Source organism: Salvelinus namaycush, chromosome 25 (genome assembly GCF_016432855.1).
Source record: "Salvelinus namaycush isolate Seneca chromosome 25, SaNama_1.0, whole genome shotgun sequence".
NCBI classification, from domain to species: domain Eukaryota; kingdom Metazoa; phylum Chordata; class Actinopteri; order Salmoniformes; family Salmonidae; genus Salvelinus; species Salvelinus namaycush.
The window spans coordinates 28364767-28436855 of NC_052331.1; the positions used below are offsets into that span (position 1 = coordinate 28364767).

Below are 72089 nucleotides of genomic sequence, written 5' to 3' on the forward strand. Positions count from 1 at the left end.
CCTGCTGGAGGTCATTTTGCAGGGCTCTGGCAGTGCTCCACCTGCTCCTCCTTGCACAAAGGCGGAGGTAGCGGTCCTGCTGCTGGGTTGTTGTCCTCCTACGGCCTCCTCCACGTCTCCTGATGTACTGGCCTGTCTCCTGGTAGCGCCTCCATGCTCTGGACACTACGCTGACAGACACAGCAAACCTTCTTGCCACAGCTCGCATTGATGTGCCATCCTGGTTGAGCTGCACTACCTGAGCCACTTGTGTGGGTTGTAGACTCCGTCTCATGCTACCAGTAGAGTGAAAGCACCGCCAGCATTCAAAAGTGACCAAAACATCAGCCAGGAAGCATAGGAACTGAGAAGTGGTCTGTGGTCACCACCTGCAGAACCACTCCTTTATTGGGGGTGTCTTGCTAATTGCCTATAATTTCCACCTTTTGTCTATTCCATTTGCACAACAGCATGTGAAATTTATTGTCAATCAGTGTTGCTTCCTAAGTGGACAGTTTGATTTCACAGAAGTGTGATTGACATGATTGACTTACATTGTGTTGTTTAAGTGTTCCCTTTATTTTTTTGAGCAGTGTATTTCCGATTCTTCAAAGTAGCCACCTTTTGCTTTGATGACAGCTTTTCACACTCTTAGCATTCTCTCAACCAGCTTCATGAGGTAGTCACCTGGAATGCATTTCAATTTACAGGTGTGCCTTGTTAAAAGTTATTTAGTGGAATTTCTTTCCTTCTTAATGCGTTTGAGCCAATCAGTTGTGTTGTGACAAGGTAGGGGTGGTACAGTATACAGAAGATAGCCCTATTTGGCAAAAGAAAGCCACTCCTTGGGCTACAATACCTATTTTGCTAATTGGCCTGGACCCCTTTTACTACCGACACAGAGCCCCGCCGACCTATCACGACTGGACTACCGATGTAATTCACCCGAGGTTTTTTTTCTACTGTCTCCTCCGTCGTGACGTCCCCTGAATGCCCATCTGTTAGCCTGCTAGCCGCGGCCTGCTAGCTGTCTAGAGCGTATCGGACTGTTAGCTGAAGAGGCCCATCGGACAAATTCTTTGGCCACTATACCTTTTTTGCCAATTGGTCTGGACCCTTTTACCGCACGGAGCCCTGCTGATCCATGACGACTCGTCTGACGACGTAACAGCACGCGGGGGCTACAACAGACTTCTTCCGTCGTGACATCCCTCTAAGGCCCTTCTGCTTGCTTGCTAGCCCCGGCCCGCTAGTTGTCTGAATCGCCGAGCTACTCACTGGACACTCACTGGACCCCTATGATCACTCGGCTATGCATGCCTCTCCCTAATGTCAATATGCCTTGTCCATTGCTGTTTTGGTTAGTAATTATTGCATTATTTCACTGTAGAGCCTCTAGCCCTGCTCAATATGCCTTAGTTAACCCTTTAGTTCCACCTCCCACACATGCGGTGATCTCACCTGGTTTAAATAATAATAATATCTCTCTCATCGTCACTCAATGCATAGGTTTTCCTCCACTGTATTCACATCCTACCATACCTTTGTCTGTACATTTTTCCTTGAATTTATTCTACCGTGCCCAGAAACCTGCTCCTTTTACTCTCTGTTCCAAACCCACTAGACGACCAGTTATTTTAGCTGTACACTTATCATACATCTCCTCTGTTCCTCTGGTGATGTAGAGGTTAATCCAGGCCCAACATTAGAAGCCTCCTCACTAAGTTTGTTTTATTCACTGCTTTAGCACACTCTGCCAACCCGGATGTCCTCGCCTTGTCTGAATCCTGGCTTAGGAAGACCACCAAAAACCCTGACATTTCCATCCCTAACTATAACATTTTCCGACAAGATAGAACTGCCAAAGGGGGCGGAGTTGCAATCTACCGCAGAGATAGCCTGCAGAGTTCTGTTTTACTATCTAGGTCTTAAAAATCCACCTTTCCAGAAACAAGTTTCTCACCATTGCCACTTGCTATAGACCACCTTCTACCCCCGGCTATGCCCTGGACACCATATGTGAATTGATTGCCCCCCATCTATCTTCAGAGCTCGTGCTGTTAGGTGACCTAAACTGGGACATGCTTAACACCCTGGCCATCATACAATCTAAGCTTGATGCCCTCAATCTCACACAAATTATCATTGAACCTACCAGGTACAACCCCAAATCTGTAAACATGGGCACCCTCATAGATATCATCCTAACCAACCTGCCCTCCAAATACACCTCTGCTGTCTTCAACCAGGATCTCAGCGATCACTGCCTCATTGCCTGCACCTGTAATGGGTCTGCGGTCAAACGACCACCCCTCATCTCTGTCAAACGCTCCCTAAAACACTTCAGCGAGCAGGCCCGGGTATCCTGGAAGGATATTGACCTCATTCCGTCAGTAGAGGATGCCTTGGTTATTCTTTAAATGTGCTTTCCTCACCATCTTCAATAAACATGCCCCATTAAAAAAAAATTGAACCAGGAACAGATATAGCCCTTGGTTCACTCCAGACCTAACTGCCATTGACCAGCACAAAAACGTCCTGTGGCGTACTGTATTAGCATCGAATAGCCCCCGCAATATGCAACTTTTCAGGGAAGTTAGGAACCAATCTACACAGGCAGTTAGGAAAGGAAATGCTAGCTTTTTCAAACAGAAATTTGCATCCTGTAGCACAATCTCCAAAACGTTCTGGGACACTGTAAAGTCCATGGAGAATAAGAGCACCTCCTGCCAGCTGCACTGAGGCTAGGAAACACTGTCACCCCCGATAAATCCGCGATAATTGAGAATATCAATAAGCATCTTCTACAGCTGGTCATGCTTTCCACCTGGCTACCCCTACCCCGGTCAACAGCCCTGTACACCCCACAGCAACTTGCCCAAGTCTCCCCCATTTCTCCTTCACTCAAATCCAGATAGCTGATGTTCTGAAAGAGCTGCAAAATCTGGACCCCTACAAATCAGCCGGGCTAGACAATCTGGACCTCTCTTTCTAAAATGATCAGCCGAAATTGTTGCAACCCCTATTACTAGCCTGTTCAACCTCTCTTTCGTATCGTCTGAGATCCCCAAAGATTGGAAAGCTGCCGTGGTCATCCCCCTTTTCAAAGGGGGAGACACTCTAGACCCAAACTGCTACAGACCTATATACGTATATCCTACCCTGTCTTTCTAAGGTCTTCGAAAGCCAAGTTAACAAACAGATCACCGACCATTTAGAATCCCACCGTACCTTCTCCGCTACGCAATCTGGTTTCCGAGCTGGCCATCGTTGCACCTCAGCCACGCTCAAGGTCCTAAACGATATCATAACCGCCATCGATAAGAGACAATACTGTGCAGCTGTGTGCAGCTGTATTCATCGACCTGGCCAAGGCTTTCGACTCTGTCAATCACCACATTCTTATTGGCAGACTCAACAACCGTGGTTTCTCAAATGACTGCCTCGCCTGGTTCACCAACTACTTCTCAGACAGAGTTCAGTGTGTCAAATTGGAGGGCCTGTTGTTCGGACCTCTGGCAGTCTCTATGGGGATGCCACAGGGTTCAATCGTCGGGCCGACTCTTTTCTCTGTATACATCAATGATGTCGCTCTTGCTGCTGGTGATTCTCTGATCCACCTCTACACAGACGACACCATTCTGTATACTTCTGGCCCTTCTTTTGACACTGTGTTAACCACCCTCCAGACGAGCTTCAATAACATACAACTCTCCTTCCGTGGCCTCCAACTGCTCTTAGATGCAAGTAAAACTAAATGCATGCTCTTCAACCGATCGCTGCCCACACCTGCCCGTCCGTCCAGCATCACTACTCTGGACGGTTCTGACTTAGAATATGTGGACAACTACAAATACCTAGGTGTCTGGTTAGACTGTAAACTCTCCTTCCAGACTCACATTAAGCATCTCCAATCCAAAATGAAATCTAGAATCGGCCTCCTATTTCGCAACAAAGCATCCTTCACTCATGGTGCCAAACATACACATGTAAAACTGACTATCCTACCGATCCTTGACTTTGGCGATGTCATTTACAAAACAGCCTCCAACACTCTACTCAGCCAATTGGATGTAGTCTATCACAGTGCCATCCGTTTTGTCACCAAAGCCCCATATATTACCCACCACTGCGACCTGTATGCTCTCGTTGGCTGGCCCTCGCTTCATATTCGTCGACAAACCCACTGGCTCCAAGTCTTTGCTAGGTAAAGCTCCGCCTTATCTCAGCTCACTGGTCACCATAGCAGCACCCACCCGTAGCATGCACTCCAGCAGGTATATTTCACTGGTCATCCCCAAAGACATTTCCTCCTTCGGCCGCCTTTCCTTCCAGTTCTCTGCTGCCAATGACTGGAACGAACTGCAAAAATCACTGAAGCTGGAGACTCATATCTCCCTCACTAACTTTAAGCACCAGCTGTCAGAGCAGCTCCCAGATCACTGTACCTGTAAATAGCCCATCTGTAAATAGCTCAACTACCTCATCCCCGTACTGTTATTTATTTTATTTATTTTGCTCCTTTGCACCCCAATATCTCTACTTGCACACTCATCTTCTGCACATCTATCATTCCAGTGTTTAATTGCTATATTGTTATTATTTTGCCACTCTGGCCCATTTATTGCCTTATCTCCCTTATCCTACCTCATTTGCACACACTGTATATAGACTTTTTCTGTTGTATTATTGGCAGTATGTTTGTTTATTCCATGTGTAACTCTGTGTTGTTGTTTTTGTCACACTGCTTTGCTTTATCTTGGCCAGGTTGCAGTTGTAAATGAGAACTTGTTCTCAACTAGCCTATCTGGTTAAATAAAGGTGAAAAAAAAAATATATATATAATCGCTGCCAAAGGTGCTTCAGGAAAGTACTGAGTAATGGGTCTGAATACTTATGTAAATATGGTATTTCAGTTAAATATGTTTTTTTTAGCAAAAAAAATGTTTTTTTGCTTTGTCATTATAGGGTATTTTGTGTAGATTGATGAGGGGAAAAAACGATTTAATCAATTAATCAATATGGCTGTAATGTAACAAAGTGTGAAGAAAGTCAATGGGTCTGTGAAACATGGCATTTCCATTGACAGGATCCTACTGAAGAGGACTGACCACCCCGCAGAGCCTGGTTCCTCTCTAGGTTTCTTCCTTGGTTCCTGCCTTTCTAGGGAGTTTTTCCTAGCCACCGTGCTTCTACATTACTTGCTGTTTGTTTCTGTATAGCACTTTGTGACATCTGCTGATAATACATTTGATTGATTGATCCTGACTACTAGGTTGTGTTATTATATGTACAGAACCAGTCAAAAGTTTGGACACACCTACTCATTCAAGTTTTTTTTGTGACTATTTTCTACATTTTAGAAAAGTAGTGAAGACATCAAAACTATTAAATAACACATATGGAATCATGTAGTAACCAAAAAAGTGTTAAACAAATCAAAATATATTTTAAATTCTTCAAAGTAGCCACCCTTTGCCTTGATGACAGCTTTGCACACTCTTGACATTCTCTCAACCAGCTTCAAATTCCCACATATGCTGAGCACTTGTTGGCTGCTTTTCCTTCACTCTGCGGTCCAATTCATCCCAAACCATCTCAATTGGGTTGGAGTCGGGTGATTGTGGAGGCCAGGTCATCTGATGCAGCACCATCACTCTCCTTCTTGGTCAAATAGCCCTTACACAGCCTGGATGTGTGTTTTGGGTCATTGTCCTGTTGAAAAACTAATGACAGTCCCACTAAGCGCAAACCAGATGGGATGGTGTATGGCTGCAGAATGCTGTGATAGCCATGCTGGTTAAGTGTGCCTTGAATTCTAAATAAATCACTGACAGTTTCACCAGCAAAACACCGACACATCATCACACCTCCTCCATGCTCCATGCTCCTCCATGCATGAACCACACATGCGGAGATCATCCGCTCACCTACTCTGCGTCTCACAAAGACACGGCAGTTGGAATAAAAAAAATAAAATTGGACTCATCAGACCAAAGGACAGATTTCCACTGATCTAATGTCCATTGCTCGTGTTTCTTGGCCCAAGCAAGTCTCTTCTTCTTATTGGTGTCCTTTAGTAGCAATTTGACCGTGAAGGCCTGATTCACACAGGCTCCTCTGAACAGTTGATGTTGAGATGTGTCTGTTACTTGAACTCTGTGAAGAATTTATTTGGGCTGCAATTTCTGAGGCTGGTAACTCTAATGAACTTAACCTCTGCAGCAGAGGTAACTCTGGTTCTTCCTTTCCTGTGGCAGTCCTCATGAGAGCCAGTTTCATCATAGTGCTTGATGGTTTTTGCGACTGCACTTGAAGAAACTTTCAAAGTTCTTGAAATGTATCGGATTGACCCGCCTTCATGTCTTAAAGTAATAATGGACTGTCATTTCTCTTTGCTTATTTGAGCGGTTCTTGTCATAATATGGACTTTGTCTTTTATCAAATAGGGCTACTGTAACGCACGTCGTCTGGAGAAGGAGAAGAGGACCAAGGTGCAGCGTGGTAAGTATTCATAATACGTTATTTTAATAAATATGAACACTCTAACCAAACCGACAAACGAACAGTTCTGTAAGGTGACGACAAACACTAAACAGAAAATAACCACCCACAAACACAGGTGGGAACAGACTACCTAGTATGCTTCTCAATCAGAGACAACGATAGACAGCTGCCTCTGATTGAGAACCACACACGGCCAAACACAAAGAAATAGACAACATAGAACACCAGACATAGAACGCCCACCCAAACTCACGCCCTGACCAACCAAAATAGAGACATAAAAAGGATCTCTACGGTCAGGGCGTGACAGCTACCTTCTGTATACCCCCCTTACCTTGTCACAGCACAACTGATTGGCTCAAACGCATTAAGAAGGAAAGAAATTCCACTAAATAACTTTTAACAAGGCACACCTGTAAATTGAAATGCATTCCAGGTGACTACCTCATGAAGCTGGTTGAGAGAATGTCAAGAGTGTGCAAAGCTGTTTTCAAAAGAAAGTGTGGCTACTTTGAAAATATATATAAAATATATTTTGATTTGTTCAACACTTTCTTGGTTACTACATGATTCCATGTGTTATTTCATAGTTTTGATGTCTTCAGTATTATTCTACAATGTAGACATGTTTTTAAATAAAGAAAAACCCTGGAATGAGTAGATGTATCCAAACTTTTGACTGGTACTGTGTGAACTTATAGTATGTGAATCTGTCACATTCGTCTCTTCTAGTCTGTCTGGCTGTCTGGGCCTCAATGCCAAGAACAAGACAGATTTCTCTTGATCCTCCAGAGGATTAAATTGGTAATTTTAATAATAATTTTGGTCTGTAAAATAGTCAATTTAATAAAGATTATATTATCTTGATAGTGGGTTTATGGAGGTGTGTACAGCTCATGGCGTCAGGTCTAATAGTAGGCATACTTACGAGTAATTTGACAATGAGTATTGATAGTCCTAAATATTTTACGGAATAGTAAAGAGAATTCAGGATGTGGAGATACTAACTCATAAGCGTTTGGACTTTCCCCACTAGATGGCAACACAAGACCAGTTAAATATCCAGTAACTACCATTCTGTGACTGATTATGTTTCTATGCTTTTGAGCCTAGTCATTTTATGAAATGTCATGGAAAACGTTGTCTGTGGACACTCAAATTCTTTCCACTGAAAGTTCTTCCTCCATATTCATTCACCAGTGAAGGGAATTCCATAGGAGGAAAAACAGTTGCACTCCCCTCTACAGGGCAATTTTCATAAAATAACTAGATAAATACATGGTAATAGACTCATGCGTTGTTTTCCTTCCCACTTCTATGTATTTCTATCGATTAGAGCAGAGGGCATAGACTGAAATTCTGAAAACCTGGAAGTTAAAATATAATTGGTAAGAACAAGCAGTGGTGGAAAAAGTACAAAATTGTCATACTTGAGTAAAAGTAAAGATACTTGAACAGAAAATAATTCAAGTAAAAGTCACCCAGTAAAATACTACTTGAGTAAAAGTCTAAAAGTATTTGATAATAATAATAATTTCAAATTCTTTATATTAAGCAAACCAGATAGCACCATTTTCTTGTTTTTTAAATTTACGGATAGCCAGAGGCACACTCCAACACCCAGACATAATTTACAAATTAAAAATGTGTTTTTAGTGAGTCCGCCAGATCACAGGCAGTAGGGATGACCAGAGATGTTCTCCTGATAAGAGTGTGAATTAGACAATTTTCCTGTCCTGCTAAGCATTCAAAATGTAACAAGTGCTTTTGGGTTTCAGGGAAAATGTATGGAGTAAAAAGTACATTATTTTCTTTAGAAATGTAGTGAAGTAAAAGTTGTCAAACATATAAATGGTAAAGTACAGATACTCAAAAAAACTACTTAAGTAGTACTTTAAAGTATTTTTAAAACATTTACAAATGTCAAGACAATGAGGGTAATATTAATTAGATATTTTAATAAAATATTCACCTTCTATAGGGCATTCAATTACAGCGGTTTAGTAAACTTTTAATAGTGCAAGTTGTTTAATTACAGTACTATTCCAATAGCTAATAATAGTAGGAAAAGTAAACCTTTGCCATATGAGGAAGCAAGATGACGGTCTATCAGGAACCACTGAATGACGCAAAGCTTACAAAAGTTCTTTAAAATTACTGGTATGTTCACATTTCCTCAATGCAATGATATTGGTCATACAGATGTAGCAAGCAATGTGTTCCAACATGCCTCAAGTAGAATATCAAGAGAAACACAAAGAGGCACTTCATCAAAAATAATTTTGCTCGTCTTGCTCCTAAACTCCAAACAAATGGACACAAATAAAGCATAACTGAACATTATTAAATCAAGCCATCCAAATGTGATGAAATCTCCTCAAACATGGACAGAGGGCTTGTTTACTGAGTTTACTGAGGGCCCAAGGTCAGGAGGGGAGAGAGCCCAGCCAAAATCAACACAGTAGACTGAGAAAGATCCCAGCCAGGCTCAACACAATGTTGTGAGAGAACCTAACTAAGCTCAACACACTGCCCCTCTGGACGGCTTTGAGATCTTTGGACTGTTTCACATAAAGACAGGGAATGGACTTGAGCAGTGGATGCTGCTGAAGGGAGGGCAGTTCTTAACAATGGCTGGAATGGAGTCAATGGAATGGTATCAACCATATGCAAACCACACGTTTGATGTGTTTGGTACCATTCCATTGACTCCATTCCAGCCATTATGTGCCGTCCTCCCCTCAGCAGCCTCCACTGGACTAGAGATTCTGTAATAACATACAGAGACGTATTTAGCACTTCTCTCATCTGAGTGAGAGAGATGTTGAAAACATTGTCATTTTTTAAAATCTCTCCAATTTTGCTACAATGGGAACATTTCTGAGGACACCTTTCTTTCATAATCTTCTGTGAGAAAAAGACAAAACAGCAAAGAACTGAATCAATTTCCTCTGAGTTTGCTACTACAGACTGGACAAAAGATATTCAGGGATTTTTGCTATCTTGTATTATCAATCTGGGTTAACGGATCTTTCCAAGAACAGGCTGGCTCAGCTTATACTGATTTGAGTAAAGAACTAAGCTCTTCGTAATTAATTAAAACACCAATCATTGTATAAAAATATACTTCACTACTACAGTAGACATTCACAGAATTGTACAAATAGCTAAAATATGTCTTTAATCTTGCCTTTTGTTTTAACACATTATGGTAGCAGACAGTTGGTTGAGTAAAGGGGGATACCTAGTCAGTCTTACAACTGAACGCATTCAACTGAAATGTGTCTTCCGCATTTAACCCAACCCCTCTGAATCAGAGAGCTGCGGAGGGCTGCCTTAATCAACACTTTTGCACCCGGGGAACAGTGCGTTAACTGCCTTGCTCAGGGGCAGAATGACATTTTTTACCTTGTCAGCTCTGGGATTCGATCCAGCAACCTTTCGGTTACAGGCCCAACGCTCCCACCCGCTAGGCTACCTGCCGTCCCAATAATATAAATGTTTGCAAAACCTATAAAACAGATGAGATGGAGAAAAGTAGTCTAGGCCCAATTCCAATGTGTTATTACTTAAACACAATGTGTTATTATACTATTTTGAGCACTAGCTCCTACCGAGCATCCCTCATCATCATCCTATCTTTTCATCGACTACTGGTAAAAACTTTAAATAAATAAACAGGATACTCATGTAAACTCAAAACTAGCAGACAATCTTGGACCGAGAGCTCAAGTTGTGCACCCCAACCATATCGATTGGACTTCCCTTAAAAAAGAAGGTGAAGGAAGGAATAAGAAATTGGAATTGGACTTCAGAAGGATGCTACGAGTTGTGTGGTTGGTCAGTGAGATGCACTCTGGGATGTGTAGTCTATGGGGAGTCAGGAGCTGTAGGCAGACTGGCTGTCAGGTTCTGGGTCAGAGGTGACCTCATCTCCTGCAGGGTAGATGGAGAGCTGGGTGAGGAGTTCCTCAGACTGCAGGATGTGGGAGGTCCACTCCTGACACACCTCTTCCATGGAGGGACCGCTGCCCCCGTACTCCTGGGGGAGGATGTCTTCGGAGAAGAAATCCCTCAGAGTCTCTTTGAAGGTGCTGCCATGCATGTGGATCTAGGAGTAAGACAGGAGGGCATTGACATGAATTAGTATCACTGCCGTCATGATCAACATTGTTGTCACTATCATCAGAGACATCATCATCATGGGTTATAAGAACCTACTCTAAACAACATCGAAGGTCGCTAACATCAACTCCATCACTCCCGTTAAATGTATGAAAGAGATGTATCCAGGTGAAACAAAAGTCAGTGCAAGAACGTGAATGATGAAGCATGGCGACTGACCCGCTGTTTAATCTTATCAGGCAGAAATGGGCGGAGCATGGCGAAGACGGGTCTGAAGAATATGGGCTCGTTGATCAGATGGATTCCTCGCACCTTCAGAGGGAACGAGTCCTGAGGAGATCACATTTAAACAGAGGCTTAAAGGTACACTCAGCTAGATGATGTTGCAACGAGCAGCACCGCAGATATTGAGATGAGCGGGATGCAACACTTTGCTCTCACACAGTCACACAAAGTATCTGTGCATGTGCACGGGTGTGCTTCCCACTACAACAGAGGAGAAGTTCAGCCTCACACTACAACGCTCTTAGTTGTTGCGGATATTGACTAATTACTGTTGTTTACTTTGTGCATCTACATCATCTTGCTGATTCTACCTTTAGTACAGTATTATTACAGACTTACAGTATAGCTATTGTGTATAGCTATATTCTGTAAGAGTAACACATGAGATTTCTGCAACTCTGGATCCAGAACTAACCTTATCCTTAGACCTTTACAATTACTGATCATGTATTCTAACACTTATCATACAAAGATTATTTCTCAAACCAGCGGACGGGCCCATTAAAACAGTAGTTGAAAATGTTGAGTGTCCTAATGGACATGACCCAGTTCAACAGATAACCTACCGTGAGCACAGAGGAGATCCTCTTGGCCAAGGAGGGGTTGATCTGGAGGGCGTGAGCGAAGCACCATCCCTGCATGTCAAAAATGGCTTTTAGTCCATTCCTCTGGGTCTCCGTCTCCTGGACGATCAGCTCAGATGTGATCAGACTGACACGGAACACCTCGTACACTGTGAAGTCTTTGGGGTTCCACTGGCCTGAGGAGAAAAGCCAATGCATCTCAAATGACAACATATCAAATGACACCCTATAGATAGCCCTCAAATTCAAATCTTGACCTCGAAGCCAGTTCCACTGCTTAAAAAAAAATGTATTCCCCTCTAATCAGGGACTGATTTAGACCTGGGACACCAGGTGGGTGCATTTCATTATCAGGTAGAACAGAAAACCAGCAGTGCTCCAGACCTCATATGTTAAGAGTTCAATATCCCTACTATAGAGTATACTATATTGAAGAGTATTCCATCTCCTTACATAGCCTTTTACACAGCCATGAGCAGATTAGTCCTTTTGATTTATGTTCAAAGCACATTTTAGGTGGTTTTATGCAGTGGTACCGCTTGCCTTGCCTGACACCCAGACCACACCCTATGAGACCGTAGAGGTGAGAACTAACCGATCCTATAGATGAGCACTCTGCTGCCGCTGAGGTCCCGGTCCCTCAGCACTCCATGGTAGTTATTCTGGAGGAGTCCCAGGACAGAGGACGGCTGCAGGTTGGCACTGATCTCTGGGCACTCTCTCCTCCAACGCTGGTAATTAACGAGTAGCTATAGATAGAAAGAGAAAGAAAATACATATTTTGGGGATTGCAACAGAGGACCCTCAGCCAGCTGTCAGCCTGTCAAATCATGTCAGGCTGTGTGGGCACTGTTAAGTGCCAAGCTGGTAAATGTTTCCAAACCTATGTGCACTGACTGACATTTGTAGGCTATGAACAGGATACAGGGCTACAGGCATGAACTATGCCACACATTTTGTTGAATGCAGCTAAGACACATACAAACATTAACTTACACTAAGTAACCCAAGTGTTTAACCCATTAATGATACAAAATAATTCACTCTCCTATAAACCTATGCCTGCATTGCCTATCCTACAGTGAATGTTAGGTTTGGAGAGGTCCAAAACGTTCAACTAATGCAAAGCAAAATTTATTTTTTGACATGCTTTTTGACATTATCTATGCATGTGCTGCAATCTGGTCGTTTAAAACTTCCTCACATAGCGACAACCTGTAGCCCAAATAGTTTATTTCCCCCGTTACTCCAGTTGGCATGGACCCAACTTTCTTTCAGTGACAAACAGTCTTTGAGTCCAAGTTCTAAACAAGTGCGATTGGCATCGAAACCCAGCTAGCACATAACGTTCTGAGAACCATGTTTCTTTAAGCTTAGTCTTATGGTTATTTTGCATACAACCTTCGCCACAATTTTCTGGAAATGGTGCAGGATAACCACATAAGGTTCTGAGAACTATGTTTCTTAGATGGGAATTTCAGTACTTCAGCTTAACATTTTCTACAGATTATCATGGTTCTATTTAAAGTCATGTTTTTTAAACACTAAGGAAACTTTTCAGAAAAAACACATGCTACAAAAACATAAATGGTTGCATGATTAATGCCTAGCAAATTAATTTCCATGTGCCCTATCTGTGCTGGGAGTTCAAAATAGTTCAACTAGGCTATCAGTTTTACTGAGTTATTGAAACATGTTATCAGAACATTAATTATCTTCAAATAACCTATAATTTCCATTCTCAGAAAGTTCATAAAACCTTCTAGGAAAATGTTCAGGGAACCATAGTAAAACATTCTCAGAACCTCCCTGCAATCTAAAAAATAACTCTATCAATAGGCGAAATTTTAACTTCTGTTCTCAGAACATTTAAAACGTTTTCAGTTTTACCGGTCAGAACACTTACGGCTTCGTTCCCAGAACCAATGGGATACCAAAAACGTACGTTCCCACAACTTCCAAGGAACCAACGTGCTAGCTGGGCAACATCTCAATATCTTTAACCCACCGAGATACCAACCTTCAGTGACAGCTCAACATTAAAGTCTCTCGCTCGCAGAAACTTTATTAGAAAACTTTCGGACCAATTCAAGCTTTGCTGCGGGTCGATGATGTCTTTCTGTGCCCTCTGTCTCAGTTCTAATAAATAAGGTTTGACAAAGTTGGAGTCGTCGGGCAAACTATTTAGGTCTCCCTCGTAATCCGTGTCCTCTCCGGACTTCATGTCGGTACTGTATCACATTTCACGCCCATCACACACAAAAGTAAGTTACTCAATTGACATAAAGGAGAATGAAGAAATTTCCTTCGGCGCAATCTGAATAGGCTACTGAAATAGTCTCGCTCGTCAACACGCACGCGGCTCACTTACTCACCTCTGTACAACAAGGCAAATACTTTTAGCGCGTGTCGACGAAAACAAGGCTGTACAGCCTTTTACTGGTCAGGGGTAAAACTATGTTTTCAAGTTCTTGTCGACCTAAAGTCCACTGCCATGATACGTGGCAGTAGGGCAAGACAGTGGAAAAATTAGTCCAGCGACTTGAGAAATGTTTCAGCTATTAGACTAAATAAATTGTTCCATTATGCTACAATTCAAACACTCAAATAAGGCAGGCTAGTGTCGTCTATACATTTTATTTAACAGGCAAGTCAGTTATTAAGAACAAATTATTATTTACATTGACGACCTATACCGGCCAAACCCGGACGACGCTGGGCAAATTGTGCGCCGCCCTATGGGACTCCCAATCACGGCCGGTTGTGATACAGCCTGGAATCGAACCTGGGTATCAGTAGTGACGCCTCAAGCATAAAGATGCAGTGCCTTAGACCGCATGCATCACTCCCTAAACGGAATGAAATACTTCCAGTGGAGAATGATCAGGAATAGATTGTACCGCTACAAACGGGCTGTAAAATGTTATTTTTTCTAGACTAAGTGTATCCCTTGTTATAAAGTGTTTCAACGTTCTTCCACGAAAGGGCGGTGTCGTATTGACCACATTTGATAGCGGACGTCTAGGCATGGGCATATTTTTTCTCTTACACCTATTAAAAAGGTTTCAGCCTGCCAAGCATGGGCAAGAAACGTTGTCTATTACTTTGAGTAAGCTATAAGAATACATTTCTTTGACACCTCCCTATGCAAAAGAAACCAAATATATAGCAAAATGTTCTCACCATTAGGCCAGCTCCATTCAAACATTATGGAATAGAATGCCCTCTAAAGGTAATAGAAAAGCGCCACCTGCAGGACAAAGAAATAGTGGAAGAGAATGGATAAAGAGGAAATAAACAGCTACAAGTACAGATATGTGTTGACTTTTTTTAAACTCAAAAACCATGTAACAGGGACAGGGAGTCGATCCAGGCACCTCAGTTAGCATCGAATGCCAAATGCATGAGGAGTACTCTTAAGGTAGTAGTTACAGTGACCAGGGGTACAGGGTATGATGACAGTACATAGGGCGAGCATGTTAAAAAAACGGAACATAAAAACACAACGCTGGCGAGACATATGGGACATGGGCAACAGTCCGTTTCATATAGTTCATACAGGGCCCTTCCTTCACTTGGGTTTTTTCAGTCTTTATAGCGTTCTAGGCAGAAGGGAAACACTGTAACTTTCTAAAGAGCTTTGTTTTGGTCCAGGCTTTTGGTACAGTAGGTTCCACTCTTCTTCCATAGGAGGATCTATTTGAGTGACAGCTCTAAGAGATCAAGTGATCCAATGAGAAGCGACAGGGAGACAGGTCCAGTGCAACTCCACCCTTAGCATTCATAGCTGGAACATACTCCAAGCAAGGTGTTTGGGTGTGTGTACAGGGTATAATTGTAAGCAGGGTGTGTGTAAGCACTTTAGAGAAAATGTGCATTAATATTTACAAGGCTTTGTATGTGTGTGTGTGGGCCCTCCAGCTCACTCTCTCAAGGGTGAGATGTTACTTTAGGAATGTAACAAAAGGATACAGATATTCTCTATTTCCCCCACTAGGTTCATTGGTTGACCTAGGTGGTACAGTCTCCAGACCTGTAGAGACCACAATATTTAAAAAAGTAACAACAGGTGACCATCACAATCTTTTCAAGGGGCGGGGGACCCAAGGTGCACAGTGTGTTGAATTGTTACTAGTTCTCATTGGGCCCCAGCTTCTGCGTTTCTGTTTATTCTGTGTCTACTATGGTTCTTTTTAGCAGCTAAAGTGCATTTCTGGCAAATCATTCAGATGAGGTGACTAGTTAAATAGGAACTATTTGATCTACAACACACTGAGGCCATATGAAAACCAACAGTTTGCCCTGAGGCACTGGGGTCCCTCCTCCCTCTGCTGCAAACATCACTTTATACTTATGACTTATTACAGGGATAATGCATGGCTGTTATTGCTAACCAGCTCCATTCAAGTCTAAGAGCCTCCGAGGTCGGCTCCCTTTGAGCTGGTCATGACATGGTCGACAAGAAAGCTCAACCATCCCAGGGACATATCTGAAATGGCACCCAATTGCCTATATAGTACCCTAAGTTAAAAATAAGTGCCCTATATTGGGAATGGGATGTTATTTCGGATGGAGCCACAAATCGAACACCATGTTGTCTTTATGTGGTTATCTTCTTCATCACATTATTTAAGACAAGTTCCCCCAGACATTTAAGCTCCATCAGGCTTTCCACAATCACTATTGTGGTTGACCTCTACACTACGAAATGCAGCTTGAACTTAAAGAAGTATGGGCCAAATCCTAACCTGAGATACACCTGGGTTAACTCAAACCTTTGAATATTGTGCATTAATGTCAATGGGAGACGAGTTATCCGGGCATATCAAGTTAGGATTCTGCCCTAAATGATTGCTTATATCTTTACAGGGTTAGTAAATCTACCAGGGCACACAATGGGGGTTAAAACCCTCAGGTGGCTTTTGGGAGAGGCAGGAATTCTAGGAAATTGTGTTTACTCAGTAAGAGTAGCTTAATGAAGCTCTAGTTCTAATGAAGCTTTTGCCTTCATTAGAACTGAGAATATGCATTGAATGCATTCTAATATTAAAGACTCCTTAGGTGAGTCACAGACACTTCTCTTCGGGACTAAATGTGAGAACGCACACACATCGTGTTTGTTGGCTGGAATTACTAACAGAACGATACATTCAACAAATGACCCAAAGTGAGAAGTGTTCAAGCTAGGAACGAATAAAAACTATTGAATGGATGGAATGACTTATATTCCTCTGTAGCAGAAATCTAATGATGTTTTATAATTTAATTTCACTGAAAATATTAATTTGTTATCTAGTAAAAAAAAAAAAAGACGCTACACACCCAGGAAGTGGACATCAGGATGGGTGGATCAGAATGGAGATGATTGGTTGGTGAAGAGGCCAATCCCTGCACACCCCCAGACATACGCGACACCTGACTCCTAACTGGCATTGGGTGTGCTGCCCTGAGATCTAATGGAATGGAACGGATCACGAACACCACAGGGCCCTAAAGATGGATAAACTGAAGTTGACAACAGAGATCTGCGTTATGCCGCTTAGTGGACACAAGACTGCGAAGCAACGCAGATAGAACTAAGATGTCTAGAACAGAAGGTATATATTAAAAAGTGAGTAGGGCTCTGATTTTCTCCTGACCATGTGACCTGACAACTCATGTCACATGACCAAGAAAAAGTGAGGGCTGATAATAGTGAAATATCTTCTATAGATTCTATTTATATCTGCTGTGCTATGTGACTTACGGAGGCGTGCCGTGGAAGCACAGTCCAGCTCTCAATGGAATGTTGCAGATATTTGGCTAGCTCTGAGAAGAGCAAGCGATATAACGATAGTAGAAAATCCTGCCATTCTCACACAGTTTACTGAGATACTGCATTAGCTCACACTGGTATCTAAAAAGACAAAAGACTAGATTTGGCATGAAAGTAAACATAATGTTATAGTTAACCCAGATTGGAAGGTTCTGAAGACAGCGAAGGGTGTGGCTTGTTTTAAGAGAATTGTCTACATCGGAGCCTCCTGAGGGTTTTTGAACATACAAAGTCCTTTTATAGGAAGAGATGGCCTAAAAACATTGGTCTCTGATCAGACTTATATTCAGGCCGACCCACTTAACCATTAGAATGAATCCCAATCCCCAACAGGTCCTGGAACAGTTCTTATGGGCAACGTCAGGCATACACTTTAGAAGCCATTTCAAATCAGAAACACCCATTTTGTTTTTAATTTTAAAAAATCACTCCCAAAATGTTTTAGGCATCTCTCCCCTCGCATAAATAACAATTAAATGTACATTCAACAAAATAAAATAAGAACCAAGGTATTCGTGGAAGAACTTATAGCACATGGAAAGAACAGCCACATTAATATATAGTCATCTTCATCATCATGTTCATCAAAACATGGAATGAGGAAGTCAAAGAACCAGACTGATCAGACACTCCTCTGCAATCACTGTTCAGAGTCCAACGCTCTCTGTCTTTTTTTATATTCGATCATTTCTGATTAGCCATCTTGAAATCAAAAGTTAGTCCACCCGTTTGTTCTTCCTGATATCTACATCAACATGTACAGTCTTGTTGTTTCGTCTCTTTCCCATGAATCTGAAAAATAATGGGTGACGTCAACTCAGTACTAAATGGTCCATGAATGTAACAAAAACAAAGTGGCTTAAAAGTAGCTGTTCCAAGGTGTGTGTGTAATATTTTGTTCCTCTACCTACTCCTATATTCATGTCTTTGTACTCACTCTCTCTGTGTGTGTGTGTGTGTGTGTGTGTGTGTGTGTGTGTGTGTGTGTGTATGTCAATACATGTAAGGTGCAGATAGGCAGCTCTGTGATGGACTGATTGGAGAAGCTGACAAGGGGGCAGGTCAATCAAACGATCGATCGACTGATTGATGGGGGAGGAAGGGGGTCAGGGGGCGTGCTCCTAGGAGGGGCGTGGTCCTTTAAAGAGGTTCTGAACCCATGCTATGGATGCAATGGGTCTGGCCTGATGTCAGGTGTCCTCGTCAGTGTCCTCGATGAGAACTTTGGTGTCCCGGGTCTTGGTCCTGAGAGGGAGAGAGAGAGAAAGTTTAGTAGAGGGCAACACAGCCATAAGTTTTATATAAGGTGTGTATGTTATTACCGTACTGGGAAGCAAGGCGAGGCCGTCTTAGGGACATGCTGTAGCTTTGTGTGGGTGTGTATGCATGCCAATGTGTGTGTGTAGCTCTTCTATAACCGTACTGGGAAGCGAGGCGAGGCCGTCTCAGAGACATGCTGTAGGAGCGTTTCCAGTTCTTCTTGCCTAGGCGGTTCCGGACTCCATCCTCCTGGTCCATCATCTGCTCCAGCAGCGTCTGGTCATCAGCGTTCAGTGGAGCCACTGAGATGTCCCTCACAGCTCGGAACTCACCACAGTTATTCAGGTGCTCGTTCTCCAGACGGAAGAAGTTCCAGACAAAACGTCTGCAGTGGAGAGGGGGAGGAAGAGAATAGCAAGTGAAATATTGTTGAGGTGTTTCAATGTTCGTATGGGAAGAGAGAATTATGTATGAAATGTCCTTGAGGTATTTAGTGGCTAAATGTTTGCCTTTTAAAATCTTCAGGAGAAAGAGCTCTACATAGAGGTCACCACAATAGTAGTCAGCCCTGAAATGTCCATTTACAGGAAATAAGATATTGGCAAAGAAAAAGGGTGTTTGAGAGACAGAGGGTAGGGAGAAATAAAGTGAAAAGAAGAGAGAATGCAAAGAAAATATAGAACCCGAGACAGAGAGAGAACGACAGAGAGAGGAATGCTATTTGGCCCTAAACAGAGAGTACACAGTAGCAGAACACCTGACCACTGTGACTGACTCAAGATTAAGGAAAGCTTTGACAATGTACAGACTCAGTGAGCATGGCCTTTCTATTGAGAGGCCGCCGTAGGCAGACCTGGAGCTCAAGAGAAGACGGGCTTATGTGCGCACTGCCCACAAAATGAGGTGGAAACAGATGCACTTCCTAACCAAATGTTTGACCATATTATAGACAGATATTTCCCTAAGATTACACAGACCCACAAAGAACTCCAAAACAAATCCAATTTTGATAAACTCCCATATCTACTGGGTGAAATACCACACGAAAAGGGCAACGAGTGAAGAACAAACGTCATTGTAAATACAACCCATATTTATGTTTATTTACGTTCCTTTTTTTACTTTAACTATTTGCACATCATTATAACACTGTACATAGCCATAATGACATTTTAAAATGTCTGTTCATTTTTGATTGTTTATTTCACTTGCTTTGGCAATGTCAACATATATTTCCCATGCAAATAAAGCCCTTTGAATTTAATTGAGTGAGAGAGGGGGAGGTAGAGCGATGTAGAGCGAGGTAGAGAGATGTAGAGCGAGGTAGAGAGATGTAGAGAGATGTAGAGAGATGTAGTCTGTTCTCACCTGAAGACCTCCAGAGGGGCTAGGATGGTGGCCAGGATGTCTGCAGCAGAGGGTATCCCACTGACTGTGCTCAGGGAGAGGGGTATCGTCCAGGCAAAACGTAGCAACACATCCTCCAGTATGGCACAGTAGTAGTAGGCCTGAACACACATCAAATAATCACATACAAACCTTCTGAAATAATGGGCCTGAAAATATTTTTATGATGATTTACTACATTATCAGACACTTCTCTGTTCCTCTTTGAGGCATAGGCTTTCCCCAACAATACACACACACACACACACACAAAGGTTTGGGGTCACGTAGAAATGTCCTTGTTTTTGAAATACATTTTTTGTCCATTAAAATAACATAAAATTGATCAGAAATAGTGTAGACATTGTTAATGTTGTAAATGACTATTGTAGCTGGAAACGGCAGATTTTTTAGGGAATATCTACAGAGCCCATTATCAGCAACCATCACTCCTGTGTTCCAATGGCACGTCGTGTTAGCTAATCCAAGTTTATCGTTTTAAAACGCTAATTGATCAGCTTCATCAAATAGTACCCGCAAAACACCCGTCTCAACGTCAACAGCGAAGAGGCAACTCCGGGATGCTGGCCTTCTAGGCAGAGTTGCAAAGAAAAAGCCATATCTCAGACTGGCCAATAAAAAGAAAAGATTAAGCTGGGCAAAATAACACAGACACTGGACAGAGGAACTCTGCCTAGAAGGCCAGCATCCCGGAGTTGCCTCTTCGCTGTTGACTTTGAGACGGGTGTTTTGCGGGTACTATTTGATGAAGCTGCCAGTTGAGGACTTTTGAGAAACAGACGCCTCACACTAGACACTCTAATGTACTTGTCCTCCTGCTCAGTTGTGCACCGGGGCCTCCCACTCCTGTTTTTATTTCTGGTTAGAGCCATTTTGCGCTGTTCTGTGAAGGGAGTAGTACACAGCGTTGTACGGGATCTTCAGTTTCTTGGCAATTTCTCGCATGGAATAGCCTTTATTTCTCAGAACAAAAATAGACTGATGAGTTTCAGAAGAAAGTCTTTGTTTCTAGCCATTTTGGGCCTGTAATCAAACCCATAAATGCTGATGCTTCTGATACTCAACTAGTCTACAGAAGGCCAGTTTCATTGCTTCTTTAAATCAGCACAACACTTTTCAGCTGTGCTAACATAATTGCAAAAGGGTTTTCTAATGATCAATTAGCCTTTTAAAATGATAAACTTGGATTAGCTAACACAACATGCCATTGGAACACAGGAGTGATGGTTGCTGATAATAGGCCTCTGTACGCCTATGTAGATATTCCATTAAAATAAAAATCTGCCGTTTCCAGCTACAAGTCATTTACAACATTAACAATGTCTATCTACACTGTATTTCTTATCAATTTGATGTTATTAAAATGGGGGAAAAAATTGCTTTTCTTTCAAAAACAAGGACATTTCTAAGTGACCCCAAACTTTTGAACGGTAGTGTATATATATTGAACAAAAATATAAACGCAACATGTAAAGTGTTGGTCCCATGTTTCATGAGCTGAAACAAAAGATCCCAGACAGACATTTTCCAATTGCACGAAAAGCATATTTGTATCAATTTATTTGAAAAAGAATTTGGCAGAATGTCCAACCGGCCTCACAACCACAGACCACGTGTGTGGCGTCTTGTGGGCCATACAGCGGTGTGCTGATGTCAACATTGTGAACAGCGTAGCCCATGGTGCGGTGGGGTTATGATATGGGCAGGAAAAAGCTACGGACAACGAACACAATTGCATTTTATTGGTGGCAATTTGAATGCACAGAGATATTGTGACGAGATCCTGAGGCCCATTGTCGTGCCATTCATCTGCTGCCATCACATCATGTTTCAGCATGATAACGCACGGCCCCATGTCGCAGGGATCTGTACACAATTCCTGGAAGCTGAAAATGTTCCAGTTATTCCATGACCTGCATACTCACCAGACATGTCACCCATTGAGCATGTTTGGGATGCTCTGGATTGACGTGTACGACAGCGCGTTCCAGTTCACGACAATATCCAGCAACTTCGCACAGCCATTGAATAGGAGTGGGACAATATTCCACAGGCCACTGATCAACTCTATGCAAAGGAGATGTGTTGTGCTGCATGAGTCAAATGGTGGTCAAACCAGATACTGACTGGTTTTCTGATCCACACCCCTACTTTGTTTTTTTATGTATCTGTGACCAACAGATGCATATCTCTATTCCCAGTGATGTGAAATCCATAGATTAGGGCCTAATTCAATTATTTCCTGATATATGAACTGTAACCCAGTAAAATCTTTGAAATTGTTGCATGTTGCATTTATATTTTTGTTCATAGATGATTAAATCAATATTTAACATTTTGGTTGGTATAGCTTTTTCCCCCAAAGGTGCATACTAACTTTCTGGGGGTAGACGATCTCCTCTCGGAGTAAGGTGTTATCGCCTGCGTTTCGGTCAAACAGGCCCCAGTCCATCTTCAGGTCCCACACCAGGGTGTAACAGGAACTGACTATGGAACAGCCAATCAGCAGGTAGAAGAAGATCTTAGCTTCGTTGTGACTCGCAGCTAGGAGAGAGGCATACCAGTTTGACACCAAAATATTGAAAACACAAACATATTGACAAGGTCAAATTAATAAGTGTGTAAACATTGTTTCACCCTCATTAAACACCAATGGTATTCACTAAGTTGAAGGCTTATATTTAGGATAATGTTTTTCAGCTTTGTCATAAACATTTTCAAAAAAGTCTATAATCTTATTCAATTATTTGATATATTTGACATGTGATAAGGTCACACAGAGGGCCAAAGATTATTAAATACACCAGTGATAATCTGAGGTACCCAAAAGAGCCACTAGATATCTTGTGCTAGGTTATATAAAATCCTTGAAAGAAACCAAAATTCCGGTACTTTACTGGTAAACTTCTAAAGTTTCCAGTAATATACCATCCCTTTGTAACTGTACTAATGTCTGAGGAGTACACTAGTACAATACAGTATCACGACACTCACAATTCTCTTTGTGAGTGCTGTACAGGGCAGCGAAGGTGACCACGAAGAAAGTGGTCGAGTATTTCCCGGCGTTGACCAGGTGAGGGAAAGCCCGTTTGGAGTCACGGTAACGGCGCAGACACTGCACGAAGCGGAACCACGCCGGTAGACACTGGATCACGGCCCGCACACCGTACGAATAGGAGTGACACACGCCTCCACCTATCATAATACACATTGATTAGAAATGAACAGATCAAATCATGCGCACGGTATATGAGTAGGAGTGACACATGCTTCCATCTATCACAATGATTATCAGTCAACCAATAAAATCCGCCGAATATGTTCCATTGAAATTCCCCTTTGGATGAATTAGACATTTTCTTTATAGGAATGCAATTCAATATACACAAATGACTTGAGTTTAAAATGGAGTTGACTCCAACACTTCTCACCCATGCAATCAATAACATAAACGTGATAAAACATGTGTTGGAACAGGGTTAGGTGGTGGTGGTGTGTATGTTTGTTTGGACTGGATAATGTTTGTTGTGTTTGCATTATGTGTGTGTGGACTAGGCTATGTTTGTTTGGACGAAAGTCTTGAGGGTATGTTTAGTGTGGGCTAGATCAGGCTGTAGGCTTGTTTTGGCTGAGCTTTGTGTGTTTGGATAAGGCTGTGTTGAGTTGTGTTGTGTTTAGTTGTGTGTGAGAAAGAGATATATACAGACAGAGAAAGGAGAGAGGGACAAAGGAGGAGAGAAAAATAAAAGTAACCATCAGAAATAAGAAAAGCCCCGATTGAAGGTCTGAAACTCTAACAAGCTTATTTTCAATGGAGCTTGGAGTGTGTATTTGTGTCTCCGTGCTTGTATGTTGGCATGTGTATGTGTGTGTATCCATGTGTACTCATGTATCCATTGCTTACTGTCCTGCAGTAGCCCGTCCTGTTGCTTCCAGTCGAGCTCGAAGCTGTAGAAACAGATGAGGTACTCCAGGTCCATCAGAACCACCCCTAGAGAGTTGAGCTGGTCAGCCAGCCAGAAGTCTGCAAACTCTACCCTGTGGAACGGGGCTGTCACCACACGGAACTGGAGGAGAGGGAGGGAGGGATATGGGAAAAGTAGAGGGGGGGCAGAGAGGGAAATAGAGAGAAGGAAACAGAGAGAGAGAAAGAGAGGGAAACAGAGAGAGAGACAGAGGAAAATAGATAACTATATATTACTGATCAGGATACAGAATACACCACTTGGCAACGTCAAATGTCAATATTTTTCCCCCATCATGATGCCAAGTACATTCAGACATGTTCAGCAGCTTTCTGAGCGTCTCACCAGCAGTTTGAGGAGCCAGAAGCGTGACTTGTAGTAGAGGGTCTTGAAGGGGTTGATGAGGAAGAGTAAGAAGAAGCCGTAGAGGACCAGCGGGTTGGCCTGCATGGGCACCAGAATGGATTTGGAGAACAGACAGGAAAGGATGCTCACACACCACAGCACCCCCAGGAAACCAGCAATCTATGTGTAGGAGAGAAGAGAGGTTAATTGGTGTTGGAATTTGATTGCATTTTCAATCTATTACTGTGTCATTCCATTCTACTGCTTATTGCTTTGGCAACAGTTGATTGCTAATTTCATATCAATAAAGCTAGTTTAAATTTGAGACAAAGAAAGAGAGCGAGAGATAGGTGGAGAAAGAGAGAGAGATAGGGGTAGAGAGATGGGGGAGAGAGAGCGAGAGATAAGGGGAGAGAGAAAGATAATTCAAACAAATTACTTGATACTAATGTGAAAATAAAAGATTCAGTAACACGACAATAAATGTGAACACAAACAACCACATAGTTACAACTAATATCCATGGCTGTATGAATAAAACACAATCAGTATCCAACCACTGTATAGAGGCCCAAACTCCTACCTCAAAGAGGTGCTGGTGGGAGAGGTTGTTGCGTGGGTTGAGCTCGAAGATAAGCACGTGGTTAACCCCTGCCTGGCGCCAGCCGTACGTGTTGATGCCCAACAGGAAGAGGAACTCGATCAGCAGGAAGCCGCCGCGGTAGATCCTCACCAGTGGCCACACGTTGGCATTCTCTATCACAACCGCAGCTAGCGGGCAGGACGGTTAATAACACATTCATAACATATTAATTACACAAAGGCAACTTTGTCGATAACTGAGCTATCAAACCCTGAACTAGAGGACTAGGGCCTGTTTGAAATAATGAGAATTGGGATATGTGAAAAATGGACGTAGAAAATCTCACTATCAAGCCAATCTTTTCACATGGTAAAGCGTTTCACACCACCATGGTTTAAAACCTGTGTTACAGCTTCAGTAAGACAGAGGGTAGGAGGAGAATAGGGGAAAAGGCAGGGAAGACAGCTATACCTGTGATGACGACGGTGACCATGAGGACTAGGAAGACTCCACAGTACAACCCAACCCTAAAGGTGGTCCACGCCGGAGCAGGCTGTGCAGCACCCAGTGGTGGCACTCGTAGCCTCTTCATGGCTCGCTGTCTGTCTCCTCCCTCCAACTCTTGTGTTACCAGGGCCTGCGAGGAGAGAGATTGTGTCACAGCTAAAAGACAAAAACTGAAATGATTATAGTACATTGCTACGAGCCAATACTTCTCATTGATAAGAAGGGGAAACAAAATGGCTGTCCAGTACCTCAGTCTCAGAGATGAGCTGGGTGATCTTCTTGCAGGTGTAGAAGGGGGCAACCTCCACATGGGCCACGCGCCAGTCGGCCCCCCGCGACGTCTCCAGGATCTTATCATGCTTCTTCAGGATTTTACGGAAACCTGTGAAGTTCAGATTCTGGGGAGACGAGAGGAGAAACAGTTGAATGGTTATAAGTAGGGGTCTCTCAGATTCCTTTTTCGGATCCCTCAGATATATTTTTTGGACCATCAGTAGGGGTCTCCCAGATTATTTGCTTGTACAGATATGACAAAACCTGTTGCAATTGATCAGGTGACACAAAACAACAAGGTTAGGCTTAGCGGTAGGATGTCTAGGGTTGGTGTTTAGGAGCTGGTAACTAACGCTGGTAGTTCTGCAGCAGGATGAGGTAGTAACCAGGAATAGTGTATAGGGGGTGATATCTAAAGGTAGTATCCAGGGTTGGAAATTAACACCCGCCAAAGGCAGGTAGATCGTCATTGGCGGGTAAGAATGTCTATTTCACCAGTCAAATTGGAGGGTGGTCACACAACATTTAGGATTATATTTTTTTTTTATCCGAAGCCCATATGTGGAAGTTGGCCAAATTGACAAGGCTACTAAAACGTGACTTTGTCTTCGTGTTTTCTTTGGCAAGTTACATTGTTTTGTTCACATGCTAGGTTGTTTTTCAACATTAGAGTTTGCTGCAACTTTCTGCTGCTAGGAAGACATCACAGTCTTAATATTTCTTTCATCACAGACAAGCAAGTGTGAAAGTTACCATGGTTACGGCCCTTAAAGGAGGCAGCTGAACATTTGTCTCACCTAATGATTGCGCTCGATTAATAATGAATCACTCCCAAAAAACATTTATCCATGTACTTTTTGTCATTAATCTCGTAGATTTACTTGTGTGCTTCGACACTGAACAAAAATATAAACTCAACATGTAAAGTGTTGGTCCCATGTTTCATGAGATGAAATAAAAAATCCCAGATATTTTCCATATGCACAAAAAGCTTATTTCTCTCAAATTTTGTGCACAAATTTGTTTACAAGCCTGTTGGTGAGCATTTCTCCTTTGCCAAGATAATCCATCGACCTGACAAGTGTGGCACATCAAGAAGCTGGTTAAACAGCATGGTCATTACTAGGGTTGCACATTTTGGGGCATATTCATAGGTGGAAACTTTCCGTGGGAATTAACGGAAATATGGGAAATAACGGAAATATATGGGAATTAACGGAAATATGCAAATTAATATTATGTTTTTTTGCATTGGATATATTTACCATATCATATTGAGACAAACATAAACCTTTTACCTTATCATAAGTAGACATATTGCAAATAATTAAATCCTTCCAATAGAAATTTAAAAAACTATTTAGTTACGAATTGAACTTTAATTAAATGAGTTGACTCTTCACATGGGATGATTTCACTGAACAACAAAAGAAAGGGAATATTGAATGATGCCCAATGATCCATCGCATCTCCCAAAAACGTTTTCAACATACATCTGTAAAATGATAGTCTAGAAACTAAAACTTTGGTTGTCTTCCTCTCAGGCTTCCATGTCTTCTCCCTGGACCTCCTCAATGTCCACCTTTAATTTTTTATTTATTACACCTTTATTTAACCAGGTAGGCCAGTTGAGAACAAGTTGTCATTTACAACTGCAACCTGGCCAAGATAAAGCAAAGCAGTGCGCCACAAACACAGAGTTACACATGGAATAAACAAACGAACAGTCAATAACACAATAGAAAAAATATGTATACAGTGTGTGCAAATGAAATAAGGAGGTAAGGCAATAAATAGGCCAAAAGTTGCGAAGTAATTACAATTTAGCAATTTACACTGGAGTGATAGATGTGCAGATGAGGATGTGCAAGTAGAAATACTGGTGTGCAAAACAAAAACAAATATGAGGTAGGTAGTTGGTTGGATGGGCTATTTACAGATGGGCTGTGTACAGCTGCAGCAATCGGTAAGCTGCTCTGACAGCTGAGGCTTAAAGTTAGTGAGGGAGGTATCTTCAGTGATTTTTGCAATTCGTTACAGTCATTGGCAGCAGAGAACTGGAAGGAAAGGTGGCCAAAGGAGGTGTTGACTTTGGGGATGACCAGTGAAATATACCTGCTGGAGCGCGTGCTACGGGTGTTGCTATGGTGACTAGTGAGCTGACATAAGGCGGAGCTTTACCTAGCAATGACTTACAGATGACCTGGAGCCAGTGGGTTTGGCGACAAATATGTAGCGAGGACCAGCCAACGAGAGCATACAGGTCGCAGTGGTGCGTAGTATATGGGGCTTTGGTGTCAAAACGGATGGCACTGTGATAAGACTGCATCCAATTTGCTGAGTAGAGTGTTGGAGGCTGTTTTGTAAATGACATCGCCGAAGTCAAGGATCGGTAGGATAGTCTGTTTTACGAGGGTATGTTTGGCAACATGAGTGAAGGAGGCTTTGTTGCGAAATAGGAAGCCGATTCTAGATTTAACTTTGGATTGGAGATGCTTAATGCGAGTCTGGCAGGAGAGTTCACAGTCTAGCCAGACACCTAGGTATTTATAGTTGTCCACATATTCTAAGTCAGAACCATCCATAGTAGTGATGCTAGTCGGGCAGCGATCGGTTGAAGAGCATGCATTTCGATTTACTAGCATTTAAGAGCAGTTGAAGGCCACGGAAGGAGTGTTGTATGGCGTTGATGCTCGTTTGGAGGTTTGTTAACACAGTGTCCAAAGAAGAGCCAGATGTATACAGAATGGTGTCTTGAACATCAGACTCTGAGGCCTCATCTTCACTGTCACTTTCCAACCTTGTTGAGAATGGCTCATTGTCAGGCTCAAAAAGCCTCAAATTTGCCCGGATGTCCACTCATTTTTTAAACCTGGTCAGCCTGTTGCGTGATTTGGTGTGTGTGTGTGTGTGTGTGTGTGTGTGTGTGTGTGTGTGTGTGTGTGTGTTCCCAAACAAGGACCAGTTGCGCTCTGGAGGCGGCTGATGTTGGTGGGATTTGGAGGATGATGTAGGCAATAGGGGAAAGAGCCTCAGATCCAGGTGGCTGAGTCCACCAGGTGGCTGATGAGATACAGTGGGGCAAAAAAGTATTTAGTCAGCCACCAATTATGCAAGTAATTTTCATCATAGGTACACTTCAACTATGACAGACAAAATGAGAAAAAAAAAATCCAGAAAATCACATTGTAGGATTTTTAATGAATTTATTTGCAAATTATGGTGGAAAATAAGTATTTGGTCACCTACAAACAAGCAAGATTTCTGGCTCTCACAGACCTGTAACTTCTTCTTTAAGAGGCTCCTCTGTCCTCCACTCGTTACCTGTATTAATGGCACCTGTTTGAACTTGTTATCAGTATAAAAGACACCTGTCCACAACCTCAAACAGTCACACTCCAAACTCCACTATGGCCAAGACCAAAGAGCTGTCAAAGGACACCAGAAACAAAATTGTAGACCTGCACCAGGCTGGGAAGACTGAATCTGCAATAGGTAAGCAGCTTGGTTTCAAGAGATCAACTGTGGGAGCAATTATTAGGAAATGGAAGACATACAAGACCACTGATAATCTCCCTCGATCTGGGGCTCCACGCAAGATCTCACCCCGTGGGGTCAAAATGATCACAAGAACGGTGAGCAAAAATCCCAGAACCACACGGGGGGACCTAGTGAATGACCTGCAGAGAGCTGGGACCAAAGTAACAAAGCCTACCATCAGTAACACACTACGCCGCCAGGGACTCAAATCCTGCAGTGCCAGACGTGTCCCCCTGCTTAAGCCAGTACATGTCCAGGCCCGTCTGAAGTTTGCTAGAGAGCATTTGGATGATCCAGAAGAAGATTGGGAGAATGTCATATGGTCAGATGAAACCAAAATAGAACTTTTTGGTAAAAACTCAACTCGTCGTGTTTGGAGGACAAAGAATGCTGAGTTGCATCCAAAGAACACCATACCTACTGTGAAGCATGGGGGTGGAAACATCATGCTTTGGGGCTGTTTTTCTGCAAAGGGACCAGGACGACTGATCCGTGTAAAGGAAAGAATGAATGGGGCCATGTATTGTGAGATTTTGAGTGAAAACCTCCTTCCATCAGCAAGGGCATTGAAGATGAAATGTGGCTGGGTCTTTCAGCATGACAATGATCCCAAACACACCGCCCGGGCAACGAAGGAGTGGCTTCGTGAGAAGCATTTCAAGGTCCTGGAGTGGCCTAGCCAGTCTCCAGATCTCAACCCCATAGAAAATCTTTGGAGGGAGTTGAAAGTCCGTGTTGCCCAGCAACAGCCCCAAAACATCACTGCTCTAGAGGAGATCTGCATGGAGGAATGGGCCAAAATACCAGCAACAGTGTGTGAAAACCTTGTGAAGACTTACAGAAAACGTTTGACCTCTGTCATTGCTAACAAAGTATTGAGATAAATAACAAAAGTTTATCTCAATACTTTGTTATATACCCTTTGTTGGCAATGACAGAGGTCAAACGTTTTCTGTAAGTCTTCACAAGGTTTTCGCTGCCTACCACCGCTCAGTCAGACTGCTCTATCAAATCATAGACTTAATTATAACATAGGTCATTAATATGGTTGAATCCAGAAACTATAATCTCGAAAACAAAACGTTTATTCTTTCAGTGAAATACGAAACAGTTCCGTATTTTATCTAACGGGTGGCATCCATAAGTCTAAATATTCCTGTTACATTGCACAACCTTCAAAGTTATGTCATAATTAAGTAAAATTCTGGCAAATTAGTTCGCAACGAGCCAAACTGTTGCATATACCCTGACTCTGCGTGCAATAAACGCGAGAGAAGTGACACAATTTCACCTGGTTAATATTGCCTGCTAACCTGGATTTCTTTTAGCTAAATATGCAGGTTTAAAAATATATACTTCTGTGTATTGATTTTAAGAAAGGCATTGATGTTTATGGTTAGGTACAGTTGTGCAACGATTGTGCTTTTTTCGCAAATGCGCTTTTGTTAAATCATCCCCCGTTTGGCGAAGTTGGCTGTCTTTGTTAGGAAGAAATAGTCTTCACACAGTTCGCAACGAGCCAGGCGGCCCAAACTGCTGCATATACCCTGACTCTGTTGCAAGAGAAGTGACACAATTCCCTAGTTAAGAAATTCATGTTAGCAGGAAATATTAACTAAATATGCAGGTTTAAAAATATATACTTGTGTATTGATTTTAAGAAAGGCATTGATGTTTATGGTTAGGTACACGTTGGAGCAACGACAGTCCTGTTTCGCGAATGCGCACCGCATCGATTATATGCAAAGCAGGACACGCTAGATAAACTAGTAATATCATCAACCATGTGTAGTTAACTAGTAATTATGATTGATTGATTGATTGTTTTTTTATAAGATAAGTTTAATGCTAGCTAGCAACTTACCTTGGCTTCTTACTGCATTCGCGTAACAGGCAGGCTCCTCGTGGAGTGCAATGTAAAGCAGGTGGTTAGAGCGTTGGACTAGTTAACCGTAAGGTTGCAAGATTGAATCCCTGAGCTGACAAGGTAAAAATCTGTCATTCTGCCCCTGAACAAGGTAGTTAACCCACCGTTCCTAGGCCGTCATTGAAAATAAGAATGTGTTAACTGACTTGCCTAGTTAATTAGGGCCGATTTCAAGTTTTCATAACAATCGAAAATCGGTATTTTTGGACACCGATTTGGCAGAATTGTTTAAAAAAAATATATAGATATTTTTTTTAAACAATTCTGCCAAATCGGTGTCCAAAAATACAGATTTTTGATTGTTATGAAAACTTGAAATCGGCCCTAATTAACTAGGCAAGTCAGTTGCCTTGTGTATATGTGGCAGGGCAGGCACTTTGTTGATTATTGATGTTCAGTTGTAGAACTGTTTATCTGTTTTTAATATTGGATTTAAAAATATTTATTTGAACATAATTGGTTAAAAGACGGATGTCACAAAAATTAAATTAAGCAATATACCCCATTACTTCTTACTAGAAATATATTTGTTTAAAAACATTAGAAAGGATGCCCATCAATTGTGTTGTAGTAACAGCAAGAAAAAAAACTATTGCCTGGTAAAAACACCTGAGTGGCTGGTAGATTTAAACAATCTATCTGCCACAGTGGCTGGTGGACCAAAAGGTTAATTTCCCACCCTGGTAGTGTCTACTAACTTGGTAATTCTGCAGCAGGATGAGGCTGAGGTAGTATCTAGCGATAGTGTCTAGGGCACAGGAGGTTGGTGGCACCTTATTTCGGGCTCATAGTAAAGGCTGGAATGGAATAAATGGAATCGAACTCATCATTTGATACCCTTCCAGACACTCCATTCCAGTCACTATTATGAGCCTTCCTCCCCTCAGCAGCCTCCTGTGGTCTAGGGGTAGTGTCTAGGGTTTAGGGTACTAACCTGGTAGTTCTGTAGCAGGATGAGGCTGAGGTAAAACTCGGAGAAGGCCAGCTGCAAGTCCTTGATGTTGCGGTGTTTGCAGCGCTCCTGCTGGGACAGGTGGAAGACGGCCTTGCGGCGGCGACGGAGGCCTTGCATGCTGCTTTCCCGCTGAGCGTCCAGCGACGACTGCAGCTCATTTTGGAGAGTGGCGAAACGACGCTGGGCCTCGGCTAGCTTTTCTGGAGAGGGGGAGAGAAAGGGAGGAGAGGGGGAGAAAAGAGGGGGAGAGAAGAGCCAGAGAGAGGAGGAAGGGTCATGGGAAGGAGAGAGATGGAGATTGAGTAAGAGAGAGAGGCAGTCTGATTCTGTCTCTGTTGCCTAACTGTTGGTTTCTGGCAGGGAGAATCACTCCCTAAGGGTTTAAATGTTTGTCTTCTGAACAGATGGGCCTTTAGTGGCCTTGGCCAGTAGTGGACAGTGGAGGAGCGTGTAACTTTTTGCTAATCACGCAATGTGAATGTGCTGTAGTTTTTTTTGTACAATCATAGAAACGTCTAGCTAACTAGAGAGAGACACATGGTAGTTTGGTTATATGAGGTGCAGGATGACATAAATGAACAACACATTGTTGTACACAGTTGTACAGTTACCTGAGTAGAATGTGTTGATTTTGGCCAGCTCCTTCTCACACGCCTGAAAGAACTTCTCCTCAAACTTGGCATAGTATCTCTTGACTGTGTCCTCGTCTGTGACTGGAAAGAACGAGGTGTTATTAATCTGGTCTCTTACAGAAAAGCTGACGAATTTAAGGGGTTTGCAAATGTCTTTGAGAGCTTGCTATTTTTGCCACTTGTGATATCAAATTCATTTCACATCTGATGTATTTCAACACTAGCACCCCTGATTCAACCATCTAAAATCAGCAACCCCTTGTTTAGTGGGAATCCATCAAACATGTTTAAAACGACTGGATCCCTAAGACTGTGTTGAGAGAGGCTGTCTTAAAAGATATGGTTAGTTATTTGAGAGTCAGCGTTGAGCAAGGCTTCTGTACATACATGACACAGTTATTACTTAACCTCTCTTGGCTTATTCAACACATTCAGGTGGCATGACATTGTGAAGAAAATCTATAATGAACAATGTGTCCCAGCCCAGCACCAAAACACTGGATTCAACTAATCAGTCTTGTGGATTAGTTGAATTGGGTGTTTAAAAAGAGTGACGCACGTGAGACCAAACCCTGCACACATTGCAGTTCTCTAGGAACGACTAAAATAATTGAAAAAGTACATTATGTGCCTTGATACACTGCTACCTCACTCCTGTAATACCCCTCAGAGGGCCACCAGGAGGAACCGTTGCAGAGGGCAGCAGCCCGCAGGTTGGTTCCCGGTAATTCCCAATGTAACAAAAGTAGGTTAACTTACTGTAGGGCTACGGGTAGTCGAGACAGGCACCTCTGACTCAGTGTCTGACGACTATCCGTGAGTCAGAACAGCCAGACTCTGTGGTCTGGAAAAAACTGGGTGGGTGTCTGGGATAATTCAAGGAGTCACTTTCACTTACCCCTTACAAGCTCATGTTTTATCTGGTGCATTCGAGTAAGGATAAAACAAAAGCGGGCACATACTGTGGTCACCACAGGACTGGAGTTGTGGAGAATGCTGACCCATGTACGGTGCATTCGTAAAGTATTCAGACCCCTTGACTTTTTCCACATTTTGTTACGTTACAGCCTTATTCTAAAATTGATTAAATATTTTTTTTTACCTCATCAATCTACACACAATACCCCAAAATGACAAAGTAAAAACAGACTTTTAGACAATTTGCCAATGTATTAAAAATAAAGAAATTGAAATCACATTTACATAAGTATACACCTTTGCCAGTGATTACAGCCTCGAGTCTTCTTGGGTATGAGACTAAAAGCTTGCCACACCTATATTTGGGGAGTTTCTCCCATTCTTCTCTGCAGATCCTCTCAAGCTCTGTCAGGTTGGATGGGTAGTGTTGCTGCACAGCTATTTTCAGATCTCTCCAGAGATGTTTGATCGGGTTCAAGTTCAGGCTCTGGCTGAGCCACTCAAGGACATTCAGAGAATAGTACAGAAGCCACTCCTGCATGGTCTTGGCTGTGTGCTTAGGGTCGGTGTCCTGTTGGAAGGTGAACCTTCGCCCCAATCTGAGGTCCTGAGAGCTCTGTAGCAAGTTTTCGTCAAGGATATCTCTGTACTTTGCTCCGTTAATCTTTGCCTTGATCCTGACTAGTCTCCCAGTCCCTGCCATTAAAAAACATCACAGCATGATGCTGCCACCACCGTGCTTCACTGTAGAGATGGTGCCATGTTTCTTCCAGATGTGACGCTTGGCATTCAGACCAAAGAGTTCAATCTTGGTTTCATCAAACCAGAGAATCTTGTTTCTCATAGTCAGAGTCCTTTAGGTGTCCTTTGGAAAACTCCAAGCGGGCTGGTCATGTGCCTTTTACTGAGGAGTGGCTTCCGTCTGGCCACTCTACCATAAAGGCCTGATTGGTGGAGTGCTGCAGAGATGGGAAAACTTTCCAGGAGGACAACCATCTCCACAGAGGAACTCTGTCAGAGTGACTATCGGGTTCTTGGTCACCTCCCTGACCAAAGCCCTTCTCCCCTGATTGCTCAGTTTGGCCGAGCGCCCAGCTCTAGGAAGAGTCTTGGTGGTTCCAAACTTCTTCCATTTAAGAATGATGGAGGCTGTGTTCTTGGGGACCTTCAATGATGCAGAAATGTTTTAGTATCCTTCCCTAGATCTGTGACTCGACACAATCCTGTCTCTGAGCTCTACGGACAATTCCTTCGACCTTATTGCTTGGTTTTTATATAGACAGGTGTGTGCCTTTCCAAATCATGTCCAATCAATTGAAGTTACCACAGGTGGACTCCAATCAAGTTATAGAAACATCTCAAGGATGATCAATGGAACAGGATGCACCTGAGCTCAATTTCAAGTCTCATAGCAAAGGGTCTGAATACTTATGTAAATAAGGTCTGTTTTGAACTTTTTATACATTTGCTAAAAAGAGCCTGGATCGAACATCTCTGGAGAGACCTGAAAATAGCTGTGCAGCGATGCTCCCCATCCAACCTGACGGAGCTTGACAGGATCTGCAGAGATTAATGGGAGAAACTCCTCAAAAACATGTGCCAAGCTTGTAGCGTCATACCCAAGAAGACTTGAGGCTGTAACTACTGCCAAAGGTGCTGAAGTATACTCTGAATACTTATGTAAATGTGATATTTCAGTTGTATATTTTTTTATACATTTGCCTAAATTTCTATTTACAATTAACAATTTACAATTAATTTTTTATTTATTTATTTATTTTTGAAATTTTATCCCCTTTTCTCCCCAATTTTCGTGGTATCCAATCGCTAGTAATTACTATCTTGTCTCATCGCTACAACTCCCGTACGGGCTCGGGAGAGACGAAGGTCGAAAGCCATGCGTCCTCCGAAGCACAACCCAACCAAGCCGCACTGCTTCTTTAACACAGCGCGCCTCCAACCCGGAAGTCAGCCGCACCAATGTGTCGGAGGAAACACCGTGCACCTGGCCCCCTTGGTTAGCGCGCACTGCGCCCGGCCCGCCACAGGAGTCGCTGGAGCGCGATGAGACAAGGATATCCCTACCGGCCAAACCCTCCCTAACCCGGACGACGCTAGCCCAATTGTGCGTCGCCCCACGGACCTCCCGGTCGCGGCCGGCTGCGACAGAGCCTGGGCGCGAACCCAGAGACTCTGGTGGCGCAGTTAGCACTGCGATGCAGTGCCCTAGACCACTGCGCCACCCGGGAGGCCCCGAAAACAATTAATTTAATCAATTTTAGAATAAGGGTGTAACGTAACAAAATGTGGAAAAAGTCAAGGGGTCTGAATACTTTCCCAATGCACTGTATTAAAGGAATATTTCTTTCATTAGTCCACTGTTGATACAGTCACACATTTTTGTTGCATGTCAGCAATCAAGTTTTCAAGATATAGGACTTTCAAAAAGCAAATTGTAACTTGCCACATCATGAAAGTGTTCTTATGATAACTCCAGATGTATTCCGGTATCAGTTTCTAAACTACTGCACATAATCCCATGTAGGACCAAAGATGCTGAACTGAACTTGAAATGTGATAGGCTGGGAGGATCTGGGCATACTGGCCAGATTTGGTCCCAGTCACAGACCTGTGACTGGGACCAAATCCACATAATCTCATAATAGGCAAGAGGACAAGGATTCATCATCCTAATAGCCCTGCATCAGATGAGAAACTCTAGATTCATAACAAAAACTGCCCATCATGCTTTCTACAGAATGAGTCAATCATGAATACATTACACATGCGAGCACTCATGTATTCAGACATTTGCAGCAAAAGTTAATCACTGGTCTGCAAAGTTTTGGGACCAGAAATGCTATCTGGAGTCCCGCGGTGAGCGCGAGAGCGAGTGAGAGAAAGAGAGAGGCCATCGTTAGAGCCTGAAACCACTGGAGGAGGAAGAGAGAATGGGTAGAATGATGGATGGGTGCAGATGAATATTAATAGCCAAAAAATACCACTCAGAACGCTCCCTCTGGAACGGTACGCCTGAACAGGATGTTAAGTCTGTGTTAGTGCCGTTGGTGCCAAATATCCCTTTACTGGCCTTTCAGACTGTTTTGCACAGTGTCTTTCCTTCAGTGAAAAGGTCAGAGAAATGTAATAGGTCTGAATGTAAACATTTTCACAGACTCCATAAAGGATCTTGACAAAGTGTTTTTCCCTGACTGTTCTCTAAGCTTTGGTGAAGTCTTTAGTCCATTGGGCTTGATTGAAATCCGAAGAGAGACAAAACAAGTTCAAAGTAGGGAGAAATGATACTTCACATTGATGGATAATGCCATGATTTTATCATTTTTATTCACATAAATGTATGTGTTATGACTCCAGTTTCAATATACAGTGACACATGCTGACCAAATGTGAGTGGGGACTCTCCAAACGAGTTGTTGTGAGTCTGCAGATTAAATACAGCTCATTTTATTAAAATAGATGCTATTTTATCACAGACTGAGTGATCCTGACACAGGCTGAATCATGGACAAAATTATTACTGTTTTCCTCAAAATGTTCCTTTAGCAACTGGACAAGGGGGCAGATGATATTGTCACAATATCAATAATCTTAATATTACTGAATTGCTATAAACCCCTCAATAGGCTATAGGCTGCCCCTGCTATATCCCACTCAATAAAACACTTATCCGGTGTGATGTTGTTTATCAAGTTGAACTCCGGATTTGATCAAGGTTGTCAACTGCCCCAGGGAATGGCAACAGCACTAGTAATGGATCCCAGCTGTTAGTGTAGTACTGGTTTGACTGAGCCAACCCCTATATAAAACTGGTTTAGGTAACTCTATATAGCTGTATAGAACTGGGTCACTGGGGCCGACTGGGCCCTGAGGAGAGCTGACTAGATTAGAGAGATACCCTGTAACCAATCTATGCACAGCTGGATGACACACTGACAAATCACAGAGGGGAAACATTGGTCTATTTTTTGATGCTTCGGTTTGCAGATGTTTCCAGCAAAAGATTAGCCTCATGACAATTTCAGTATTTCAACATTTGCCTATCAGGCTAGAGTTGAAGAAAGCAATTCTGCGTCATTTCTATGCACACAATGTTTTATAAGAACATTAAAACAGTTTCGACAGAGTGGGCAGACTATGATGATGGTGCCAGTGAAGTCAGACTTGTGAGAATGGTGGTAAGGTAAGTGACATCATGGCGTCCGTGTGAAAATGAACGGGTGAAACCGACCTCACAGGTCCGCAAACATCAGCCGTTTCGGAGGACCATCATTAACTTTTCAATTACATTCAATTTGGCCTAAAACGGCCCTGTGATTATCATCAGTCTGCCATGGCAAATAACAGGTATGGACCAACCATTGAGGAAGTCGACTAAACCATTCTAACGTTTCTGCAACTACCTCCCCCTAAAAAGCAACGTTTGAAATATTTTCTATCAACTTGTGGCTTTGAGTCAGTGACTCTTATCGCGCACGCACACACTCAGAGCTACATTATGGCACAAAAACAGAGATAATCAACACACCCCCACACATCCATATTTATAAACCACAGCCATTCAATTCAGTAATTAACCACCCATGTGTAGGTCACATCCTCACTCCCGTTCTCGCTGACTCTGAGAGACACACACATAAGCACAGAGACCACACCAAATCAATAGAAAAAGTGCAAGCCACAGAGATCCTACTCAATTACTAGAGGGGCTATGTCATAAACCCTCAAAAATCACAGAATGGGGTGAAAATGGCAGGCATATTGGTATTAAATTAGAGGTCGACCAATTAAATCGGAATGGCCGATTAATTAGGGCCGATTTCAAGTTTTCATAACAATCGGTAATCGGCATTTTTGGACACTGATCATGGCCGATTACATTGCACTCCACTAGGCTGACTACCTGTTATGCGAGTGCAGAAAGGAGCCAAGGTAAGGTGCTAGCTAGCATTAAACATATCTTATAAAAAACAATCAATCTTAACATAATCACTAGTTAAACTAGTAATATCATCAACCATGTGTAGTTATCTAGCTTGTCCTGCGTTGCATATAATCGATGCGGTGCCTGTGAAATGTATCATTGAATCATAGCCTACTTCGCCAAACGGGTGATTTAACAAGCGCATTCGCGAAAAAAGCACTGTCGTTGCACCAATGTGTACCTAACCATAAAGACAGCCAACTTCGCCAAACGGGGGATGATTTAACAAAAGCACATTTGTGAAAAAAGCACAATCGTTGCACGAATGTACCTAACCATAAACATCAATGCCTTTCTTAAAATCAATACACAGAAGTATATTTTTTTTAACCTGCATATTTAGTTAAAAGAAATCCAGGTTAGCAGACAATATTAAACTTGGGAAATTGTGTCACCTCTCTTGCGTTCATAGCACGCAGAGTCAGGGTACATGCAACAGTTTGGGCAGCCTGGCTCGCTTCGAACTAATTTGCAAGAATTTACATCACTTTGAAGGTTGTGCAATGTAACAGGAATATTTAGACTTATGGATGCCACCGTTAGATAAAATACGCAACGGTTCCGTATTTCACTGAAAGAATAAATGTTTTGTTTTTGAAATTATAGTTTCTGGATTCGACCATATTAATGACCTAAGGCTCATATTTCTGTGTGTTATTATGTTATAATTAAGTCTATGATTTGATAGAGCAAACTGACTGAGCGATGGTAGGCACCAGCAGGCTCGTAAGCATTCATTCAAACAGCACTTTCGTGCATTTTGCCAGCAGCTCGTCGCAATGCTTGACTTCAAGCCTATCAACTCCCGAGATTAGGCTGGTGTAACCGATGTGAAATGGCTAGCTAGTTAGCGGGGTGAGCGCTAATAGCGTTTCAAACGTCACTCGCTCTGAGACTTGGAGTAGTTGTACCCCTTGCTCTGCATGGGTAACGCTGCTTCGAGGGTGGCTGTTGTCGATGTGTTTCTGGTTCGAGCCCAGGTAGCGGCGAGGAGAGGGATGGAAGCTATACTGTTACACTGGCAATACTAAAGTGCCTATAAGAACATCCAATAGTCAAAGGTATATTGTTACGGATACAGGTATCCTGTGTGTATTTCTTTTCTCAATCATCATTCCCCAATCAGTCACCAATCAGAAGACACACCTCCTCCTGTTTCCATTACCCAATCACATCCCCTTTCCCTTGGTTTAAAAACCCATTCAGTTGTTTTCTCCAGAGCTCGATCTCTTTGTGTTTCAATCTCTCTGTGTCTCAATCTCTTGCAATATCTCTCTTTGAGCTCTCGTTTGTTTATACACCTACAGGTCACTTTGTCCCACCTGTGAGTATTGTTTTGGTTATGGTGTTTGACTGTTTGATTGTGGGAAAGGGGGTACCAAGACAAGTTGCCCATGGGCATACACTACCCGTAGGTAAACTTTGTCTAAATACACTAGTTAGAACTGGGCGGACCACCCTCTGTATTTTTGGTTAGTTAGCTAGCTGTTGTTGAAGCAGGTAGACTAGCTTAGGGGTGTTTTTGAATGCTTATTATTTATTTCCTTGGGTCCAGCTCAGCCCCTTTTCCCGCTCCCCCATTACTGTGTGTTTACAAATAAACCATGAGTGTTTGACGGTAGATTTTAAGTTGTCTGTGGTTATTTGTTCTCGCTGTTTTTCACTGTTATAATTTGCATGAGTTACGTTACGGGTCTCGTTGCCATCCCCCCTAGACTGTAGAGCCAAAGGGATTCGTAACATATATGAAATACAAATCGTATAGAGAAATAGTCCTATAATTCCTATAATGACTACAACCTAAAACTTTTTACCTGGGAATATTGAAGACTCATGTTAAAAGGAACCACCAGCTTTCATATGTTCTCATGATCTGAGCAAGGAACTTAAATGTTAGCTTTCTTACATGGCGCATATTGCACTTTTACTTTCTTCTCCAACACTTTGTTTTTGCATTATTTAAACCAAATTGAACATGTTTCATTAATTATTTGAGGCTAAATTGATTTTATTGATGTATTATATTAAGTTAAAATAAGTGTTATTCAGTATTGTTGTAATTGTCAATATTACAAATAAATAATTACATTTTTAATTTAAAATTGGCCAATTTAAATCGGTATCTGCTTTTTTAGTCCTCCAATAATCGGTATCGGCGTTGAAAAATCATAAAATCGGTCGACCTCTAGTATTGAGTAGCTTGGATAAAAAGGTGCCCAGAGTAAACTGCCTGCTACTCAATCCTAAAAGCTAGAATATGCATATAATTAGTAGATTTGGATAGAAAACACTCTGAAGTTTCTAAAACCGTTTGAATGATGTCTGAGTATAACAGAACTCATATGGCAGGCAAAAACCTGAGAAGAAATCCAACCAGGAAGTGGGAAATCTGAGGTTTGTAGTTTTTCAAGTCATTGCCTATCAAATATAGTGTCTATGGGGTCATATTGCACTTCCTAAGGCTTCCACTAGATGTCAACAGTCTTTAGAACCTTGTTTGATGCTTCTACTGTGAAGGATGAGGGAATAAGAGCTGATTGAGTCAGGGGTCTGGCAGAGTGCCACGAGCTCAGTCTCGCGCGCTCCCGTGAGAGTTAGCTGCGTTCCATTGCATTTCTACAGACAAAGGAATTCTTTGCAAACATTATTGAAGATTTATGATAAAAACATCCTAAAGATTGATTCTATACTTTGTTTGACATGTTTCTACGAACTGTAATATGACTTTTCGTCTGAACTTTCGCCTGGACTTGCACACGCCTCCTGAGTTTGGATTTGTGTCCTAATGCGCAAACAAAAAGGAGGTATTTGGACATAAATTCTGGACGTTATCGAACAAAAATTTACTGTGGAACTGGGATTCCTGGGAGTGCATTCTGATGAAGATCAAAGGTAAGTGAATATTTATAATGCTATTTCTGACTTCTGTTGACTCCACAACATGGAGGGTATCTGTATGGCTTGTTTTTGTGTCTGAGCGCCGTACTCAGATTATTGCATGGTGTGCTTTTTCCCAAAAGTTTTTTTGAAATCTGACACAGCGGTTGCATTAAGGAGAAGTTTATCTATAATTCCATGCATAACAATTGTATCTTTTAGCAATGTTTATTATGAGTATTTCTGTAAATTGATGTGGCTCTCTGCAAAATCCCCGGATGTTTTGGAGGCAAAACATTACTGAACATAACGCGCCAATGTAAACTAAGATTTTTGGATATAAATATGAACTTTATCGAACAAAACATACATGTATTGTGTAACATGAAGTCCTATGAGTGTCATCTGATGAAGATCATCAAAGGTTAGTGATTAATTTGATCTCTATTTCTGCTTTTTCTGACTCCTCTCTTTGGCTGGAAAAATGGCTGTGTTTTTCTGTGACTAGGTACTGACCTAACATAATCGTTGTGTGCTTTCGTCGTAAAGCCTTTTTGAAATCGGACACTGTGGCTGGATTTACAATAAGTTTCTTTAAAATGGTGTGAAATACTTGTATGTTTGAGGAATTTTAATTATGAGATTTCTGTTGTTTGAATTTGGCGCCCTGCACTTTCACTGGCTGTTGTCAAGTCGATCCCATTAACGGGATCTCAGCCATAAGAAGTTAATTAACACTATAAATTTGTTAACAAGCATGATAGCTGTACTTTTATTTTATGGTTGACAGCTTTTTGGCCATTAGCCAATCGGCATTTCTTAACTGGTAAATTCCCACCTCATCAGAGTGGAAACTTGAGAGGCTCAACATAACAATCTGGTCAAAACAGACAAGTAAGGAACATTGTGAATGGCATTTTAATTTTCGCTCTGTACCAAAACCAAACCGTAACCCAAAAACCGCAATACGTACCGAACCGTAGGTTTGGTGAACCATTAAAACCCTACATTTTTTAAATTAAATGTATCTATGGTGTATTAAAGCAACTTAAACAAGGATAATTGCAGGTAGGCCTACTGAACAAAGAGCTAAGGCTATTAACAAAAAACAAACACTTGGTTGGGAGCATGTGTTTCACTGTGTGCTGACTGCGGCGTTCTCTTGGTTATATAACACTAGTTGGTTACAACGTTGTTATATTAAAACACACTGGGAGCACAACAGTGTCCGGAGATTGTTTTACTGATACACTGATGAGTTGACTTCTAACTTGGGCAACAGTCCAGGCCTAGTGTCCAATGTCCAGCCATAGCTACAGCACACACAGACCCAAAGGTAGGCTAGATATGTTTATTGCCAATCCTATCAATGATAGTGCTGGTTGAACTATGACCTCAGATGACCACAGAAATCTGTTTGTTTTTGCTCAGAAGATATTGCCTCCTGTTACGCACCCGAGGCATGGAATTTTCTACAAAGTATACTAAAACTAGATGTACTAGTGACCCTCATTGAGTTTAAAACTCTGGTACAAAACTCTGTTCAGGAGTAGTGTAAATGTTTCCTGTAGGCTGGATTGTATTGTTGTGCTGATTGAATTAATAAAATGTTGTATTGATTGCTGCTGCCATCTTGGCCAGGTCTCCCTTGCAAAAAAGACTCTCAATGGGATTTTTATGATTAAACAAAAATAAACCCAGAGGGATATTATTAAAGCCCGACTGATAAATCGGTAGACCGAAATTAAAATCGGCATTTAAAAAAAAAGGTAATGATTGCCTGAAGAGGGCGCTCTACGAGCTGCTCATTTAACATCATTCAGCCTGTAAATCACGACGTCAGAGTGAGCATGGTGGTTTGACGTTGAGTAGCTTGCCAGCGACAGCGTATTTGGATAAGTAAATCAAAAGTACACTTCATCAAGCAAGTAGCCTTGTCCTCATTACATGCTCACTTGGTTAACATTGGCTGGCTAACCAGCAATGTATTTAGCCTAGCGAGCTATCTGTGCTATTTATGTGTGAACACAGGACTGACGACATAGTCAACTCTGACTCATCCTTCACACAAAAATAACACTGTTACTGTCTGGGCTTATTGTGTTAGTGGGATATTTTAGTTGGCGCAGATCTAGAATTCAGTCCGTCTGCTTAATTCATGATGAGATAAAGATTGTTAGCTAGCTAAATTAGTAATGTGTGACTAAAACCAGTGCGGCAAGCATCTTCCTGCTTTAATGTTTCAGTCAGCGCATGCCATTTGCAGTTGAAATATATAGCAGACACGTTTTGTACTGAATAACAGTGTAATTTACATTTACATTTTCGTAATGAATGTGTGGACCCCAGGAAGAGTAGATGCTGCTTTTGCAGCAGCTAATGGGGATCCTAATAAAATAAAATACAAAAAAATTCAATAACAGCTAGAATGTGCTTGTCATAATAGACATAATGTACTGTGACAACAAGCCAAAGACAAAGAAAAGAGGAGCTAGGAATCCCATTGTGCAATGAATGGAGGAACATATAACGCCTCACACAGCAGCCAGTCGGCCAATTGCATTCACGTTGTCATACTGCCTCACGCGGTTGCTAATAATCATGCAACCCCTTCTCAAAGTCAGGATATGCGTCGAGAAACCTGCCTATTTTCCTCTAAAGTATGTAATGTCACGATTTCAAAGCTATACGATATTACAGATTGCAAGTTAAATATTTGTAATGTTGTACTTCTTGTTGCTGAAATTCATGCTAATGTTGGGTTTTTGAGCTAGTGCCCAATTGACCCCTGCACTCCTTGAAGAGCCCTCCTTGTCCCGGGAATCGCCCAGAATGCACAGCACAGTCCATTGACGACGCATGTGAAACATACACAACTGCTGTTGATACAATTCCAATGGAGTTTCCCCATCTCCTTAAAAGTATCTCTCAACAAGCTCTCATTGAAGGTTGCCAAAGTGTTTCTTTACATGACCTTTGACTGTTGTAAAGCACCGTTGTGAATCTACTCAATACTAAGTGGTGACATTATGAACTGCATGTTACATGATTTCACTGCATAGTTTGTGATCTTGTGAACAGTGCAGTTTCAGATTTAATATCAGATTAACTTTGAGACAAAGCTTAATTCATTCAGCCCTTGTTTATTAGTGTACTTGTGGTGCTTCCGCACAAACACTTCACAAGTGTTATAATGACTTTTGTATTTATAGAGGATATACAGTGCCTTCGGAAAGTATTCAGAAAGTATTCAGATCCCTAGACTTTTTCAACTTTTACGTTACAGCCTTATTCTAAAATGGCTTTTTAAAAAATCTACACGCAATATCCCATAATAACAAAGCAAAAACAGGTTTAGAATTTTTTGCAAATGTATTAAAAATAAAAAACAGAAACCTTATTTTCAAAAGTATTCAGACCCTTTGCTATGAGACTTGAAATTGAGCTCAGGTGCATCCTGTTTCCATCGATCATCCTTGAGATGTTTCTACAACTTGATTGGAGTCCACCTGTGGTAAAGTCAATTGATTTGGAAAGGCACACCTGTCAAAGGTCCCACAGTTGACAGTGCATGTCAGAGCAAAAACCAAGCCATGAGGTCGAAGGAAATGTCCGTAGAGCTCTGAGACAGGATTATGTCGAGGAACAGATCTTGGGAAGGGTACCAAAAAATGTCTGCAGCATTGAAGGTCCCCAAGAACACAGTAGTCTCCATCATTCTTAAATGGAAGAAGTTTGGAACCGCCAAGACTGAGCAATCGGGGGAGAAGGGCCTTGGTCAGGGAGGTGACCAAGAACCTGATGGTCACTCTGACAGAGCTCCTCTGTGGAAATGGGAGAACCTTTCAGAAGGACAACCATCTCTGCAGCACTCCACCAATCAGGCCTTTTTGGTAGTGGCCAGACGGAAGCCACTCCTCAGTGAAAGGCACATAACAGCCTGCTTGGAGTTTGCCAAAAGGCACCTAAAGACTCTCAGACCATGAGACACCCGATTCACAAGACTCTCTGGTCTGATGAAACCAAGATTGAACTCTTTGGTCTAAATGCCAAGCGTCACGTCTGGAGGAAACCTGGCACCATCCCTATGGTGAAGCACGGTGGTGGCAGCATCATAATGTGGGGATGTTTATCAGCGGCAGGGACTGGGAGACCAGTCAGGATCGAGGGAAAGATGAACGGAGCAAAGTACAGAGATATCCTTGATGAAAACCTTTTCCAGACCTCTCAGGACCTCAGACTGGGGTGAAGGTTCACCTTCCAACAGGACAACGACCCTAAGCACACAGACAAAACAACACAGGAGTGGCTTCGGGAAAAGTCTCAATGTCCTTGAGTGGCCCAGCCACAGCCTGGACTTGAACCCGATCGAACATCTCTGGAGACCCGAAAATAGCTGTGCAGTAACGCTCCCCATCCAACCTGAGAGCTTGAGAGGATCTGCAAAGAAGAATGGGAGAAACTCCTCAAATACAGGTGTGCCAAGCTTGTAGCATCAAGGCTGTAATCACTGTCAAAGTACTGAGCAAAGGGTCTGAATAATTATGTAAATGTGATATTTCAGTTATATATTTATTTTTTTTAAACCTGTTTTTGATTTATCATTGTAGGGTATTGTGTGTAGATTGAGGGGGAAAACTACTTAATACATCTTAAAATAAAACTAATGTAACAAAATGTGGAAAAAGTCAAGGGGTCTGAATACTTTCCGAATACACTGTATAGTTGCTTTTTGGTGGTTATCATGTAAACCAATTTAAGAACAAATGTTCTTAAATAATGTACATTTTTATATTTAGTTACAAAATCATAATTTAGAGTATCTGTTAATCCTTTGGAGCACAATTTGGGGAAAAAAGGTCTGTTTTTCATTCCACCTGTTAAAAAACATGTATCGGCAGATATATCGGTAACTTTTGCCTCCCTAAAATCAGTATCGGACTCAAATCACACACACACACACACACACACACACTTGAACCGTTTCAAATACTTTGAGCGTTTGCTTTCGCCTGCCTGGAGTGCCAGGTAGGTGGTTGAAGTATTTGAAATGTTTTAAAATTGTATTTGAACCCAGGTCTGATACAGACATACACAGGTTTAGTAAACCCATTCTCTTTTTAGAGAAGCTACCCTGTACAATCCTCCACGTCTGCTTGAGATCCTTCCAACTTTGACTAGTCTAACTTCAGGCTCATCTGAGGGTTGATACCCTAATGAGCATAGCTACACTATACAATCCTCCACCTATATGTCTATACTGCAGTTCCCACCAGTGGTTCAGAGTAGCCTCTGTTGCTAGTCAAACGTAACAAGTTAGATTAAGTCTCCAAGCACACAATGCCATGCAGAAACACCACAGGGAACTCTTAAAAGGGACACGAGGTGTTTCACTGAGAATCCCGCTGTAGAAACAGATCAGCCTTCCAATGAAACTGAAAGCTGCTATGACGTAGCCAGCGACACTAGAAAAAGGCATGAGCAATGCATTGTCATTCTCCTCGCTGTTAGACCAAAGACTGATGGCCAGAAGCTTCATTTAGAGGGAGGGGTATTTGATGAGATCAGATTATTGTGCACGTCGCTTCCTCTCCCAGGCTCAACACTCTTTTCCTCCTCTCTCTCTCTTTCTCAGGTTTTTTTTACTTTGTTCTTGCATTGATTTCTGCAGAATTTGTTTGATACTGAAAGGCCAAGGGTTAGCTAACAGTAGTGTTGGGGAGATGTAGGGGGGGGGGGGGGGGGGGGTGTCAGGCCCTAATAGTGTGCAGAATGCACGTGCACACACACATCTTATTTTACCTTCGATAGAGGGAGCCTGGTCCTGGGCAGAATACAGCATATCCTTGAAAGCCTGAAGAGCAGAGAGAGAAAAACAAGAGAAAGGGGTAAAAATAAAGTCACTAACCTAAGAAATGGGATGACATATTTATAAAATGAACTGGAGACATTGTGTTGTGTTCGACGCAACATCACTTGTGTTTCGACACGGACTCAATAATGCAGCACTACACCAAGTATTCACACACAATTAAGCCAACAGCTCAATGTGGTAGAGCAGCACATGATGTAGTGTAGTGTATGAGTCATGACGCTGCCACTGCTTAAAAGGGATATACTTCCAGTATTTGCTCTAAGCTAGCCCTAATAATAGCTAGGTCTGGGTTTAAGGTTAGGAGTTAGGTAACATGCTAGCTAAGTAGTAAGTAGTTGCAAAGTTACTAATTAGTTAAAATGCTAAAGTTCTCCATGATGTGATTCGAACACTCAACATTTGGGTTGCTGGACCTTTATACGCTAGGGATGGGAATTGCCAGGGACCTCAGGATATGATATTATCACGACATGTATTGCAATTCTCACGATTCTATATGTATTGCGAAGCGATACTGCGATTTCATAGCGATTCGATGTTCCAAACATATATTCGTCACCATGCCTGCTGCTGAGAGACAAGAGAAAAAAAGTTGTCTTGATCAGTCATGGAAATAAAAAAAGTGGTAAAAAACATGTTGGCTCACCACATAAAAGCAGATGGAGAGCAAGTTATAGAAGGAAAATTACTAGAGTTTCGGCGCAGGTACAGACAGCTAGCACAAACATAATATTGCAATATTGTCAAAAATAATATTAATATACAGTATATTGTCAAAAATAGTATCCTGATATGTAATTATTGATTTCACCCATTACTACTATACATGGCTTCTTGCATTTCTTAATAGGCAAGCTAAAAAGCCAGGCCAAATCAGTGAGTTCAGCCCCTCTAACATGGGCACCCAGATTATTGTACCACTGACTAGCTAAAACAGCCAGGGAATTTCTGCCCAGGAGCAAGCAGGCAAGCAGGCGGCCAGGCAGGCAAGCAGGCGGCCAGGCAGACATGTCATAGTAAACCCTTTCCAACCTATAAAGGGAAGCTACACTGTACAATACTCTTTCAGCATGTTGGTATACAGACAGACAGAAGGCCAGACAGGACAACCAGCCAGCCAGAGGAAGCAGCAGAAAGTTGAGGGATAAAACAGGTCATGATATTCGGGGCTGTGTGCAAATATAACAATAGAGAAGCTGTCCTTGAGAAAATGCCAAGTGTGCGCAAAGCTGCCATCAAGGCAAAGGGTGGCTACTTTCAAGAATATAAAATATATTTTGATTTGTTTAACACCTTTCTGGTTACTACATGATGACAAATTACCATGAATTCTGCTAAATGTATTAGTTTAGGAAATCTGTTCCCAAGTATTCCCACAATGTGATCGTATCTCAATGTAATCAAGGTATGAAATTATTTTTTATTTTCAAATACAACTCATTGGGATTAGTTGTGGTTAATTTGCACTGCACAAATTATAATAATTATTTTCCAGCCCCCCGACCATCCAGCCTCTGCTGAATTTAGTTGCCTACTCCTGCTATACAGTCGCTCTCTGTGCCCCAGAGTAGAGAACAAGAAGTCACTTATTATTGTGGAAAAGCCAGCGAGTCTGAGGACAATAAAAGCCCTCAGTGCCAATAGAGCTGCATGGTCAAGGTCACTCATGCTCTGATGAATGAGTGGATTCAGTAGATTTACAAACAAGAGCAACGAATGAAGAGAAATTAACAAATGATTGGGGAAAAAGTCTAGTGTCCTGAAATATAATAGGGATGCATGATATATCGGTGAAAATATCGGAATCGGACAATATTAGCCAAAAATGACAACATTGACGACGGCCCGATGTCTAGTTTAACGCCGATGTCGAAAACCGATGTCAAAGCTGAAGTGTATACCTATATAACGTAGGTAGGTTACGTAATGACGCCACGAAAAATACAGCGCTACACGTGCAACACAGAATTCCTAACTTAGCCCACAATGTCTGCTGTGTGGATCTATTTTGAAGTTTTAAAGGAAGATAACAAAAAGGCCATATGCAACGTTTGTGCAGCTATTATTTCCCAAGGGGGAGAAAGTGAAATCTTTCAATGCCACAAACCTAATTACTCATTTGAAAGTGCATCACCCCCAGACGTTGAGCGACTACTTGGAACAAAAGCAGAAAATAAACTACGCGCACACTTCCAACAACTAAACAAGTTCAAGTCGAGCAGTCATTTGAAAGAGTAAGAAAATTTCAGCGAGACAACTCAAAGGCGAAATCCATTAAAGCCAAGATAATGGAATTCATTGCCCTTGACAATCAACCATTCTCTGTTGTGGATGATGTTGGCTTTCGCCGACTGGTCAAGCACCTCGAGCCCCAGTACACACTACCAAGTAGGCGCTATTTTTCAGATGTTGCGCTACCGGAGTTACACAGTATTGTTGAAATGCACATCCACGAGCTACTTGCTATGGGCGTGCGTCACTGCTATTAGCTTCACAACTGACATTTGGACCAGCGACGTCAGCTCCATGAACATGCTGAGTCTGACAGCACAGTGGGTCGACAAGGATTTCGTATTGAGGAAAGCAATATTGCATGCTCAAGAATGTGCTGGTTCTCATACCGCTTCTGCCATTTCAATGGCATTTGAGAAAATGTTTGAAACTTGGAAAATCCCCAAGAACAAAGTACACGCTGTACTACGTGATAATGCACGTAACGTGACAAAGGCTTTGGAAGAATGCAGAGTCGCCAGTTTGCCATGCATGGCACACACGCTGCAACTGGCTGTGAACGAAGGTGTTTTGGCCCAACGCAGCATATCTGAGACAGTGGCAACAGGTAAGGAAGATAGTGGGTCATTTTAAAACACACAGCTAGCATACAGCCGCCTGCAAGTAATACAGGACCAGCTTGGAGTGAAAACAAAAAGGCTTAAGCAAGACGTTTCCACCAGATTGAACAGTACTTTTTACATGATGGAGAGCATGCTGGAACAAAAACGAGTGCTTGGCGTGTACGTAGCTGACTGAGTTACCTGCAACAATCAGTACAAACCAGTGGACTCTCATTGAAAACATGAACACACTCCTAGCTCCATTCGAACAACTGACTCGAGAAATAAGCTCTTCAACTGCGTCTGCAGCAGACGTGATACTCTCTGCGCAACAAAACTTCCGACACAGACAGTGGGGTTAAAACCTGCAAAAGTACTCTACTAGACGCTGTGAACAAGCGATTCGGTGGCATTCTCTCTGAGCCTCTTTACTGTGTCGCCACCATGCTGGATGCTAGGTACAAGGACCGCTACTTCGATGCAGACAAGAACAGGGTTTACGTGAAATGTTACACAGTTGGACAAGATGGAAACGGACACAGTGACACTGCACACTGAAGAAGAGGACCCACGACAGAAGAGGCCACAAACAGACAGGGCTGAAACATCACTGCTTGACATGTATGATGAAATCCTGGTTGAGAATGAAACGACTGAACAAATGAACAAAACAGCAAGTAAGTGAAAATAGGTTTTGATTATGTTTTACTGGTAATGGGGACATACGCAAATGCCAACAAAATAACTTTTTGGTGTGTGTGAGAGAGAGACACTTAATTAAAAAAAAAAAATCTGTTACTACATCGGCCAACATTTGCCAATGTTGATCTATGCCTAATGAACATTTGGAATGCAAGAATAATAGAGGACCCCCCCCCCTTCCCATTATTTGCAGAACCTACTATTCCCCTCCACTTGGATACTGGAGAAGTAACAAGCACCGTTTCCCCATCCTAGCTAAAGCTGTGCGCAAGTATCTTGGTGCTCCCTGTACTAGTGTGGCCAGTGAGCACCTTTTCAGTGCAGCTTCACACATTGTAGACGAAAAAAGAAACAGACTCTCTCGTGACAAAGCCGAGCTGGTCATCTTTGTGACGAAAAACCTCCACCAAATGTTAAAATTGTAAATGGGCAGTCATATTGTAACCCAGCCATCTAGAGTCACTGGAAAAATGTTTACTAAGCCCAATGACTTTTCTGTTTATTCATGGCTGGTATAGGTCAAGATTTTTATTTTATTTAAAACAAAGTAGTTTTTAGTTTTTTTATTTCCTAAATGAAAGATGTGTTGTAAATTTGCTCTCATTTTACTAGTCAAGTCAGTTGAGCACATTTTAAAAGTTGGTTGGCATACTTGTGTTGTGTGTGTATTATCTTACAGCGGGAATCCCAAATCAATCATTACCGATCAATCAGGGTTCCATACTTACTGTATCCTTATCCAACGTGTGTGTCCAACACCATAAACCCCCACTGTTCCCAACAAAGATGTAGGTAGATCCATTCTCACATGCTTGTTTGTTCTCTCATCACGTGACACCTTGGAACAACAGCTTCAACATCAGGCTACAATAACAAGCGTCCTCAGTTCTCCAGTCCAAGACATGCCCCTAGAGAGTCCAGATAAATGTTACTCCTAGGCAAAGGCCTTGGGTCAGCTTTCACTGCCTTAATCCAAGCCTTTGGGGGCTATTAGAAATACTGTTCCTAGAGTCTAGACAAGAGATTGGGGGTAAAGTCTAGCCAACCTATATATGAGGGAAAAATTACCTACACTAGAAATGTATGCCCAAAAGGCCCCTAGCATCTATCCCCTTGGAACTTGTCTATATAGAATCTCATAAATAGTGAGAGAGAGAGAACCAAAAGACAAGGGGCCAGTCTATGGTCCTCCATTTTACAGCCCTGCTACACTAGATCTATCGGAGCATGGCATTGCCATCAGTCATTTAGGGAATGCTTCCTTTGAAATCAATGAAAGCTGCTATGTTGCCCGCGTTGTGTCACATCCAATGGCAGCGTCAAAGTGCAAGAATTGCTGAGGTTCAATTCTCCATGCACATTCATTCTATCTTGTGAATAGAAAAAATTAGAAAATAGTTGATTTTGGTTGGTTTCTGGTGTAGCAGGTAGAACTTCACATTGCCATCAGTATTGTGTCAATGTGTGTAGTGCAGGCCCCCAGTGTCCGGTCTGGAACGTCAAGTGATGAGATCTGCTGGTGGGCTACTGTGTAGAAACCTAGCGGTGCCAAAATCCCATTGTCTTCCCTCGAAAGCCTATGTAAAATAGATATTTTTTTCTGTATGGCGTTTTGAGCTCCAAAATCTGTTTATCAAGATCGATCCCCACGGATGAGGCTCGCACCCTCATGCACGCTCTTTGCGCATAACTCGGGCTGGATGAAAACGACTACATCAACCATGATCCTTTGCTAGTTACGGCCACTTTCAATATGATCCTTAGCAATTTTTTGGTGCCATTCAGCCTCAAATCATCAATATGGCGCGTTTCATATTCAAATACTTCCAGCTTCATGTGCCATCGGGACATTTCTATAGGAATACGTGGATGACGTCAGCGCTACTATCTTCTGGTTTTAATGTCTATGGTGTAGCGTAGCTGGCTTGTTAGCTAAGGTCTTCTGTGAGGCGCTGGTTGCGTTCCAGCCCATCTTTACACAGTTGGACTGTGCATATCATAAGACCGCTATATCATTAATGTGGTTCTTGAGATGTTAAAACACTACTCCAGGCATCGTTAGAATTTGCACAGCGCGACGGCCTGGAACGCGACCAGTACCTTACTCTTCCCTGGAGCTGAGCCAGTAAGAGAAGACACTGACTGATATGATCGTGCCGTGACCCTGGTCCCTGCCGGAACCTGCTCTGCACAGCACAAAAACGGTCACGGGACTGTCACTGTGAGAGCTAGCTAATATAATGGGACAGTCCTCTGTTTAAATGCTCCAGTAGTTTAATTAGAAGCGTTCATTTATTTTAACCACAGAGGAGAAGGCCTGACAAAGACCCTTTTTGTGGTCAAATCTTTGCTAGTAAGTAAAACCATGGGAGAATTTAGCCCTTAGGTTAAACCGCGAGCAGGTGTGATTTTTTTTTTTTTATTCAACCCTTTTTTGCACTACTTTCAAACTAGCAGCAGTGTTTCCCTAGCCTAGCTCTGTTTTAAAATGGTGAATGTGAGGAACAGATAGTGTTTTTACAGAGCAGAAAACCGTTTGTGGCAGAGATGGTAGGAATGATAACAGCAACAGAGACAGGAATGGCATGGCATGGTGTGCTTTACAAAGATCACCAACTGTCATGCAGTACTCAGCACAGAGACTACACAGCAGGGCGCAGTGCTACTAGTGTAGCCAAAGCCTTTGTTTTCCCACACTATCCACTGTGTATGTTTGTGTGTGTGTATGGTGTTTGGTGTTTGTACTTGACAGAAAGGGCAACTTCCCATGCTTGAGCCTGTGTGAGTGTGCACGAAGTTCATCAGCGGGTTCTAAAGCTTAAGTTTCCAAAACAAAGCAGACCACTACAGGCAAGCGATTATCCATTCAGCCCCCCTCCCTCTACCGCTGTACTCCTGTTGGCCCTTCACAGGTCTGTGGTATCTTGCTAGCGGTGTTACACATCGTAGGCCGTAATACAGGCCAAACTACAACACAAGATCAAGGCAGTGTGGACGGTGGAGATATGGTGTGTGTTAGGCTACACTAGTAGCTTACGAGACAGAGTCTGGTTAGAATGAACGTTGAGTGACTTCTCTGACCACAACTGGCCACACATTCTCTGCCTCCAATCTCACTGCAGTCAACTGCAAAATAGGCTAATAAGCTAAAAGAAAACTGCCATATATAAGTATTTGAGTGTCATGTCACGCGTATAATAGGATTAAATCTGACGCACAAGCCTAGATGAAGGAGTAGGTGGCCTATAGGCTATTAACTACTGGTGAGTTAGCCACTGCACGTCTCCAATCTGAGCTCAGAAAACAGTAAGCCATAATCAGGGTCATATTCACCAGGCACCGAACTGAAAAAAACTTACTGAAACAGGAAGGGACTACCAGAATGTATCCAATAAGAAACACTTTACAAAAGCAAACTGTTTTGCCGTAATGAATATGACCCAGAAAAATCGGCTCCACAAGAGTAAAAGATACAAAAACAACAGAGGTCCCTCAGACAGGCACAGGTAATTATTCTCAACAACAACCGTATCCACAGACACACAGACATGAATAAAGGCAGACATGAACATGGTACACAAACACACATGTACATGCACCGCATGAATTCAGACAAGAATAAACAGTACAATGACAGACATAAAATGTCTGCTGCCTGCAAATGAATACAATAAGCCTCAGCCTGTTTCCCTGATGAATCTAATTGAGGCAGTACAGTGCTCTGCTCATACAGAATGTTGAGTGCAGAGTCCAGCTATCCTCTTGACCTGAGAGAGAGAGAGCAGTGAACAAATACAACACCTTTACAAGGAATTAGAATATATTCTCAGAGCGGCACGTGCATGCATATATGTGTATGGGCGCACACATTCAAACACATACATGCACACACACCAAGGCAGAATCTCACAAACAGGTTGTCATAAACAGGCTTAGGTCTATGTTCTCACAAACATTTTGAAAACCACTACATGAAGAGACTACACTTCTGAAAACCACTACATGAAGAGACTACACTTCTGAAAACCACTACATGAAGAGACTACACTTCTGAAAACCACTACACGAGTGATACTTCGTCCCAATGTGTTGTGCAACTCCAGCCAACTGGCAGGAGTCTGGAAAGACAAATGGTGTAATCATCGTGTGGAGAACTGACCCCGCAAGAGCCAGAGAGCCATCATTCACTCTCTGTTCTAGCCCTGACCATCTCTAATCAGTAGGCTAATCCAACGGAAGAAACCTCAGCAGCACTGATGTGAAATGATTCAATTATGTGTACTGCAGTCAGAGGGAGTGCTGATGTGTGTGTGTGGGGGGGGGGGGGGGGGAGGGAGGGGCGCTGCTGTTTTAGAGTGCTGATGTGGGGAGTAGAAGAGGGGCGGTGCTGTTTTAGAGTGCTGATGTGGGGGAGAGGGGCGGTGCTGTTTTAGAGTGCTGATGTGGGGGAGTAGGAAAGGGGCGGTGCTGTTTTAGAGTGCTGATGTGATGGACACAACTAGACCATATTTCACACACTTGCATGATCATAACTCACAAAGACAATGTTTATCATTGAGGAATGCAAGCTCAATAACAATTATTTTGGATCTATATGCCATAAATGTATTTGGCATGCTTACTTCATAACAAAGAAATGCTCTAAGGACCACTGGTCTGGACCCATTTTGCACACACATTTTCCAGCAGACGGTAGTACTGGAAGAGAGCAAGCAGACCCTTTCCAGAGCTTTTTAATTAAAAGTCAGTGTCCTTGAATTTGACTTTGTTGGTGTTGATACATGAGAGGATGGTTGCCAGCAAATATTTTAGAGGTAGCCATTTGCCCTGCGGTCTGAATTGGACCCAGCCCAGGGACTGTGTCAGTAAACATGACAGTGCTGGTGCAAGAAGCAGCAATGCGTAGAACTGAGGACTGCAGCAGTGATCACCTCCAAATGCAGGTGTTCATTGCAGAGCTATGTTGCTGCAATCCACACCAGTTCCATAGATTGCAGGTATATTCAATCATCTCCATCAAACAGGGGCATTGGGTTTTGTAGTTGATCCGTGCTGAAGAATGTTAGGCGATCAGTGTAATAGTGTGCACTTTATTACAGGTAACTACTGTACTGTAACGTTATAACGCTACTGAACAAGCTAGCTATTTGGTTGGAATTGTTTAATTAATTGCATTGCAAGAGTTTTCTATCTAGGTAACAAAATAAGGTAGAGAATAAGAATTATGAACCATACATCTAATGTAACGTATAGTATGGCTCGCTGAGTTACATTAGGTCAAGCAATACTTGTAAAACACGCTAAATAGCTCAAACGCTTGGCATTCAATGTCTCAAAAAACTGTTCATTCACTGTAGAACACTGTAAACCCCATTAGATGCAACCCCCCAGCAATATTAGCAGACTAACGTCGGCTAACCGCTAACATTAGGAGTTCATGCTACGTTATTTGTTATACTCGCTAGCTGACATTTCATTAGTAATGATTACTAGCTGTGTGTGTTATAAAAACGAAGCTCTATCAAGAGTATCCCTCTCTAGGCAGTTAGCTAGCTAGCGTAATTTAGAAGCGCGAGCACCCCCAAAAAAATTGGACAGCTAGCTAGCGCGAGCTAGCCATTTACCTCATACTGGATGTATTGTTTTCTCCATTCAGGGGTGATGTGCGCAGAAAGGTGCTCCGTGAATTTCATCCTTCCTCAGTGGTTCCCCTCCGGGGTTTCGACGTTGAAATACTTGCTGTCAGATGACTTTCTTTGCGATGGATGATATCATACAGCTAGCCAGCTAGCTAAAATAAAACCAGCGAGGACAGTTTGATAGAGAATCACCACTTAGCAATGTTTGTCATCCAGATTATGACTGCTGCTCGGTCGAAGATCCCCTTTTCTCCGTCTCACATTATGGTCGGAGAACGTATGACAGCCACGAAATATTACTTCAAGAAAATGCTCCTCTCCGCCTTTATCTTAACTAGCTACGTTGTCACTATAATAACATGTTGTTTCGCCTTTGATTATTACTTGGACTACATTGTTTCTGAGGTAACAGCCACTACCTAGCCTCTTGTGCTGTGAGGTCGTTGAGTCGCCATCGTTGGGCAGAAAGTGACGTGGTTGTGTCGTCACTCTTCATAGAATACACAACAGCAAGTGGATTTTAAATTCTCACCGCCCCCTTCATTTGGAAAACGGCAAGAGCATGTGCCTTACCCACAATTTCTACTCTAAACCACTGGTTTCACAAACTAAAGTCCAAACCCTTGCCAGACGGTCAGACCTATCATACATTTGCGTTGTGGACATCAGTGTCTCCTAGAGCAGTGTATATTTATCAACAGACTATGAGTCAGAGCTTGATTGGCCCCAAGAAGGTCTGGCACCAAGGAGAACAGAGCTCAGACTGTTCATTGGTTTTGCAACCAACATAAAAAGGCACAAATCGTTACGTGATGTAGTCACTAGATGGCCATGTTAAAATTAGGACCAATGTAGTGATTGAGGGGAAAGAGTAGGAATTGAACCAAAAATCCTGCACAGGGCAAATGCACTACCACCTGTGCTAATAAGGTACAGAGTAGGCTATGCTCAGTGCTTGATTTGGGCAGGAGCTGAGTAGGCCTACAGGCACCTCAGATGTTCTACTACTTCAGCTCCTGAAAAAAAAGAAGATTTAATGTGTCGCTCAGTTAAGTATAGAGTCAAGTCATCATGGAATTTTGTTAAATATATATATTTTCAAATGTAACCTTTATTTAACTTAGCAAGTCAGTTAAGAACAACCTCTGCCAAAAGAGGTTGCTCAGGCAGGTTTAACTTTAAAAAAATAGATGTGCCTCCACCTCTTTCTAAAAATGTAATTTAACTGTATACAAGAATATTAATATGTATGAATAGTGTGTAAATTGTATTTTTGTTGTCTTTTGGTGTCTTTCCAATATATAACTCTTATTTATTTATTTAATTATAATTTGTTTAATGTTTCATTTATATATACGTTATTTTATTTTTTATTCTATACAGTACCAGTCAAAAGTTTGGACACACCTACTCATTCAAAGGGTTTTCTTTATTTTTACTATTTTCTACTTTGTAGAATAATAGTGAAGACATCACAACTATGAAATAACACATATGGAATCATGTAGTATCCAAAAAAGTGTTAAACAAATCAAAATATATTCTATATTTGAGATTCTTCAAAGTAGCCACCCATTGCCTTGATGATAGCTTTGCACACGCTTGGCATTCTGTCAACCAGCTTCATGAGGTAGTCACCTGGAATGCATTTCAATTAACAGGTGTGCCTTGTTAAAAGTTCATTTGTGGAATTTCTTTCCTTCTTAATGCGTTTGAGCCAATCAGTTGTGTTGTGACAAGGTAGGGGTGGTATACAAAAGATGGTCTTTTACCAAATAGGGCTAAGTCCATATTATGGCAAGAACAGCTAAAATAAGCAAGAGAAACGACAGGCCATCATTACTTTAAGATTTGAAGCTCAGTCAATCCGAAAGATTTCAAGATTCTTCAAGTACAGTCGCAAAAACCATCAAGCACTATGATGAAACTGGCTCTCATGAGGACCGCCACAGGGAAGGAAAACCCAGAGTTACCTCTGCTGCAGAGGATAAGTTCATTAGAGTTACCAGCCTCAGAAATTGCAGCCCAAATAAATTCTTCACAGAGTTCAAGTAACAGACACATCTCATCATCAACTGTTCAGAGGAGACTGTGTGAATCAGGCCTTCATGGTAAAAATGCTGCAAAGAAACCACTACTAAAGAACACCAACTACAAGAAGAGACTTTCTTGGGCCAAGAAACACCAGCAATGGACAACTATTGGAAATCTGTCCTTTGGTCTGATGAGTCCAAATTTGAGATTTTTAGTTCCAACCACCGTGTCTTTGTGAGATGCAGAGTAGGTGAATGGATGATCTCCGCATGTGTAGTTCCCACCGTGAAGAATGGAGGAGGTGTGATGGTGTGGGGGTGCTTTGCTGGTGACACTGTCTGTGATTTATTTAGAATTCAAGGCACGCTTAACCAGCATGGCTACCACAGCATTCAGCAGCAATACACCATCCCATCTGGTTTGCGCTTAGTGGGACTATCATTTGCTTTTCAACAGGACAACGACCCAACAAACCTTCAAGCTATGTAAGGGCTATTTGACCAAGAAGGAGAGTGATGGCGTGCTGAATCAGATGACCTGGCCTCCACCCAATTGAGATGGTTTGTGATGAGTTGGACCGCAGAGTGAAAAAAAAAGCAGCCAAAAGTGCTCAGCACACGTGGGAACTGCTTCAACACTGTTGGAAAAACATTCCAGGTGAAACTGGTTGAGAGAATGCCAAGAGTGTGCAAAGCTGTCAACAAGGCAAAGGGTGACTATTTTGAAGAATCTCAAATAAAATATATATTTAGATGTGTTTAACACTTTTTTTGGTTACTACATGATTCCATATGTGTTATTTCATAGTTGTGATGTCTTCACTATTATTCTACAATGTAGAAAATAGTACAAATAAAGAAAACCCTTGAATGAGTAGGTGTGTCCAAACCTTTGACTGGTACTGTACACACATAAAAAAATGTTTTGTCCTTGTCTATAACTGTTCTGTACTTTGTCATGTGTTTGTAAGTTTTATGTGGACCCCAATAAGAGTAGCTGCTGTATGTGCAGGAGCTAATGGAGATCCTAATGAACTAAACTCCTCTTCTTTTTTCAGAAAATTAACCGAAAAATGAGTGGAGCTCCTGCACCTAAATATAAACAGTACTGGGCCGGCACCCACAATGAGTACCGGAAGCTATTTCAGTCCAAGTCACGCACTGGCTATGCATACATACAGGGAGGCTACACTATTCCCACTCTCTCAAGACACGGCCCGCACACAACCCCAATGAGAGACCAACAAAATGAGAGACCACAGGGATGATCTCAGTGCTGCCAGTAACATAGCGATTGAGGGGGAAGAGCTAGAGTAGGACCTCAACCAATAACTTTGCATATACAGGGCAAAAGAGCTCCAGACCTCCTCTTGGCAGAGGTGGTAGTGCACTCAAATGGAGGGAGGTGACACCATAAAATACATAAAATATGTACAGATTTAAAGAGCAAGTACATTAATAACTAATTTCTCTTAATTTTGGGTTTAAGGTTAGGTCACCATTATATGGGGAACTACTCTATCATGAGCATCGTACGTCAGGATACATGTGTTACTGTAAGGTGGTAACCTAATGTGAAAGGGTACTAACCATAATTTCAGTCTCTGTTCCCAGGGGACCGTAATTATTGGGGAACAATTCAATAGTATAAAATCACTCCTCAGACATGTTCAGGTCAGAGCATTTTGTACCTGAAGGTCATGTGTAGTATGTGCAGTGTTGTTGCTGTGTAAGCTTATTTCTGTGAGAGAAACTACAGTGACCAGCAACTACTGTGAAGAATTGTTTAGGGTGTGGACAAGGATTTGTTTTTATATTTTGGCTTAAAAAAAACACTCCAGGCTATACTTGAATGTCATAAACTCGATAGAAAGTATGTATAAATCAGCGGACGCTGGTGGGAGGAGCTATAGGAGGATGGGCTCATTGTAATGGCTGGAATGGAATTATTAGAATTGAGTCAAATGTGATTTCTATATCTTTTGTGTGTTTGATACTGTTCCATTTATTCCATTCCAGTTTTTACAACGAGCCCGTCCTCCTATAGCTCCTCTTACCAGCCTCCACTGGTAGAAATGATAATGGACCTATGTATTTAAGTAACAAGGACCAAGGGGGTGTGGTATATGGCCAATATACCATGGCTAAGGGCTATTCTTATTCACGACACAACGCGGAGTACCTGGATGCAGCCCTTAGCCGTGGTATATTGGCGATGTACCACAAAACCCATAGGTGCCTTATTGCTATTATAAACTGGTTACCAATGTAGAGCAGTAAAAATAAATGTTTTGTCATACGCGTGGTATACGGTCTGATATACCACAGCTTTCAGCCAATCAGCATTCAGGGCTCGAAGCACCCAGTTTATCATTTCAAATAACTGCCCTTTTTCTGTCCCGCAAATCGCTTTTGAGAAACAAATCATTCATAAAATAATCTGTGCAGCCCTCTGTTGAATTAAAAAATACCCACTGATCTGAGATCATGGGATTTTTGTTTTGCTTTAAAGGCACAGTGCAGTTAATTTTCTTGTGTTTTATATGTATTTCTACACTATGAGATAGAAATAATACTTTGAAATTGTGAAAATGATGATAATTCCCCTTTAGTGTAAGAGCTGTTTGAAAAGACCACCTGAATTTTCAGTCTGTTTTGGTGGGATAGAGTTTTGGCCTGCCTGCCTGGTGACATCGCCAGGTGGTAAATTAGTTAATAGAAAAATAAGAAAGAGAGTTCCAAACCTCTTTGCCAATAACAGCTAGTTTTCGGTTTTCCCCACTCAAACCACTCCCAGACAGTCCTAGCAAAATTCTTGCTTGAGAAATTGCTCTTTGCTAAGAAGCTATTTTTGTTTCTTTTTGACCATTTTAATTGAAACAATCACAGCAAGGTACTTAATTGTTACCCATAAATTATTTGATATTGAGATTAAAATGGCTGCATTGGACCTTTATTAACCCCTGGGTGTGGGCCAGTGTTCTGAGAAGGTTCGTTTACATCTTACACTAACACCGGGTCAGGCCTGTTTTCTGTCTTCCAGCACATACAAAATCTAAATTCAACCCCTCCATGCTACATTGTTTCATTGACTGAGTTGCAGTAATCTCCAGTCTTCACTGTTTCAGCCTGAACAACATGAATTAGACTGTAACCCTTATTTGTCAACCCATTTACATACTTCTTTGGCATGACAATGAACACAGAGAGGGCTTGGTTAAAGCACACAGACGAAACCAGCAAGCTTTTTGAGAGGCTCTTTCATCTGTCATATTTACCATTGAAATATCCAAATAACTCTTTATATAGGTGAACTGAACACAAAACAGGAACTTTAAGTTTTTCTTGTGACAACAGCGCCCTCAAGTGTGAATATCAGATAAAGGCCTAGAGCGTAATTTCACCAAACGGTGCCCATAGGTACAGGCAGCTACCCTCATGGTGGCTTGGTTATATAGTTTATTACAACAAGGTCTGGTGTTTGAATGAAAGTGAATAATGGTATGAAATAACATATCATTGAAGTATATGGCACTGGTTGTATCATGTATTGAAAGTAGATTTGAATGGGAAATGATGCATGTCTCCCTGGGCTCGGCTCTGGCTGCATGTAAAGAAGATGAATACTTCTTTAATGTCTAAATGAAGAGAAAAAGACAAGTTTCGGTGCGGGCAGCGTCATTCTCTGTAATTCTCTTAAATCATACTTTTTTGGTAAATGTTTAGATTTCCTTGTAAGGATTCAAAGTGCTGTTATCAATAGGACATCTAGTACTGACCCCCTAAGAGGTTGGTTTGCATGCTAACCCTATATGAAAGAGTGACAAGATCTCACAAAGCTACAGTGCTTTCAGAAAGTATTCACACCCCTTGACTTTTTCCACATTTTGTAGTGTTACAGTCTGAATTTAAAATGGATTGAATTGAGATGTCGTGTCACTGGCCGAAACTCAAAATCCCATAATGTCAAAGTGGAATTAGGTTTTTAGACATTTTTACAAGGTGAAATGTCTTGAGTCATTAAGAATTCAACCTGTTTGTTATGGCAAGCATAAATACGTTCAGGAATAAACATTTGCTTAACTAGTCACATAATATGGTGCATAGACTGTGTGAAATAATAGTGTTTAACATGATTTTTGAATGACTCTGCACCCCACACATACAAGTATCTGTAAAGTCCCTCAGTCAAGCATTGAATTTCAAACACATATTCCACCACAAAGACCATGGGGGTTTTCCAATGCCTTGCAAAGAAAGGCACCTATTGGTAGATGGGTAAAAATAAAATAAAAAGCAGACATTGAATATCCCTTTGAGCATGGTGAAGTTATTAATGACACTTTGGATGGTGTATCAATACACCCATTTGCCGGAGAGTAAGGAAACCGATCAGGGATTTCACCATGAGGCCAATGGTGACTTCAACGGAAACAGAACGGAAAACAGGCAAAACCCTAGAGGAAAACCTGGTCTGCTTTCCAACAGACACTGGGAGACAAATTCATCTTTCAGCAGGACAATAACCTAAAACACAAGACTAAATATACACTGGAGTTGCTTACCAAGATGACATTGAATATTCCTGACTTAAAAATGGCTTTCTAGCTATGATCAACAACTAACTTGACAGAGCTTGAAGAATTCAAAAAATTATAATATGCAAATATTTGTACAATCCAGGTGTGCATAGCTCTTAGCGACTTCAGAGAGACTCTCATCTGTTATCTCTGCCAAAGGTGATTCTAACATGCATTGACTCAGGGTGTATATCCTGTTGGCCATGAAAATGAGTGAATATGCTGCAAAAGTCAGCTCCACTCCTGTTGTGTAAAACTTGTACTGTTATATAACTGTTTAGCAATGGTAATGTGGGTGCTTATTAATCCTATTTCACAGATGTATTATACTCATGTTGAATTGAAATGTGTTTTTCTGCAGTTGGGTCATGGTTTTCCATTATCAACAACAACTCTGGAGCAATTACGGTTAAGTGCCTTGCGCAAGGGCACATTAACAGATTTTTCACCTTGACATTTCGGGATTCGAACTGCCGACCTTTTGTTTACTGGCCCAACGCTCTAACCGCTAGGCTACCTGCCTGCCTGCAATGTGTGCGTGCGTGCGTGCGTGCGTGCGTACGTGCGTGCGTGGGTGGGTGCGTGCGTCTGTGTATACAGTGCCTTCGGAAAGTATTCAGACCCCTTTACTTTTTAAAACATTTTGATAGGTTACAGTCTTATTCTAAAATGTATTAAATAGTTGTTTTCCCCTCATCAATCTACACACAATAATAACAAAACAAAAACAGGATTTAATTGTTGCTAATATATAAAAAATACAAAACTGAAATATCACATTTAAATAAGTATTCAGACCCTTTACTCAGTACTTTGTTGAAGCATCTTTGGCAGCAATTACAGCCTTGAGTCTTCTTGGGCATGAAGCTACAAGCTTGGCACACTTGTAGTTGGGGAGTTTCTTCCATTCTTCTCTGTAGATCCTCTCAAGCTCTGTCAGGTTGGATGGGGAACTCTGCTGCACAGCTATTTTCGGGTCTCTCCAGAGATATTCAATCGAGTTCAAGTCCGGGATCTGGCTGGGCCACTCAAAAACATTCAGAGACATGTCCCGAAGCCACTCCTGTGTTGTCTTGGCTGTGTGGTTAAGGTCATTGTCCTGTTGTAAGGTGAACCTTCGCCCCAATCTGAGGTCCTGAGCGCTCTGGAGCAGGTTTTCATCAAGGATCTCTCTGTACTTTGCTCTGTTCATCTTTGCCTCGATTCTGACTAATCTCTCAGTCCCTGCCGCTGAAAAACATCCCCACAGCATGGTGCTGCCACCCCCATGCTTCACTGTAGGGATGGTGTCAGGTTTCCTCCAGATGTGATGCTTGGCATTTAGGCCAAAGAGTTCAGTCTTGGTTTCATCAGACCAGAGACTCTTGTTTCTCTTACTGAGGAGTGGCTTCAGTCTAGCCACTCTACCATAAAGGCCCGATTGATGGAGTACTGCAGAGATGGTTGTCCTTCTGGATGGTTCTCCCATCTCCACAGACGAACTCTAGAGCTCTGTCAAAGTGACCATCAGGTTCTTGGTCACCTCCCTGACGAAGGCCCTTCTCCCCCGATTGTTCAGTTTGGCGGGCAGCTCTAGGAAGAGTCTTGGTGGTTCCAAACTTCTTCTATTTAAGAATGATGGAGGCCACTGTGTTCTTGGGGACTTCAATGCTGCAGAAATGTTTTGGTACCCTTCCCTAGACGTGTGCCTAGACATAATCTTGTCTCTGAGCTCTACGGACAATTCTTTCGACCTCATGGTTTTGTTTTTGCTCTTACATGCACTGATGTGTGGGACCTGATATAGACAGGTGTGTGCCTTTCCAAATCATGTCCAATCAATTTAATTTACCATAGGTGGACTCCAATCAAGTTGTAGAAACATCTCAAGGATGATCAATGGAAACAGGACGCACCTAAGCTCAATTTCGAGTCTCATAGCAAAGGATCTGAATACTTATGTCAATAAGGCATCTGTTTTTAACATTTTTAATACATTTCCAAAAATGTAAATAAATCTGTTTTCCCTTTGTCATTATGGGGTATTGTGTGTAGATTAAAAAATATATATATATTTTAGAATAAGCCTGTAATGTAACAAAATGTGGAAAAAGTCAAGGGGTCTGAATACTTTCCGAATGCACTGTATATGTGTGTGAGAGAGAGAGAGAGAGAGAGAGAGAGAGAGAGAGAGAGAGAGAGAGAGATCTTAAATACCTCAACACAAAACTTTTTTTCAATAAATATTTATTAGGCATGAGGTTAACAACTGTGATTCTCAAAAAACAGTGGGCCTAACACACCATGCACAATTTAGGACCGCATTTGAGATTACGCTTGCCTTTCAATTACAAAAGAGTTGAGTTTGTTTGGTTTTGATGTAAACATCCACTCAGAGTCGCTCTAAGCAGCCAAAGGGAGACTTGCTAACACCATGATGACGACACTATGGCCGCTCATCGGCTGCTGGTCAAATTCAGCACCACGCGTCGTGGACAGCGCCTCTGTGCCACACCACATAACGTTGGCGTGAAATCACAAATCGTACGTCTCTCTGCAACAGCAACGAACCAGAGTGAAATCTCCATGGGCAATTATATTTATTATGATGACCCAAACGACATTAATTTGGCTACAGATGCAATGCTATAAAATACAACAACAACAAAACAACATCGCGCAAAATAATGGATTATCCGCGTCCATTTGGTGCTGTATGGGCTCGGCTCTTGGCATTCACCGCGTGCCTTAATTGAATGACTTTAAATCAAGGTCCGCCGTGAACACGAGGAGCCGGAGTCTAAATCATGGACAGAGAGAAAAAGGTGTCGTCGGTCTCGATAGGCTAGCCTATCTATAATATTCTATATAACCTATTTTCCATATAAGGTGTTGCAGTCAATTAAGGCGATCGAACGGTCAAGAATAATTCCATTGTCTATTCCTGAAACCTCCGTCTCCAATTCGAATTATGTTGAATAATGTTTTGCTCCTGAAAAATAGTTAATTCAGCCTAGACTATCCACAAGGAAAGGACAAATACGCCTACGAGATAATCCACGGCAGCCATTATAAGAGAATCAAAGTGGTCAGGCAAGGCCTTGCATTTTAGTCCTTGCTCTGATTTGGAGGTTGTACAACAATGAAAACGCCTAAAGGTGAAAAGCGGCAGCACATTTGATATCCTTGCGCGCCTGTAATGCAACATAAACAAACTGTTATTCCACCATAATATGATGATTACAATAACCCCATAAAAAGACCAAGTAAAGGCCGTTATTCCTCAATCATTAATTCAGAGATGGGAAGGGGGATACTTTAGGCCAAACAACAACCACCATAGCCTACAACACCACTAATCGGATATCATTTACATTTTACATTTAAGTCATTTAGCAGACGCTCTTATCCAGAGCGACTTACAAAATATCGAATGCAAATATTTCACAATTCTGCAACGCCCTAATACACAGAAAAACGCAAAGAAGAAAATAAATACACCAATTACCTACAGGAGTAAAAATGTAAACCATGTTTTGTTGAAGGGTAACAATGCTAGGCTGTATAAAATAATGTACAAATGCTGTCAAATACCGACCGTGCACAGGTTGTCTATTCTGGAAAGAGAAATAACATCATTTTATTCAAACGCAACCCACAAAAATAAAACTGCATCGGTTTTTAACTGCATATAGGCTATTCTTGTCCATGGCGCATTCTATCCTCAGGAATGATCCCCAGTCACATAGCTCTTATCACGTCTGAGTTCGTTTTCAGAATTCAAGGAATTCTGATTCCATGGCGGAATTTAAAAAATAAATATCTGATCTAATAGGCTCCGTCCTCGTTCGGCATTCTTCTTCGGTGATTTGTTTTACTATATTATGTTGGACCAGACGATAGAATAAGGTGGCAATTTCAGCATCCTTTCAGCGCGAGAGGATTACGCGCAGGGCCGGTGACGTCACTATGCAGCCAGACGCTCCAAAATCCCTCTCGTCCTCATCCTGTGCCCTTGAGATTGTTGCGCTTGCAATTTTACCAGCCTTTTCTCAAATAGCTAATACGTCCATCTATATTTCTTTGCACAAGTCAGCAATATTTTCATATGCAGAGTGTGAACATTTGTGTCTATGCTTGGCTTGCACATAACTGCGCATGATGACACATGAAAAAACACCACGAATCAATTACGTAGGCCTAATTCTACTAGGCCTATTCTCGTCAGATACCCATCCAGCACACACTTTGGGGCCGTTTGCATTAGGCCTATCAGAAATTGTACAAACCTTTAACAGGATATATATAGGAGCCATTCAAATAAACTGTGTGCATAATTCAGTGACAGACATACAGATCTGAGTTTGCCACTAGAGAGCAGTATAACCACACAAAGCACGTTGATTCAAAGAAATCCAGCCACACTGAGAAGGAAAGTTAGATTTGTATTGATTAGGATGGACTGATTAGCTCGGTTTTTGTCATTGCCTTTGGCCAGCCATGGATGTGCTCGTGTCCACTCTAAACACATGATTTGTTTCTCTTCAGATTCTTCAATTCATGCCATAATGAACCTGTCACAATATTCTGTACATTGTGAACTTGATGTTCAACAGAATATATGGCCATATAACATAGTGAAACAGACTTGTTATGGACAGAGAGAGACATGCCCCTGATATTCTGCTTATCCTCTTCCTTGCACTTTCAGTTACTAGTTCCCTATGATGGAACCACATCATCTGTTTGGCCTAAAGCCTGCATCAAACCATGTGCCTCTTTGTGGACAGCAGGCTACACCACATCCAAGTCTAGCTGGACAGTATAGAGAGATTGAATGGGTGGCCTTCTAATTAAACTGCTGCAGCCTGGTCTCATAGACTAGATTCCTACTGTGTCATTGACTTGTTTATTGTTTACTCCATGTGTAACTCTGTGTTGTTGTCTGTTCACACTGCTATGCTTTATCTTGGCCAGGTCGCAGTTGTAAATGAGAACTTGTTCTCAACTAGCCTACCTGGTTAAATAAAGGTGAAATAAAGAAAATAAAAAATAATAAAAGATGTAACATAGTAAATGTTAAAACGGGACACTCATATAAGTATGATATATTGTTACCTTTGGTATGGTTAAATAAGACAGAAGCTTACTTAAAGCTGCAATATGTAACTTTTTAGGTGACCACATTCACATAGAAATTAGTGTTATAGAGCTGTCATTCTCATTGAAAGCAAATTTAAGAAGCGGTATACAGTGCATTCGAAAAGTATTCAGACCCGTTTACTTTTTCCACATTTTGTTGTTACGTTACAGCCTTACTCTGAAATTGATTAAAATGTTTTTTCCCCTCATCAATCTACACACAATACCCCCTAATGACAAAGCAAAAACACTTTTTAATAAAAAAATGAAATATGACATTTACATAAGTATTCAGACCCTTTACTCAGTACTTTGTTGAAGTACCTTTGGCAGCGATTACAGCCTTGAGTCTTCTGGGTTTGACCCTACAAGCTTGGCACACCTGTATTCGGGGAGTTTCTCCCATTTTTCTACGCAGAACCTTTCAAGCTCTGTCAGGTTGGATGAGGAACATCGCTGCACAGCTATTTTCAGGTCTCTCCAGAGATGTTTGATCAGGTCCGGGCTCTGGCCTGGTCAGTCAGAGATGTTTGATCAGGTCCGGGCTCTGGCCTGGTCAGTCAGAGATGTTTGATCAGGTCCGGGCTCTGGCCTGGTCAGTCAGAGATGTTTGATCAGGTCCGGGCTCTGGCCTGGTCAGTCAGAGATGTTTGATCAGGTCCGGGCTCTGGCCTGGTCAGTCAAGGACATTCAGATACTTTTTATTTTTACCCCTTTTTCTCCCCAATTGGTAGTTACAGTCTTGTACCATCGTTGCAACTCCCGTACGGAGTCGGGAGAGGTGAAGGTTGAGAGCCATGCGTCCTCTTGACACATTGCTCACTTAACCCGGAAGCCAGCCGCACCAATATGTCGGAGGAAATATCGTACAACAGGCGACTGAAATCAGCGTGCATGCGTCCGGCCCACCACAAGGAGTTGCTAGAGCCTGATGGGACAAGGACATCCCAGCCGGCCAAACCCTCCCCTAACCCGGACGACGCTGGGCCAATTGTGCACCGTCTCATGGGTCTTCCGGTTGCGGCCGGCTGCAACACAGCCTGGATCTGTAATTTTGTAATTTTGTAATTTTTATTAGGATCCCCATTAGCTAATGCCATAACGCTAGCTAATCTTCCTGGGGTCCAAAACCAATTAACAAGACATTACAAACAACCACAATCAAGACTTCACAAACATTCAACAAGTAGACAATACAGATAATTAAAATACCTGACAGGAAACACATTTAACATTCAGTTGATGCTTTCTATTTGCTGTCCAGTCATATGGTCAATCACATTAGATGTTCTTTTATTTTTGTCTTGAAGGTGGATTTACTTTTTACCTCAGAAATATGGATTGGTAAAAAGTTCCATTCAGCTTTGGCTCTATATGAAACTGTAGATTTAAGGCGATTTGTCCTTGGCTTGAGTTGTTTTAGCTGCCCTGAATTTGCCTGTCTGGTTTGGTGGTTATGCGTGTTGCTAGTATGTACTAATTGGACTGAAAAATACTGTGTTTTTTAAAAAAATATAACATTCCTAATGAAAATCAGAAGACTGGATAGTAATTTGTTTTTAACGTGAAGCCATGAGAGATTCTGATGCATTTGGATAATATTCATACAGATAGAGCAATGAAGAGCTAATCTGGCAGCCCTGTTTTGAGCCATTTGGAGCTTTTTTATATCTTTCTTTGCTGCAGATGACCATATAACTGGACAGTACTCTAAGTGTGATAGGACCAGGGATTGACCATATAACTGGACAGTACTCTAAGTGTGATAGGACCAGGGATTGAATCACCTGATTCACTGTGCTAGATGTTACATACTCTGAACATTTTCTTGTAACAGCAATTCCCTTACCCATCTTAATAACAATATTATCTATGTGTTCTGACCATGATAAAGCTGAGTCCGACATGACGCCTAGTAGTTTAGTTTTTTTCACTTGCTCTACATGTATTCTTTTCATTGACAAATTCAATTGGGGGTCATCAGCAAGCATATATCTTGAACCAAATACAATAGATTCAGTTTTAGAAAGGTTCAACACCAATTTGTTCATATCAACCCACTCAGACACCATTCTTAGTTCACTGTTCAGTAAATCTGTTAGCTCATTACATTCTGATGCTGCACTATACATTGTAGAGTCATCAGCATACATGACCACTCTTGCTTTGTTCATTACTGAAGGTAAATCATGAGTAAAAATAGAGTAGAGCAGTGGGCCTAGGCAGCTTCCTTGAGGAACACCACAATGTATATCTTTACTATTTGAAAAGCTACCATTAAAGAACACGTTTTGCCTTCTCCTGGATAGATACAGTAGCTTTCCATCCAGGATAGAGCTGCAGCCTTGAAACCATAACATTTGAGTTTACCTAGTAACAGTTCATGATCAATTACATCAAAAGCAGCACTGAAATCCAGCAACACTGCACCGACTAACTTCCTGTCATTCATACTCTTTAACCAATCATCTGTCATTTGTGCAAAGGCCGTATTCGTAGAATGCCCTTCTTTGTATGCATGCTGGAATTTTTGCGTGTAATGATTGATGCCAAGTGTGCGTATTGATGGATCCCAGGATCGGTGGTTAGTATACCAGCGATGTTGAATGCCGGAGGGGAGGAGCGAGAGTAGACGTGACAGTTCCAAACGTCTTCCATTTAAGAATGATGGAGGCCACTGTGTTCTTGGGGACCTTCAATGCTGCAGAAATGTTTTGGTACCCATCCCCAGATCTGTGCTTCGACACAATCCTGTCTCAGAGCTCTACAAATAATTCCTTCGACCTTATGGCTTGGTTTTTGCTCTGACATCCAAATCATGTCCAATCAATTTAATTTACCACAGGTGGACTCCAATCAAGTTGTAGAAACATCTCAAGGATGATCAATGGAAACAAGATGCACCTAAGCTCAATTTCGAGTCTCATAGCAAAGGGTCTGAATACTTATGTAAATAAGGTATTTCTGTTTTTTATTTTTAACAGATTTGCAAAAATGTCTAAAAACATGTTTGTCATTATAATATATTGTGTGTAGCTTGATGAAGACTTTAAAAAATGTAATACATTTTAGAATAAGGCTGTAACGTAACAAAATGTAGAAAAAGTCAAGGGGTCAGAATACTTTCTGAATGCACTTTATCTGTTCTATGTGCGCTATTTTTATTCTTCCCGTTCTTAAGTTTCATTTTTGCATCTTGTACTTTCGGTTTTGTACACCAGCTTCAAACAGCTGAAAATACAATATGTTTGGTTATTAGCAACCAGGAAATGGTGGAGCGACTTCTGCATTGTGCATTTAATCCAAAAAATAAACATGGGTGGGCGGGCAAATAACTTGAATGTCTAGAAACCCAAAGGTTGCGTGTTTGAATCTTATCACGGACAACTTTAACATTTTAGCTAATTAGCAACTTTTCAACTACTTACAAATGTTTAGATACTTTGCAACTACTTAGCATGTTAGCTAACCTTTCCCCTAAGTCTAACCCTAATCTTAACCCTTTTAGCTAACTCTTCCCCCAACCTTAACCCTAACCTTAACTCTTTAACTCTTTAACCTAACTCCTAACCCTAACCTTAATCCTAACCCCTAACCCCTAGCCAAGCTAACGTTAGCCAGCTAGCTAACTTTAGCTCTAGCCACCTAGCCATCTAGCTAACAATAACCACAAAAAAAATGGAATTCGTAACATATCATACGTTTTGCAAATTTGTAAAATATTATATAAAATATAAAATATTGAGGCCCACTTTTGGAAGCGAACCACTCGATTTCGTCCCTACGTTATATCGGCATTGAACATGTCACCGTCCCTAA

The 72089-nt window shown here is 41.9% G+C and overlaps 2 protein-coding genes across 2 annotated transcripts; both read right to left on the reverse strand.

Moving 5' to 3' along the window:
• Nucleotides 1–9893: 9893 nt before the first annotated feature.
• Nucleotides 9894–13849, reverse strand: LOC120020427 (alpha-tocopherol transfer protein-like). The gene is made up of 5 exons (XM_038964085.1): nt 13501–13849; nt 12076–12229; nt 11463–11656; nt 10831–10941; nt 9894–10597 (listed from the first exon to the last, which is right to left on the reverse strand). Exons 1-5 carry the CDS (start codon nt 13702–13704, stop codon nt 10367–10369), a joined length of 894 nt encoding a protein of 297 aa, XP_038820013.1. The 5' UTR covers nt 13705–13849; the 3' UTR covers nt 9894–10366.
• Nucleotides 13850–14788: 939 nt separating this feature from the next.
• LOC120020426 (xenotropic and polytropic retrovirus receptor 1 homolog) lies at nt 14789–56990 on the reverse strand. The gene is made up of 14 exons (XM_038964084.1): nt 56522–56990; nt 47289–47340; nt 32669–32770; nt 32037–32257; nt 25611–25760; nt 25327–25492; nt 24856–25043; nt 24273–24452; nt 23867–24029; nt 22957–23157; nt 22340–22506; nt 19924–20063; nt 18719–18940; nt 14789–18540 (listed from the first exon to the last, which is right to left on the reverse strand). Exons 1-14 carry the CDS (start codon nt 56588–56590, stop codon nt 18486–18488), a joined length of 2076 nt encoding a protein of 691 aa, XP_038820012.1. The 5' UTR covers nt 56591–56990; the 3' UTR covers nt 14789–18485.
• Nucleotides 56991–72089: the final 15099 nt, after the last annotated feature.

Bases quoted from the DNA above. Each gene is read 5' to 3' on its own strand.
- LOC120020427 (XM_038964085.1), bottom strand. From the start codon at position 13,704: ATGAAGTCCGGAGAGGACACGGATTACGAGGGAGACCTAAATAGTTTG. The intron at 12,230-13,500 runs GTTGGTATCTCG...TTCTATCTATAG, and splicing joins ATGTTGAGCTGTCACTGAAG to CTACTCGTTAATTACCAGCG. The intron at 11,657-12,075 runs GTTAGTTCTCAC...TTTTCTCCTCAG, and splicing joins AGTGCTCATCTATAGGATCG to GCCAGTGGAACCCCAAAGAC.
- LOC120020426 (XM_038964084.1), bottom strand. From the start codon at position 56,590: ATGAAATTCACGGAGCACCTTTCTGCGCACATCACCCCTGAATGGAGA. The intron at 25,044-25,326 runs GTATAGCTGTCT...CCTGCCCGCTAG, and splicing joins GGTCACCGTCGTCATCACAG to CTGCGGTTGTGATAGAGAAT. The intron at 22,507-22,956 runs GTGAGTGTCGTG...CCTCTCTCCTAG, and splicing joins CAGCACTCACAAAGAGAATT to CTGCGAGTCACAACGAAGCT.